Genomic DNA, 70,866 nt, shown 5'->3' on the forward strand with positions numbered 1-70,866 from the left:
CTAACAATTTGAAGATTACAGGAACCCCTGTTTACGACCGTTAGCAAGGCTTTTTTACTCTATAGTCGTACTAAAACATCATTGGTTGAATTCATTCTCATAGTTGTCTTTATTTATTCAGATGCTTTCTTTCTTAAGCCTCCTTTTCTGCCGCCGCCTATCATAACGTGGACGAGGCCTGCTCCGAGGTGGGTTGGGTGCCTCTCGTTGAAACGAAATTAAGGTCTATGAATGACTTTTCCATCAATGAAAAGATCACCTGGTCAAATTCACCAAAAGACAATCACAGATTCAGACAATGAGTAAATACTCTTTTCAAGAAACCCGCAAAAGGAAGCCTGCCCTATGATTACCAACCTCCGTAGTCTTTGTTGGGAACGTCAAGATAGGAATAAGGAAGCACCAAAAGGACCCCAGGTTGCTCTGTTCACCCAAGCAATACGTCATCAAGGTGTAAATATAGTCAGCTCACTTTCAAGCAAATCAACAAAATAACTTATAGTACAAGGAAACCAGATAAACATGACAATAGTCTTTCGACGCAAAATTCACATAGATAAGAGCAAGAGAACAAGATTCACAATATTTCAAGAGAACCCACACAAAAAAGGGAACGGGATACCGTTATATTGGGTCAAGGTTTGCACACTCCAACTCCCACTCTCAATGCCTTTATTTAGGTCAAGCTCCAACAGGTAGATTACACTAAAAGAAATCCACTCAGACTAACAACCTTTTTCACTTATTTCTTTTGAGAAAGACATTTTCATATACTGGTTCAATCAGACAATAATAATAATAAAAAGAATATTCATGAGGATGTTGAAGATTTATTCACATCTTTATTAGAGCAAGGGTTGATCGAGCTTCCCGAACCTAAGAGACCGGATGAGGTGGGACGAGTAGGAGATCCCAAATACTGTAATTCCATCGGGTTATTTGTCATCCGATAGATTATTGTTGAGTTCTTAAAGTTTAAAAAGTTTGAAAATGATGGTGTCATTGAAATAGACCCTCCTAAGCAACCTGTGGTCACTTCAAATGCTTGTAATAGTTGGAGATATTCTTTGCCCGATAGCTGAGATCTCGCCAAGCATAGCCTATATCTAGTTCTAGCACCGGAAGAGCAATTTCAGAGGATCTCAAAATATGATGAAAGATATATTCAAGGAGAATGGAGCACTCGTGTTAGCCGAAGGAGTAGGGAAGTCTGGTTTGGGCAACTCCTTATACTGAGACTTGCAAGAGCCGGTGGAAAAAAATCCTTATGATCCGGTAGAAGCTGGAGCTGTGGAAAATCAATCCTCCATTTTCCATTCCTGTAAAGATGTTAGGTTGCGCAGCCAAGCCATGGGCAAAGACGCGCTATTCTCAGAAAGAGACGGGAGTTCACCTGATTGTAGTTGAGGAGAGTAGTCAATATTTAGACGCAGCAGAGAAGTTGAGTGGCACAGCCCATGAGGAATGGACTTGAGCTCGGGGCAGCCCCTTATTGTGAGAGATTAAAGGGTGGCGGGCACTCCATCCACAAAAAGAGACTGACGTTTTTTACAATTGATAATGGAGAGGACTCTAAGGGTGGGAGGCGATGGCCCATCAACTGCCAATGACCTGAGTCGGTCACACTTCTCAATCCGCATTAAGCGGTTGTTTATCAAATTTCATACCAGAAAAAAAAGTACTCGCATTCTTAACTGCCTTTCTTGGTGCTTCATTCACTAGAAGTACTCCCTCGAATGAATGAGCTATAAGTGATAGCGTGCTTTCTTGTTAATTAACTATAAGGCCGTGGTTAGGTCTTTTTTTCTATACTGGATGACTATTTAAAAAAGCTCTTTCCACTATCAGGTACTAAAGGCTTTCTTCTTCCAGTGGTAGTAGCCCTCCGCCGTGATTCTCATCCTCTTCTTTCTTTTAGAAGCTTGCTTACAGTCATCCAGTGGTATCGCTTGCTTACTTGCTTACAGAATCACTCACTCCCTGTCTTTCAGTGCTTGAATCCCGGATCAGAGGAACTGCGTGCTGGTTTGTACACGAATGCGTGCATGAAAGAGCATACTAGTCTCCGAGCTCCCTTTCTTATGCTGCTAGGCTAGATCTGGTCTCCCTGGTTGCTTTGGTAAAGAGTTCGCTTGGGTTGGGTGGTGGCTGTGAAGTTATAGCTGGGTGCTTTCTTTATTCAAGAGCCAGAGCCCAACATTTGTCACACTCACGCTGGAGCAATTGAAATATTACGACTGGTCCTTGATTCACCGATTCCGCTAACGGGTACAGGCAGGCCCCATGGGGGAGATATGAGTGGGAGGGACAGGAGAGAACAACCAACAACGCCATCCAGTGCAGACATAGAAAGCCAAGCCGGGAAGAAGCTATCTGTGGTAGTATCGCAAGGCCGGTTCCTCCAAAGCCTGAAGAGTATCTCCATCCTCGTTCGGATTGGACTTACCGGGTGATTGTCAAGGGGAAGGACCTAATCGTCACTTTCTTGGCTATGGGCAAGATCGGCTTGGGGTGAAGACTGAGTCATCAAATCATATAAGACTCAAAGGAGTGCCCAAGAAAGATGAATGGGTAGAGGTCGGAAGGAAATGCGGAGGTCCATCAACCGAAATAAAATCCCCCAATAAGGCGGCTAGAATGAGCAGAAAAAGGAACTGAGGGAAAAGAGTAGCCACCGAAGAAAGGCGGCAAAAAGACCCTCTCCGATGAAAGTTATCTCCTTGATAGGGGTATGAATATCCCTACAACCAGAAGATATCTGAAAGAGCTAATGTCTTTGCAGAAGCCTAACATAGTGATTTTACAGGAACCAGAATGGAAGAGGACTCAGTTTGTCGGCTTGGAATCAAGGACAACTTTGATTACGTAGCTTCTTTCTAGAGGGCTCTAAGGAGGCATTTGGATGTACTGGAACCCCGTGAAAAAAGTAAAATTTAAAAGGACAAGCAATTCATGACTGCTATAGTTACTGAAATAGAAAGGGGGAAACTTGGAAAATCAATCCTGTCCCTTGGTGGCCGAAAGCACGGTTTCAGAATTTAGTTAATACCGCTCCGTGGGGTCGATCAACAGGGATTTCAACAGATACAGAAGATTTATTCTGTGACTGCCTGGGCTTACCCAGATATCGATGAATAACCTGACAAATCCAGAGGAGTAGATAGAACACATGTCCAGCCTTTGCCCTCCTCGGATTGAGAGATGAAGGATGAGCGACCCGCCTCGCCTGGAAGAGCAGAATAGACTTGTCTTCCACTCTTACTGCAATTGATGGGATGGATAGAAGGCGAAAGCCGCTTTTGCCAATCAAAGCCCCGAAACCGATGGAACCCAAAGGAGGGCATACCATATCTTGCTGCTTGGATCCCGCCGCTTTGTTTTGCCTTCCGCCATTCGTTAAGAAAGCCAGACCACTTTCCAAGAACAATCAAACTACACCTAACTAGGGGACACTGACTCGGAGGACTTGCTCATACAACTGAACTGCCCTTCCATAAACTAAAGTAGCAAAAAGAATAATAAAGAGAAGACATGTGAAGGAGTACGCCCGGTTCACCTGGATTCCCTACCAGGGAATCCAGGATATACCAGGTTCTACCACTGCACTGACTGACGGATCGACCAATACCTATCGAGGTTAGCTTTAGATAACTCTATGAGAATCTTGAACTCGAAGGAAGAGCTAGGCTTTGAGCCCTACCTTGATATTCCTCGCCCACCCGCTTGCTTACGGTGGTTGACTTTCACCGGGAGAATACCAATTTCATTTCTAGGAGAAGGCCACTCCTGGATTTCATTCTTAGTGATCCAGTTTTCGCTGATCCGAGACTGATGGGCATCATCCGCTACTTCTCATGATGGTGGGGAAAAATTCCACATGAACGAAAAAACCACCTATGAAACCGGCATGGCAGCACCCAATTCTCGATCATCTACTTTTATCCTTTAGTTTAGAAGCAAGTATCCATTTTCCAAGCTACAGGGGCAAGGCAATCCATCCAGCGAGAAAAGAAAGTCGTAGGTTTTCCAGAGGAGTGACGTAGACAATCTGCCGTAGTCATCGATGATAGGTTTCCCTATTAGAGGAAGACAAAGCTAGCCCTTTCTTAGGCGCATACGGTCTATTCCCGAGGGTTTTTCATCAATCGAATTGCCGGGACAAGCGCTTCTACTTATGTTATGACCTTGGCCCTATGCTTTCTAAAGGAAGTCTACCGAAAGCCTTTGGTACTTGTCTTACCTGATCAATCACTAGGCAGGGGGAAGCTTCTTTAGCTTACCTTTTCTTTTTATGCTGTTCTTGAAAGAGCTACTCTTACCTTGCAAACTGGCAAACCAGATCTCGTCCTGATCGAGGAAAAGGTATAGTGAGCCCTTTTTCGAAGCATTGGAGTATATAAGGCCAACCAACCTATTTCCGTTGGTCGATCAATCAAAGAAAGGGATCGATTCACTTAGGAAAATCATCAATAATCTCAGTAACCAGAGCCACAGAGAGGGAGTCACAGACTTCACTTCCTCAATAAGATATAGATTGACTTATCTCTACGACAAGCCTCCTAAAGAGTGGCAACTCTAACTGGTGGATTTCCACTACTACTATCAACAAATCTCAACAACCATAGCCTGCCCAGAATCTCAGCTAGATTCCACTACCAACTCCAACTAGCATTCAGGGATCCCCGCCACCAACAACCCTCAATGAGCAGCCTTCTTTTGGTTTGATTGACAGCTCGTTTGTTAGTCAATCCCAAGAGCGAGAGTAGGCAAGTAATAGCAAGGTCACTCTAAAGAGGTATTTGTTACCTTCGGGAATCTGCTCCGCCTCTCAGCTGCACCGCAAAGCACAGCTTTCTGGTCGGTCTGGAGATAGCACGCACCGCAGAGCTGTTTACCGCTCTGTGAAAGAAGATTCCTCTGTCGACTACAGAGATTTACGAAGTTACTCATTCCATGACCTGAGGCCAGGGATAGGCTCCTGGGCATTGCTCGACGCCTTTGCAATGGCGGACAGACATGGCAGGCTTCGGGAGCCCGGTCGACTTCATTCTATGTAACCGCGCTGTTAATTCGAGAGCCGTCAGGGCTCATAACTCGGCTCCAGCGGTGAGCTCGGGTCGCGATCTATCGATCCGCCAGGATCCAACCGCTATCCCAAAAAACTCCTTGGTGAGCCGGGTCTCGGGATCATAGGGGGTAAACCGGACATCTTACTCTACGAGATTATGGAGTGAAGATATGAAAGCTGCATGCGCCTCGGAGAAACCGATGTGTAGGCTTATTCCGTGTCCCGGCTCTGGACTGACGGGGCGAAGCGAAAGCTTTACAATAGACCTAGATCCGCCTCACTCGATTGAAAGTCTATGATTGTCTGCTATGAGTAGAGAGGAGAGGTGAGAGGTAAGGATTCACATAGGATTTTTCTTTCTCGATGGGGGAAAGCTTAAGAGAGTGGTCAAGCCAAGAAGAATCGAATCGGGTGGGAGCATTCGACTTCATCAGTCGGGTTCGCTTTCCCTTCTGTCTGTGCTAGCTAGGCTAAGCTAAGTCTGACGTCTTGCTGCTTTAGTGGAGCCGGTGGCTTGACAAAGAGAGTACGGGAAGAATTCATTCCTATGCTAATGAATCTGATGCCATTGATTCTGTTGTAATGCTAGCGAAAGGCTTTAAACGAATACCTGGCTCAAGGGAATAAACTGGCTTTCTTCTCGGCTATGGGTCATGGGAGAGAGAGTGATTTTAGAATGTCTTTCAGCTAGTGTTTAAATAAGCGCTGCACGAATGGCAAGCTCCGGTCTTCTCTTATCCACTGCAACTTTCATTATTGCAGTTAGCTTGACTCCTGGTATAGCTCGTAGTAAGCATAGAGGAGTAGCTGTCCTTCATTCCAGTGAATCTTTTTACTTTAGAAAGAGTTCCCCCCGAATCCATACATTTTGAGGTCCCAGTCAGCTAATGGGACTAGAGTTCCAGTTTAGGAATAAAACGGGTTGAGGAATTCTTTCTGGATCTAATTCCTATTATGTGGGATGAAATTACTCTACTAGGGGCTTTAGCTAATAGATATATATCTATTATGCCAGCGAGGAAGAGATCTAGTTTGAGTGGGAGTTTTATTGGGACTTCTATTACATCTCGCCCAGTGGCAGTTTTAACGGTAGAGGGCTTATATATAATTCTAATTTCTATTTTCTGGCTGGGGTATAGCTATAGATAAGATATCCTGGGGTGTCACCGAAAAAACCGGGTGAATTTCTTGTTGTCTCTGCCGGGTCCAGGAATTTCTCTCTCTATAGGACCAGTGCCAGTTGGCGTGATAAGATAAGCGCTTTATAAGACCTCTAAGCCTGAGAGTTCTGTTCCATTTCGTAAATAATGTTCAGTGTGAAGTACTTCCATTCGCCCCTCCTCCAATTGCGGACTCCTTGTCAGAAGAGTTATCAAGCGCAAGGGAAAAGACTAGCAAGCCAATTACAGTCTTAAGGGTTGGTGTTCGAATTCTCTTCTCATTGGATCCAGTTGGAATTGTAGTTCTCTTTGCTGTTGTGCCAAGCGAGGGAGTTCTTTGATAACTCTACCGGTGCAGGCAAGTTTACTCGCTTCTCCTCGAATTGCATAAGAAAGATGGTTCTGGAGAGAAATCCTACCCGCAAGCATTTGCTTATAGAATGGTGGAGGGAGGAAGAGGTAGCAATACATTCCGCCTGATGCTTGATCACTGCATTCGTGATATATCAAATGAGCTCTCCGATCTATGATGAATAGTTCCTTTTATAGGATCATATTTCTTTCTAGTCCTAAGCATTTTAATTGGACCTTTCTCCTTGACTTCAGTTTTGGAATATTTTCATACGGGATTGGAACGACCTATGTTGTAACGGAGGAGAGAAGGTGAACCAGCTTCCTTTGGTCGCCTCTCCCGTCTGGTCGAGTAGCTTTCGCTCCTTCCTACTTACTTAATTATAAGCGGTGGCCTATTGGGAGCTTTTTAGTCATAGTGGGAGCTTTCGGAAATCACTTTGCAGGTCAAGATCATAGGAAGAGGGAAGAACAAGGGAGAAGATCTTTTTTAAAAGAAGACGATTCCAAAACAAAAGAAACTCAAAACGGAGAATAGGATGCCTTAAAGGTAAGGTAAATAAGAAGAATCATAAATTAAAAAGAAAATAGCTGCCTAGCCCGCGGGAAACAGAAGGTTAGGAAGGGAGAAAGGAGATTTTCCAAGACTACTGAAAGAGCACAGATTCGGCTTGGGAGTTCTCACTCGGGCTACTAATCTCCTCTTCTCCTACTCATAAGAACCAGAACAGGCACTCGTAATCGTCCCTAACCTCTGTCTCTAACCTATTCCCTTTCCTCTGTCCTTTTACCCTTTGAACAGCAAGCCGGAACTGGATTACATTTCAATAGAGAAAGCTATCAATGGTCACATTGAGACGGGAACAGATGGGAAGTTCGCCCTCCAGTTCTATTCCTTTGGATGAGACGGCGGTGAGCAATCGATAGAGAGCAAGGGATGCTAGCGCTCTTCTACTCATATTCCTTGCTTCAGTTGGTTCAGGAAGCTTTGGCATCGAGACGCATTACGATAGCTATAGCTAGGCCGGGTGGGATTCTCTATCGGATGGTTATTCATCAAGTGGATCCTTTGCCCCTTACCTCAGTAGCTGGGAAGGCAGGCCCTTAGCTTCAACTAGTTCAGTTTGAGTTCAGGAGTAGTTGCATTGCTAGTAGGCAGAAAATCAGTAGTGCGTTAGCTTATCTGTTCATTTTCAAACAACCCTTGTTTGTGCTCCTTTATCTTTCTAAGCCGCTCTCGCTAGCAGGGAATCTAGTTCAGCAAGGTCCATACCTCCATACCATAGGGTAGGGTGAGCTCGCTTGAAGCTGGGGCGCGTCTGGTGGTATCGTATATAAGATCACACGGCTGCTTTTAGGAGCGATCTGTTCATCCAACTCGAAATCTCGTAAGAGAAGAATCTGACGCCCAAAATTCTAATTCTTATGTCTTTCTTGGCCGGCAATTTACGACAAGTCTTTCTGAATTTTCGCGAGCAAATTACAATAAAAAAAAGTTTAATTAAACATGGATATATTTCTTTCTGATCACATCACTACACTTGCAGTCGGACTTATTCTTTCGATAGCTATTTTTGGTGCTTTTAAAGCTGGCCAAGTTTTTGAACGAGCTACTATTTCGGAACGTATACATGAGGTGGATCTAGAAAAACTAAAACAAAAGACCGCTAGAGATGCTTTGGAAACATTATAATGATACGAATGTCAATTTACCAGAAGAACTCAGTTTCAAAGACATAGTGGAACATTCCTTTATTATAGACGAGAATATAAAAGAACAAATTCTCGGGCTAAACAAAATCTATTTGGATCTCATTAGTAATGGCACGGGCAGTAGCTACTTTGTTTACATTCTGGATACGTATGGCCATATTGTGGGTATGTAGTTAGGACTTGGTTTTTCTATTAACTTTTTTCTCGTACCTTAAACCACCTTCTAGACTTTCGGCGGAAAAAGAAGAAGAGTATGAAAGCAGGAGTTCGGGACTTTCCTTTCGCCTGCAACAAATCGTAAAGTCGTCGCGCCGGGCCCCGGTGTCGAGCAGAGCATTCAAAGAATGAAGTTTTTAAAATAACTGAATACTTATTCCTCACAATTACTCCTTGTGATGCAGCGGAACCATGGCAATTAGGATTTCAAGACGCAGCAAGCCCTATGATGCAAGGAATAATGGACTTACATCACGATATCTTTTTCTTCCTCATTCTTATTTTGGTTTTCGTATTATGGATCTTGGTTGGCGCTTTATGGCATTTCCACTATAAAAAGAATCCAATCCCGCAACGGATTGTTCATGGAACTACTATTGAGATTCTTTGGACCATTTTTCCTAGTCTCATCCTTATGTTCATTGCTATACCATCATTTGCTCTCTTATACGCAATGGACGAGGTAGTAGTAGATCCAGCCATTACTATGAAAGCTATTGGACATCAATGGTATTGGACTTATGAGTATTCAGACTATAATAGTTCCGATGAGGAGTCACTCACTTTTGACAGTTATATGATTCCAGAAGATGATTTAGAATTGGGTCAATTACGTTTATTAGAAGTTGACAATAGATTGGTTGTGCCAGCCAATAGTCATCTACGTCTTCTTGTAACATCTGCTGATGTACTTCATAGTTGGGCTGTCCCTTCCTTAGGTGTCAAATGCGATGCTGTACCTGGTCGTTTAAATCAGATCTCTATTTTGGTACAACGAGAAGGAGTTTACTATGGTCAGTGCAGTGAGATTTGTGGAACGAATCATGCTTTTATGCCGATCGTCGTAGAAGCTCTTTCTTTGAAAGATTATTGTGATTGGGTAGACATTCATCAATTTTAAGAGGGGATGGGACTATCCGCGGATTCAGTCGCATCAAGCTCATCAACCGACTCTACCGCGGATTCCGTAGCATCAAGCTCAGAAATCGACCATGTTGTCAGGGAGCTTGTAGCGTATTGTGCCACCTAAGGACCCGGCCCCGGATTCGTTACGCTCTGAAAAGAAGAAGTTAAAAACCTTTTTAATATGGGAAGGGAGGAAGCCCGGCCCCAAAAGCAGGTGAACGACTACATAGAATCCTTAGCCATAGAGAAATCCTCAGTAGGATTTTGTAACGCTCTCTTAGAGAGAGTACGGTCTTTTCAAAGTGAGCACTAACGGAAATCCTACACCGTTTCCCTTCGATTCGGAAGAGGATCAAGCTAAGCTGTTCTCCATTATGTGGGACGGCGACCAAGATAAAGAATCTTTCTTTTTTACTACATGTCGTACGGAACGAGCCTTGTCTACGAAGGAGAGCGACCTCATCTTGCTTGCTTCTGGCGAAGCTTCTAGAAGAGAAGGCCTACTACTACAATAAATAGGAGCGATAGGAAAGCCAAGCAAGCCGTATAAAGGCGAAGAGCTCGTATAGCAAGCAAGCCTACTTATAGCCCTCTTTTCTTTTTCCGCGGGATTCAACAACTCTATATACAGCACCCCGCTCTTCTTTTCTTTTTTTTTCAAGTTCTGTTTCAAAAGTCCACAAGGAGCGCAGACTAGCTGGAAACGGGTTCCCGATCGGAGTGAACGAGTGTAAAGGTGAGTTGTTCTCACCACGCTACTCTATCTACGCTATTATACCTGGTACGTTACTTCGAATGGCCCACCTCAAAAGCTTTCTTTACTGCAAAAGGGTATAAGCATAAGACCCTTCTTAGAAAGCACTCACTGAGTTAATTACGGAATAAAAAATCCACTTTATTCGACTTGCATGTGTTACGCAAATGACATTTCCGGGATAGATTGGCTATCCTGAGTGATAAAGAGGGATCTTAGGCTCTGGTGACCGGCTTGTCTACTTAGTAGAGTCGCACTTTGGCCTTTATTAATAACATATAAATAAAGGGGTTTTCTCGATCACAACTTCTATAATTATAATGTCTAAACCAGAGCCAGAGAGAGAATCAACTTCCTTATCTAAATCTAAGATGCCGATGTTGCAGTTAAGAGAGCAGTTTCTCTTTTCTGTATCAATCGAGGCAATAGCAAGCAGAGATAGAGCCGAGCATACCAGGTATCCAGAGAAAGCAGCCTAGCTAGCCCGGAATGCCAGTCTAACACCAGTATAAGCACTATTGGTAGAGCTTTCAATCCACAGCTTCGACTTGTCTAACTGGAAGATAGAACAACATTAGATAGGGATAGAGAAGAGATTGGTTACAGATAAGAAATAGCATAGCAATTGCCTTATCTTATTAAAGCAGACAGTTGCTAGTCTCTCTCTTACTTGTCTAGTCGGAGATAGCACTCTCTTCTAGGATGCCAATTGGATAGGTAGATTGCTAACTCTCAATCCTAGCAAGCAAGTGAACGGAGCCTATAAGCAAGCGAGGCATATTAGCAAGTTTATGTGCAGTGAGTCTTGGCAGATAGAAGCTTCTTGGTGCCAGGATTCCGGCATCCAGGACATACCAGGCCATAGAGGTTCTTGTCTAGCTTGTTTCCCAGACAGACCAAGCTCCCATAAAAGAAAGGAGTACAGGCTTGTCATCCCCCTTATGCTTTCTCTATTTTTTCTATTAAAGGAGGATAGCAAGCAGGATGGCTCCATGTCCAGTCTACTGATTGGGAGTGAGAGCTGTCTACCTATTCTATTGGATCAGCTAGCTTGTCCCATCTCTCTTACTGGATTGGTATGAGATCCCAGCTCTAACTCTCTTTCCTGGCATGCACTAAGCCTAGCTAGTGGCATGCTGACCTTGCCTGGCATCCACTCCCGGATCACTGTCAGAACACACAATTCAATTAGATTTCCGACTTGTTACCTGCTGCCTGTGGTTCATAAAAAAAAAGTAGCTAATGGAATGGGAACCGCTCCTTACGCGCATTCGGGCTTAAGTTCCGAAGGTATTTTTCACTAAGTTAAGTAAGGAAAGAATAAGGCCCGGAATGAATGAAGAAGGAAGTTGGTTACATCATTCTTTGTCAATGCTACCCCTTTGTGCGGGGTAGAAGGACTCATTTCATTCTATTAAGGAGATTGCTTTCGAAGCCTATACCTATAAGGAAGATGATAGAAGGCAGAATTCCGAAGATTACTGGGTTTCTAAGAAGGCAGTGGTGCATCATCCAAAAGAAAATGGTTCACTACGACAGCATGAAGTTCCAATGTTTTTATTCCGGGAAGGATGATTCGATCAATAGCATGGAGGAGGGAATGAATTATTCAGTTAAAGAGATGAGCGTTGATCTCTCTTATGATTTTTAGAGTTACCTTGCAAAGAAGCCCTTCTCCGACAACAACTTAAGACGGGGCATCAAGAACTCTCAAGGCGATAACAAGCCCAAAGGCGACATCTGAGAGGAGAAGTCGAAAGCGCTAACAAAGGACTTGCACAAACCTCCATCACATTAGGTGCCTAGCCTCTTTCTCGATGCAGCAAGCTGAGATAGTTGAATTAGATGTCAGTTCCTCTAGCAGACGCCTTCTTCCCAAACCCCTTCTCTTCCTCTTATTCTATTTCTATGTCATTTTCTTGCCTTAGATCAATCCCTTCCTCACTTTGTCATCCAATGCATATTCTCAAGCAGGAGATTCGTGAACAGTAAGAACGCATTCCTTGTCCCATTCGATGCTTTACTATACTCTTTTCTTCAAGGTTTCGCTTGTATTTTCATAGAGTAAGTGTAGTAATCACTCTCTAGTAAAGGAACTCGATTAGCCGGGAAAAGCGCTCCTCTTTCCATTTTCTGTGATTTGAAGCTAGATATAGATAGAACTCGATCGAACTAAATGCTATTCTTTTGTGGCAAACTCGTGGTATCGTATATAAGAGAAAGCTTGCTTTTAGGAGTGCTCTTTCCCTATAACTATTAATTGAATAATCGAAGACAGATGGTAGCCTAGTTCAGAAGAAAGATCGTAGCGAATGAAAGGTAGGGCACAAGGCTATCCGAGTTCACAGGTGTCGTTGCTTATCCCTTTCTTAAGATTGGCTTGGTGTTCAGTGTACCGGGTACAAGATCGAAAAGAATGCTTTGCATTCCAAGCCGAAGTGAGAAGACGTCTGTTCTTCAACCTCTATCCCTTGTTCTGCTCTGCTAACTGTAATTTAACCACCAACCCACTCGAAGTTCAAATCCCCTTTCGCCGAGGAGTGAACGAGTGACAACAGGAGAGGGACGGGAGATAGACTAAGAATCCAAGGGGTGACAGTAAGTCAATTGACAAGTGGAGATAGTGAATCACGAATAGACTCTCAACCTCTCCTTCCAAGTTCCGTGGGGAAGTGCCCAACTCCAGCTCGACTCTTAATCTTTGGGTGAGAAGGTAGCTCTATTGACTTACGGTAGGAAAGAACGACTGATAAGTTAAGGAGCTGAAGATAGTCAATCGACAGTTCTCCCCCACCAACGGAGTACAGGAATCTTCTTATCCTGGTTTCACTCCCCCAGGACGATGGCAAGAACTCTTAGCAACGAACCATCACAAATATGCCATCATCACATTACACCTGCCTGTTGATTTCCTCACTCCAGAGAACGTCGCGCCACCTCTGTCTCCAGATGACACTGGAACGTACTTGGTCGTTGGGAATGGGCTTCCACCAAACAGTTTGAGATGAGACGGGCAGGCACAGGAGTTTCGAGAGATGAGCTGTCATTATTGGGAAGTTTTGAGGTATATGCCCGTTAGTTCCAGGTAGTAAGTGGGTCGCACTGCTGGGATAAAATACACTTGTAGGTACACTATACGTAAAGGTGAGGACATATGCTACGGGTGCTACATTAAAAAAAAAGTCTTTTGATTTGGGCCCAGCAGTTTAACAGATGGAACTCGTTATGGATGCTTAGTTTGGAGTTGGCTTAGAAAAGGTACGGACTATACATGCCGGAACGGCCTTCTGGTATGGGTTATCCAAGCTGGTAAGCGAGTTCTGGAGTTCATGCATCAGCGACAGCTTAAGTTGGAAAGCATTGGTGCATCTGAGACGCGGAGCAGATTGCCACTTAGGACTGTGTGCTGTGGTCCCATTACAAAGGGAACCTCTTGAAACAAGGGTTTCGATTACTCTCCCTCTTCGTTGCCCTGTGGTTGATCCCAGCGGGGTCGTAAAATGGCGGTTAGCGGAGCGGGTACAGGTCAAGCGAGGAAAACAAGAGTTCCGGTACAACCAGACGAAGTAATCACTGAGCCGGATCAGCCAGACGAAGCAAGAAGAGTGCCGGATCATCCGGGCACAGAAAGTCAACCAACTGTAGATGAAATCTTATATCCATTCTGGTTTGATTCGGAAAAAACAAAGAAAGACTCTATAGCTAAATTAGAGTGGGGAGGCTGACCCAAAGCCCAGTTTCAGTATGGACGTCCCGTTGGAGAATGCGAGACCTCATCTTCATAGGTTTATCTGCGTGCCTGTTGATTTGACTTGGTATGGGACTGGATAACCCATGATCTCAGGTTATGCCTCATCATCATAGTATGGGCCTGCTCCCCTATGAGTCACTCTGATCGCTACTTGTTTGAAGAATCTCTTTCTTCAGACCGTGACTGATTGTTTGTCTGCTAAGCTCGGGAGCTAGGACCCTTCCTTCCCCCGCCAAGGTTAACAACGAGCCGCGTTGAATGAGTTAGGTGTACTCCTCGGCTGTGAAAGAGAGGGCGCTTCTGAGCTAAATCAATCCCGCACAGGCCCGGAACTTTACACTCAATGAAAAGGAAGAGAAATTCCGCTTTGAAAGCGATTCCAGAGATCATAAGAACAACCGGGTGGCGGGCGGGAGCAGCAGAAGCATTGAGATGTTCAGAGATGCGTCAAAGTATACCTATGAAAGTGGATTGCAAGGGTCAGGCGCCTTATTCCCTCAACCCTGAACTCTACACCGGCGCAAGAGGAACCGGAATAGGAGCTTTTCTATCTATAATAGGAATAGCAACGGACCAAGGAACACAAGCCAGAATAAGAAGCACTTTTTTCTCCGTATTAGGAGCTAAAACGGGTTAGGGATTCTTGTAGGGACGGTACGAGTAGAAGCCTATTCGAATTCGAGAGCAACTCCTTCTTTGGCCTGCAGCCTCTTGGTAGTTGGTAGATAGGCCCAAGCCAAAAGGTGGCTCAATTGCCTGGTTTTGAGGGTAGTAAGGAAGCGAGAAAAATCAGTGTCGAGCCTTAAAGATAAAGAGCCTGAAGGAAGTTTTGATGGTCTAAGTCCTTCTCTTACTGAAAAAGATTGGCAGAAGTCTAAAGTCATAGCTATAACTTTTTCCTCTAAGTAAATTTCTTTATTTTAGATTTTAGAGTAAGGGGAGAGATTGTCTGTCTGATATTATATCTTCGAAGCTTGATCATCCGACTCCTTTACTTTTTTAATGAGGCCAAACAAAGTATGAAATAAAATTACCGCTTTCTGCTTCTCGAAAAGCCGCCCTACCCGGATTATCGCCTTCCTATGTGGGAGGAGATGAGCAGTACTACTGCTGATGCTGAGACCCATGAGGAGACAGAAACAACCGATAGCGACCCGATAAAAGGCCTATGAGCCAGGAGTCGATTCGAGTCGTTAAGCTGTAAGTACCAAACCGTAGTCCCCCCTGTTGCGACTTCTTCCTGTTATTATTGGACTTGCGGCAGTCCTACTAAGAAGAAGGAGAAGTTCCAACACATTCTCTAAAGGCTGGAGTCTTAGAGCTGTGATACTATAGAATATCTATTTAGTCCGCCCCCCGGGTCAAAGTTTTACAGTTCAAGTAAGTAAGCAAGCCCCAACAATTAATTCCAAGGGTAAGCGCATTTAGTTCGCTTTCGAGTGTAAGAGAGTAAGTTTTTACAGCCAGAAACTGGGGCAGGCAATTAATATAGATCTAGCTCGGGATATGCCTTTAATAGTAATAGTTAAGGCTGGTAATATGGTACCAGGAAAGATTCAATATTTTTATCACTAGGCGGGGCAGGTTTCAAGTTTTCCCCAAGCTTTCACCAGGTACAGTAATCGGTATTAGCCGCCCTCTTTACGCTAGAGTCGGTCGCTTTCATTTAAATTGCTCATTCATCTTGAATTGAATCCGAGTTGTGACCAAGTTGACTGCTCCTAGAAAGGGACTATCGGGGTGTGAAAGGAAGCCGATTAAGAAAATGCTTTTCTTTTTGAATGCGGCGAAAAGGCTCTTAACAGGCCCTAAGTCATTTCTCTTTTATAAGTGACTGCACTGCTAAGTGCTTCGATTTCGGTACATAGAAGGTGTTGGATATTCTGGAATACGTTGTCATTTCGAGTGCTTTTCGCTCTCATTTATTCTCCAAGCCCCAGCGAGCGAGCCAGTGTCCGTGAACTTTTAGATATATTTTAACTTTTAATACTTGACTTAAACGATACAAGTATATTAGTATATTAAGATCCTATTAATAACTTATGATACTACCTCGTTTAATTAAAAAAAACTTTCCAAGAGTAAGTTTGTTTGAAAGTAATACATCTAGGTTCGCGAGCTAGCCATCGAGTAAGACAGTGACAGCAAGCTCTGGTTCAGCGCCATATATATAAAGGTGGTACCTTTTTTTTTATTCTCTGGGTTTATTTTTAAGTTGGAGCACCGTATAATGAAGAACCCCAAAGATATTTAAAGCCTATTTCAAAAATCCTATTGTAAGTGTGGAAGGAATTCCTAGTTGCTTTCTTGGCTTCAAAAGTGCAAAAGTATAAATAAGTAAAGCCAGTATAAAAAAGGAGAAGTCTTTAAAGCAGTAGTTTTAGTTTTTATACCTCCAGTTGCAGTGCTCTTTTCAAGAAGGTAATCAAATGCTTAGGCAATTAGGGAGATTTTAGGTAAAAAAAGAGCTTTCAATCAAACTGCCCTTATTCTTCTCAACATCTGCGGACCCCTGAAGTGACAGCATCCCTAGTACCCTTACTCCAACTGAGCTTAGTTCTTCAAACATCTGCGCATCAGATTGGTTCACTTCCTGCCCTACGGTCTAAACCTGGAATGAATAGTTTCTGGAGAAGTGTAAAGATCACTAGAAAGAGTTCACTATACTATATAGGCTTCTGCTGGGCTCTTATAGCTGTAATAAGGAAAGACTTCTTTTTTCAGATCAATTCTATGGAACCAGATAAATGAGAGGATAGTTTCTGCCCCGTGACCGGTTCTTAAGTCGCGATTTTGCACTTAAATGATAGCTTTCTCGAGGAAAGATTGAAGGCTGACCTGGCCCTCACTCTCAAGGCTTTCGCTCCGGATGTCCCGAGATAAGCATTCATTCATACAAGCACAAAGACTTTTCCGTGCCTAAGAAAAAGGACGAATCTCCTCTTTCTTTTCTTTCTAGGCTGATAGTAGCCCTTCCTCCCCGAAGAGAAAGTAGGGCATTCACCTCTATCAATGACTTAAGAAAAGCAGCCTTTCTTAATAAAGAACCCGAAGGCGAGCTACCCTGCTCGTGACACATAGATAGGGCTTGCTGCTCCTTCCCGTCCCTCCCTTTCTTGATAGCACAGGAAAGAGGCTAGCACTAGCAGTGCGTATTCCATCAAGAGCTGCTCAATCTATGCAACTTGGGATCTTATGGCTTCTTACTCTAGAAATTCCTTCATTTAATAAATAGAAATAGAATCTTATACTACTAGGACCAAAGTCAAGTGATTCAACTCCAGCACGAACGGCTACATCCTCTTCCACTGCTCCCACTTCTGCTACCGGGCATGAACTTCCCTGGACTTGCTATCGAGAAGGAAATCCGCCTTAAGCCTTCACTCGGAGTTCTTTCTTTTCTTGCTTGCTGGCTATCCCGTACTTTGACTATACTAGTGAAACTATCTGAAGCTTAAGCCTAAGCCCCCTTATGAAACCAACCGAAAAAAGCTTTTATTTGCGTGCTGGTACCCTTCCTTACTCTATCAAGTAAGTACTTTCATTCCTTATGGGAGGTTTTATTGGAGTGATAGTGCTTGGAGTGGTCCCTTATCCTTTCTTGCTGGCTTGCTTAATCTTATCTAACTTTCCGCGCTGCCTAAGGAGATAGATTCGACTGACTCTTCTCAATAGTAGGGGGAGATCTAGGAAGAAGTAGACGAATCCCCTTACTTATGCTTTGATTGGACTTTGGTGCTTGAGAGAGGAAAACAGAAAAAAAAGCAGTATCCCTCACAGCGGGGAAAAAGTGCTTTTAGTAGGGAAGACAACTCCCTAACTCGTTCGAGCTAGGCCGAAGCCCCGAATGGATTGGATCGTTGCAACCCTGTTTCCATATCTTTCGGCGTATCACCATTCTTCTGGTGCATTCTACGCGGTTAGTCTATCGGCCTATCGCCTCTCTTTTCTAATCAAGGTGATTCTCTGGACTATCTTACTCTATTGAGTTCGTAGTTCTTCCCGGACCCCAATCCCTCACTCATGGGAGCGAACCCCGAAGCCAAGGTTGCTAAGGATCTCTACCTCTCCTAAGCCCATGCAGCGAGTTCGCTGTCGCTGTTGCAGGCACCTACTTCTAGGTTTTAGTATGCAGAATTCCTAGTAACCTCCGCCCTAAGGGTTCCGGATCCCTAATAGTGGTTAGTCTTCCTAAGCCTGTTTGCATCTTTCTCGTGAATCGCCAGTTTAGCATGTATTTCCTTTTGTAAAGCTGCCCAAAGAGCAGGCTATTCGCTCCCTTTTCTTTGGTTTGAGAACTTACATCGACTAGGCCGTAAAGGAGTCAGTATTGACTTTCACGACTATCAAGCAAAGGAGCCATCTTTCATGGATGCATGGCTTCGAACTATAATAGCTCAAGGAATCAACCATTCGATTTTCAAATAGAGAACGTAAGCACTAATTCATCTCGTCTTGACTCTTTCCTTACTATACTTTAGAATTCCGGGTGAAGGAAGTATGCGTTATTGGTCGAAGGTAGGTAAAAAAAGGATACCTTCTTGCTTCCCGAAATAACAGGTGAAGAGCGAGGATGGTATTCCAGTTCAGTACTGATCTGTGTAAGCCAAATAGATACCTACTTCCCTTGCCAGGTGCAGCTGTTAAGTCCCGTCCCCTATGTATAGGCAACCCAAGCCAACTACCACACTCCTTCCGAGTGAATGGATTCCTTTCTATAAGGTTCCCAAGTATACATGTGATTCTGCAATGTAAAACTGGTTGTTCCCCGAGCTCCAACTGCTTTAAGAGTTCCGAGCTTCCTGACCGCTCCTACTCCTGGGTTTTGGTATCGAGACATAATCCATTTAGCCAAATCAGCTGATTTGCTTAATGCCTCCCGTCCTCATTGGAGGCCCAGGTTCCGGATTCTAGGAGGAGAACCGAGACACCTCACTCATGGCACCTAGGCGAACTTCCCCGTTGGAGAGGCAATGGAGACTAAACCCCCAATTTCCTCACTCTTTCCGAACCTAAGCCAACTATCCCGTCCTTCCTAGCTCTAGCTTGTGTCTTCTCGGCGAATGCCCAGTCTCTCGATGAATAGTCAGCTCTCCCTTCTATTTAGGTTATTCTAGAAACCCGGTAACAAAAGAAGCAGTTTTCCTTTGATTTGCTCTTAAGCGGTGTTAGTAGTGGTAGCTACTGAAGACCAAGGAATAGACCCCAAACTATCCCCTCTTAGGTCGGTTCTATGCTTCCCGAGTCCACATTCCCTTCTTTAGGATTGAATAGAGTAAGGGCTGGGCTGCCCTTTACTTGTTCTATTAGTTAGAGTAGTCTCCGTGGAGAGGTAAATCAAACTAATTTAGTTGCCGAAGCGCAGAGCTAAAGAGTCTCTCTGCTTGCTTGTTCTTTCTTAAGCTATTCCCGCTTGTAATTCCTTCTCTTAATGTGGTTGTATCATCGTCGAATCGTTTGCTCGCAGTTCTTGCAGTTGCAGACTGAGCTGGGTAATCTGTAGCGAACCCCTAAGCCAATCAATCTATCTTTTTTGGTCATTCTCCAAGGTTTTTGGGGTGATTCTTCGAGGTTCATGTTCGAAGGTAGGCAAACGAAGCCAACCCAAACACATCTTCCACCCAGACTTCTTCCACTACCTGTAAGAGAGTGGGGTGATCCGCCCATTTGTTCAATTGAAATCTTTCTCTACAAGTGTACGGCTTCCATAGTATAACTCATTCGAGAGAGCCTAAGAGAGAGCTTCGAACCAGGCTACCCAACCATCGCTGGCGCAGTTGCAGTGTTGTTGCTCTCTTCTTCTGAAGCTAGGATTCCCTTATTTGTTGTTAGTTGGTAAAGGAGCCATGCTTCTTGAGCCCGCATTCCGCTCAATCCTAAAGAAGGGAATGGTTTAAGGGATGCCACTAGCTTTCTGATTGATAAGACCGATCCCTCTTCTATTAGTCTAGTCCTTTTTGGTGAAAGGACGAATCGGTAGAAAAAGGCTTAGAATCGGTAGTTTCGATCGACGAATCACGTGTCTCTCTTTTCTAATTGGATTTGTTCTCTGCAGTTGATGATCAGCGAATCATCAATCAGTCTTTCAGTGTTTCCGCTCGATAAGGTGTCGAAATCTTCATGTGATTCTGCGGTCCTTGTTGCCGATGCTTTGATTAAGGGAAGGGGATTCCCAGGGCAAGGGGAAGAGCTAGGCTAAGAAGGAAGCTCTGAAAAGAGTTGATCACGTAGGTTGCTTAAGGAGCTCTGCTTTCTTTTCGTGGGTGAGTTGTAGTTCCTTCTCTTGATGCACTTGTTGGCTATGCCATTGAGTCCGACCATTTCCTTGCTTTAGGCAGGAATGTAGTAAGGTATGCCCTCTCCTGTAGCTATAAGCTCGAGGGCGTGTCTCTTGAATTCCACTCAATAGGTTGCCAGAATCCCCATGTGATTCTCGGTTGTTTGCATCTCATTCTTCGCTCTCTTTTGTTAGCAATGAGAGCAAGTTCCCACTTCTCTTAGCTATGAGCTAGCACTTGCTTCTGATCGAGGATGATAACGAGACTTGATCTGAGCGTAACCAACCAATGTTGGATCATAAGGATCTATGCTTTCCTCCTTGTTTGCAGTTGGTATCGTAGAATCGGTAATCTTCCTCATCGAATGCCCATCTTTCCCTTCTAATTGGTGTATTCTCTGATTCAAGATCCTCGTCGAATGTACTCATCAAACCCCGATTTTAACTGCAATAAAGCCTGAATTACTGAATAAAAAAGATGGAATTAAATACGATACTAATGTCAAAAATATAGTGAGTTGTTACTCTCAATATGTGAATACTGTGTGCGGTAAACATATTTTTTCCAATCCACAGGATGGGCGGAAACGTCATATTGAGAAGTGGAATTCATTTTCAGCACAGCTCCAGAGCTGGCTGGGAGAATAAGAAGTTTCAGTACTGTGTCCACTTCTAAAGGAGATAGTATGTTACCGGGCAAGAATGCTGAAATGCAAGTTTCTTATTCCAAAGATACCTTTGATGGTTATTGGTCCCGTTTAAAGCGGTTGATCGCTCATGAATCATGCAAGGATCCATATTCAGGATTAAGAATAGCTGCTGTTTTCTTCATTATTTGAAATGTGCAGAATATAAGCTTCTAGCATTGGTTGTAATGAAACTGTTATTGAAGTACGCTTACTATATTAAAATTTTTTATGGGAAATTGACTATAGGGTATGTGATGAAACAGTCAACTGGAGATATTTCCTTTACAATAGGTAAAGCTATTTCTTTAATGGATGCTATGGGGAATGCTGTGCCAAACATAGATTTATACAATACTATATTTAAATTGGTTAAGGCTAAAGCCGAGGATTACCTGGGTGAATTGGTATCAAGTGTATTCATTCGAATCTATCTATTGGGTAGGTATGAATCCTCCGATTGCTCTCTTAGCGAAGATGAAATCTATAACCGGATTTGGGAATTCATTTCAGCCGGTATAAGTGCTGGTGAACCAGTAGAAGTGAAATCTATGGTTAGGAAGCGTCCTTATCCCAATTATATAACTGCACTCAAACCGACGAGTAAGGAAAGGTCATTGTAGCCGATACGGAGACAGTTATAATAAATGATGTTCATGTGCCTTACGCTGCGGGTTTCTTGGTGGTTAAGCCGGGTGAAGATGTGGGTTCCAAGCCTGATAATTTAATTGAAACATATTTTAGTGAAGAGTATATAGTTAAGTCCGAATTCACAGATAGGAGCTATTCAATGCTGTTTTTTTCCATATGAGGAAAATTTGGGTGACTAAAAGAATGAGGGACTGATCCAGGTCCATAAGTATTAGGTCCACCAGCGCACACAATTATTCTGCCCGTTTAACTACCCCTAGAGAAATTTCTGCTGATGGCCCTTGAATTATAGCAACCTCAACTGCCGTACCCAGGCACCGGTCTCTAGAAGCTTCTGGAATCTTCAATTTATTTGTATGGCCTCAGTGATGAGAATATTTTGTGTGCCACTTCTGATGATGCATTGGGGACAAGTATATGTCAGTTCAGTAGATCAACGCTTTCAAGGACTCCTAAGTGATTTGTCACCAGGCAGCACATCCGCAGATGCCATAAATTCCTCCGAAAAATCAGAAACTGATACTGTGCGGCCATACAATAGAATTCCAATTCTCGTTGTCGGGGGAAGTGAATCAACTGTTTTCAGTTTGAACGTAATCAACCACAGGTGATGACAGTTCTGGCAAATTTCGAAGATCTTCCTTGCTTGGAGCTATGTATTCACCTCCGCTTCCATTCAGTTTCCGGCAAATTACACACTGCCATTGGCCTGAGCCAAGTAATATCTTGCAATAGAGATTTGCATAAGCCCCACAATTTTGAAAACGATGAGGATCACGCTATTTTAGGACCTGGTGAAATCTCCCTCCCAGGATAAAGCAATGCCCAAAAACCCAAACTGGGTACATTTTCTAGTTTCTTCTCTTTCAACATCTTATGAGCTGAGAATAAAACACATGGCCCCAGCAGGAGTCCTTTACAGCATCGTGAACCTGGTGCTCAACTGCCCCATTTCATAAATGGGGAGGAGGCGGGCAAGCATGAACCCGACGAGAAAGCAACTGTCTGAGGTGTTGCCGGAGAAGTCCGAAAAGGCACAGCAGCAGGCCGGGACATATTTTTTTTTTTTTTATTGCCATCTATTTTGAGGCCGTAGTTCAAGTCAGTGTTAGAGGAGAGGTCGGCCAACCTCCTAGCCAATCCGGACATCTGTTGCTCAATAAATTATCTAAAACTAAAAAAATGTGAACCTTGTTAGGCGGGAATCAAAGGATAGTCAACTAGACGCATCAGCTGCAGGAGGGGTATGAAGTGGCCACAACCCCCTGTCCTTTGTTTTATTGAATCGAGGCACTCATCTTCAGTCGACCAATAATGCATTTCTTGCTCGATGAAGCTCCGCCTATCGAAGAATCAAAATTCTTTCGCCAAAAAAAACTCGATCTGCCGGGGTGCGTGGGGGTGGTGCGTTGTGAAAGGACTAACCCGGGTCTTGCGTAAGGCTTACTTGTAGGAGGGCGCGCGGGTGCCGCACGGGCTAGCTGTCAAAACTCTTTGTTCGTGACAAATCAGAGCGAGTTATCGAACCGTGAGCAGGGAACAGATGACGAAGGGAACTAGTGCCTCTACAACAGGACAAGAGCGCAAGAAAACCAAAAGGAGCGGATAGAGGGCAAGGAGGAAATGAGTGCCCCTTTCACCAAGTGAAAGGAATAGGAAATTAGAGAGAAATTAGAACCATCCAATGAGAAGGGGAGGACATGCATTGGAATCGTTCTCGAAAGGGCCGCGTAGACAATTAGGAATCAAGTTTGCGATAATGGGCACGTTCCTTTTTTTGGTGAATACTTTGGCGTACTTCGAATCTAATTTACACTCTTGCCCATCTAAGATCCGAAGTAACGTGTTTGCATAAGTGGTTCCAGCCTCTATCGGCCCATGTTTTCGGACGTCGGCTCATGGAATTCGTCGAAAATCCACATATCGTAGTAGTCGTGTGCACCACTAAAATCATTTCGTCGCGAGCTTGCAAAGTCTATTTTGAGTACTTTACTTAAATAATGCATTATGAGTGTTTTTTGTGTGCTCGGCTCTCCATATAGAAAGAGCTGGGCGCTCTTAATAGGTCTGTGATAACAGAGCTGGCATGCTACCCTCAAAAGGTACTTCTCGCATAGTTCTTCAGGCTCCTCGGGGTCACCATGTTGAGTGAGCCACCACCCTTTGTCCGAATGAGGATCTTTTTTCCTTGACTATTTTAATATCGTCATATAGATTTCGTAGTTGATTATAGTTATACGCTTTGATCAAGGCATGCTTCCATTTTGGGTCCTCGTAGACTGAATACCAATCCTGAGCTTGTTCTAAGACGGCCCACATCTCTTGTGATGTTGCGCTTTCAGGAACTTTTCGCTTTTTTTTTTATGGCGCGGCCCTAGCTATATGGAGAATGTCTTCCCTTTGATATGTCCCCCAAACAACAGGGTTCTTATCCTCTTTTGAGATATACTGGCATATTGTTCCAAACCCATGGTGAAAACGGCAATGGAGCTGACTTTCCTCAAACTCGGGAAAGGTTCGCCGAAGCTGCTTTGTAGCTTTGTAGCGAGATGCGTTGTTGGTATATATTCCTACGTGTAAATGGATTCCTTTGCCGTCCGCATGGCTTTCCGTTGAAATAACTATTGCATTGAAAAAGACTTTGTATTCGACCATGGGGGTTGATTTCATCTTTCGGCATGTGACAATGTGAGAAGAATGTACTTTCGTATGGAGCGGGAGCACGGGGTGGTTTTCTTGTTGTAACTTGAGGTGAGACTTTTCACCTCGTTAGTGGTATTGGGAGAAGAGATACTAGAAGTAGATTTGTTCTGGGTCATGAGAAAAGTCGAATTGTTTTGCCCCAGGGGCAGCGCTCCGACGTAAGAGGAGCGATATACCGGAAAAGGGTTCTCGATACGATATTCTGAAACACTCAAATCTATGACTCTCGTTGGCCAGCCGAAAACATGTGTTTTGTTTAGTCATATGAATTGGGAAGGAGATTTTCTGGTCTGTGGTTGAAGCTCCCCATCTTTTGACATCGTCATTTCACGTGAGAAGTGGGCTCTCCTTCGGTATCTCGACAACGCTGCGATTTAGATTGGAGAACCGGATCCCAAATAGCAGCTGTGCAGCGCTTTCTTCTTTACTGGCTGTAACGTAACAAGCGAAGCACTTACATTCGCTCGATTCCTTCCTTTAGAACGCTCTAGAGGAGTAGGACTTGAACCTTCAATGGCTGGACCGACAGCAAAGGAACCTGGTCACTCGCTCTAACCCATATTCCATAGAGTACTTCACTTCCTCTCTCCCCCCGGGCTGTAACGTACTCATACCGGCGGAAAAGAAAGCATAAGGAATGGATAGGTATGTAAAAAACCTCCTATATCCATAGAACCTTTTACTCCCTAGGGATCACTCCATTCCCAACTCTGGAAAAGAAAGTCTTACCGACTAGGGCGTATAGACATTGTGTCTCGCAAGGAAATTGGCAGCTGGCCTAAAATAACTTGATTGAACTAGCTTGATCACATGAAAAGAAAAAAGCTTTCTCCTTGGCAGGGAAACAGGCACAGCAACATGAGGGGCTTTGACTCCCGTTAGCGGGACTGCTACGGACAAGGAAGGACTAGTCGAGATGAAGGGACACTTTCATTGTCTATAAAGGGAAAGGGCAAAGAAACTCCAACGACTGACTCTGGCTATAGGGATGTGACAGAATTCCCTGCGAGAAATCCTCCCACTGCTATTGTAGTGGCTTAACCTTTTTCGATGGCAGAAGCATTGGATGCCTTTTTTTTTTCTCCAACACGCTTGATCTAGCCCTCTCTTGGAACTAGATCCCTAGGTTGGAAAGAAAATCTTGTATAAGTGCTCCTTGGCTTACTTCAAGCCGGGGATTGCATACCTCTCACTCGCTTTCGAGAGTCTTTAAAAAAGCAGTACTGATCCCAGAAAGACAGAAAGCTCCTTCACCATTGGCATTCTGGGCATCTGAGATGAGAAGAGGATTCGCGGCATGTCAAGCCCTGGTTCTTCGCTTTGCATCGAATTAAACCACATGCTCCACCGCTTGTGCGACCCGAGGGGACAAGAGAAGAGCAATAAAAGGCCCAGCCTTGATTGTTGTAGCTTCAAGCCACTCAAGCAGAGAGAAAGCCCTTGTTCAAGCTTAGAGCAAAGACCAATGGAAAAGGTGACGGATCTCCGCAGCTAAACTAAACCATCGTCAGGTTCTCATAGAATGGGCTAGCGTCCGGTTTAATGAAAAAGGGGAAGAAGCGGATCGGGATTTGGAAGATCAACCACGAGCTCTATTGATTCTCCAATCCACTGGGCTTGGCACATACCCGGCATACTCAGACTAAGATGTTCAGCATATCCGAATTCTTATCTTAAGTGAATAATTTATCGATTCCTGAATCTGAAACTCTCGTCATCGAATCTGTCAGTTAAGGATCGAGTCATTCTTGATCACTAGTTCTCTCTGGATCTCTGATTCTGAGGTCATGTCAAGGTTGTTTTTTCTGAGAGTCTTCGGTTGGCTGTCCGGGCCCATAGAGCCTAGCCATGAGTAGACCGAAAGGGTCTCGCGAAGCCGGTAACCGCAGGGCATAAGTCCTCACCGATCTAAACGAGAAGACAACGGTTGACAGTGTACAGCCAGGTAAGAGAGAAAGAGAGAAACTTTAGTCAGGCAGGATTTCTAAGGAAACATTTCAAGTATGGGCCCTTATCATATGAATTAAAAACCACATCTCCTGCCGTGATGTGAAAACTCCATATCTTCCAATAGCCAATAGATAGAAGGAATCCATCTGACACTTCTCTCAACTGTTTGGGGTGTGAAGGCTTCTCCTCTCCTCTAGCTGCCCCCTTTCTTTTTCTTCGGCATTTACACCCCCTATTTGAGTAAGGCTGGAAAGTCTCCTTCAACATAAAAAAGATCTTTCGCCCTTTCTTTTTCTATCTCTCTGTCATGCTCTTCTTCTTCGCTTGAGGACTAGCAAGCTACGGCAGTAGTGGTTTTCCTTTTTTCTTTATCCACACTCTGTCCATTTGGTCTGAGTCCTGATCTTATTCCAGATTACCCTCTTATGGATTTTATCCAGGTTCAGGCAATCTTTCTGGTGCCGAAACTGCCTGACCACTTCTAGAAAAAAATGCACCAATACCTTTGGCCTTACCTTATGACCTTGGCCAACTTTCTTCATACCTCTTTTATCCCCTCACAAAAGCAACTCACACATCGTCATTCTGAGGAAGAGCCCCTCCGCTTTGAGTTCTATGGGGGTCTTCTTCCTTTTCTTATTGGAAATCCTCTGTAAGCCTTTTTTTTTCCTTAATTTTTTTTGTTCTCAGGCGCGAAGCCCTATCGCTGACGAATACTTCGTCATCTGAAAACAACCCCTCGTCTATCACTCAACCTTCTTTCTGTTGATTTTCTTCCAAGATCTGTTGCAAACGAACTGATCTGTCTTTCTGGCTTCTGGCCCACTCAAAGCAGGAAGTATAAAAGTCCTTCCAGGTCGGGATGGCCACGTTCTCTCTCGAAAGGATATCCGTTTCTTCCAAGCGTCAACTAGATCTCTAGACCGCATGGCCTGATCATAGCCCTACGGACGAGCTAGTCTATGGTGGCTATATCTCTCTAATAAGGCAAGCTAATAAGGCAAGGCCTTCCTTAAAACCGAAAAAATCAAGAGCTTTTTCAATAGTTAAGAAAAAATGCTCTGCCGTATTGGTATGAGCGTTAAACCAGTCAATACTTCCATGAGCATGACTATAAATCCTTTGATTTCTTCGTCCTGGCATGGGATCACAATACAGACGAAAGACGAATTGACTTCCGTATTTAGCCTAGCTCCTAGCCTTTCTCTTTCCTTCCAGCCTACCTCTAAAGTTCTCCGCTGTCACCTAGGCCTGAGACATGCCTCCTATCGTGCTTTCCTACCTACTTAATAATCCATAGGTGAATTCTCTCCTAACTAGCTTGCTACCCGGGAAGCTCCTCTGCTCTGACCTCCTTGCACTCAACTGCTTTGGCATAGGGGCCGTGGGGTGGGGGTCCTGGGGCCTTCCGGCCTTTTTTTTAGAGCGCTGAATTTTTGCGATATTTTGAAACAAGAAGCGGAGAAACCTCGAGATACTTTTCACTTGTCTTCTGCGAGTCTGAGACCGTCACTTCTGCGGCTACTCGACTTTTGCAAGTCCTGATCTCGAAAAAATCCCCTTTAAGTCTCCTCTATCTCAGAGTCTATTCTAAAAAAAGAATCCACCAATAGCCCTAAAATAGATTGAGTTACATAGTGCCGCCCGGGTTTGGAACCCACTTTTTATAAGTTCATATGCACGCATGCATGTGTCATCACCTCATTGGTCTGAGGTCTGACGGGAAAAGAAAAATCTTTTTCTTTTCTTATTTAGATTCTTAGTTTTTCTTAGAAGAGAGAAAGAGTAGAAACAAAGGGTACGCTCTCTAGAAGATCGGGGCTGTTCACTTTCTTTCACTTGGTCGCCTGGTATCTCACAACCTCTTTGCTTGCGGGGGCAGGAGTGGTGAAGTCTAAGAGAGCGCTTCGCGAAAGAATCGTGTGGCGCGTAGGGTTCCAGTTGGGGTTTCCGGCCCCCTTGGTCTTCACCTAATTGTGGAAGAGGGGAGGTGAGTATCAACTCTCTCTCTCTCTCGCGCCTTTCTTCAGCTTGTTCCTGTTCGTCTATTCGGGACGGGGCAGGCAGCCCACATACATGAAGAGAGGGGGGGGTTCTTTGATATTAAGGTCGTGAGGCGGTCGAAGAAGGCCACAAATGGAAGCAACCGATGCTTTGGTCATTCAGTCACCTCCGTCGCTGCCAGTCCGTGCTTGCTGTCATGCTGGCAAAAGCAGGGGTTTCGGCCGGTTTTACCTACTATTGGATTTGAACCAATGACTCTCGCCGTATGAAAGCGATACTCTAACCGCTGAGTCAAGTAGGTCAAGCTGAGTCAAGTCAGAAAAAAGAAAATAGACCCCTATAAGAGAAAGCCGCGCAACCCGAGTTCCCCAACCTATACGAGGGGGGGGCGGAGCGCTAAGAAAGAGAAAGCGTTATCACTATACGAAATGAAGCAGCGGCTAGTACGCTAAGATCAACCAATGTTCGAACGTGGAGCCTTTCTTTCTCGGTCGTCTAGCTTAATCTTAATCTAAGTGGATTCCGATTCACGCGGTCGTTCTCTACTCTACTGCATTGGTGTTTTCACTCCCCACTCTCCACCATAAAAAAATGTTTCCAGTCAAAGGTATGAAGTCACTCGACTGATAAGGAGAGGAAGGGAGGCGGGTCCGAGTAAGAAAAAATGAACTAAGAACTAGGGCATACAACAATGGATCAATTCATTCAACAAGATCCGTTCGGATCGGACCAGGATGAATGGGATGGGTCTGACCTCTCGCTCGGATGTGACGACTCCCGCCGTCGACAGATGTCCCATGCCACGTTTCGTGAACAGCTATGCCCGAGAATAAATTGTGATATAGCGCCGAATAAGCCACTGCTCTATTCCCGACTCGAAATCTATAAAGGACTTTAAGGGAGAGAAAATAGGGGGCCCTACACCATACATCCTGCTGCCTCGGGACGACTGCACGTTACATCATAGCAGAACGACCAAATGAAGGCGGAAACCCCAGGTTGGACGTTCCTGCGCACCCGGCATCCTGCAATAAAAAAAAAGGCCCCGTCACTATAAGATAAGGGCGTTAGTGCTTTAGTTTCGTTTTCAATAAGGACGTTTAGGCTTTTAACATAGAAAGGGCTTTTTCAGCTTACTCTGCTACAGCGGACCGTTAACAGGGTGGGTGCCGCGGTTTGTGGGCTTGAAGGACGTCAGCGCCGTGACAAGTGGTATCAGAGCCAAGGGTTAGGCCAAACCATGGCTAGTGGGAAGAACCCGTAGGCTAGTGCCGTCGAAGAGGCTCGACGGAGATGGTTCGAATCAAGCGAAAGCAAAGGCATTCGTTGGCACCCGAGATGCTAAGGATCGAAGACTTTTTGGATATGGAGCGGCTTGTCGGACTACGTCCGAGGAGGCGTCGGTGAATACGGTTGCCATTGACAGAATCTCGGTGAAAAATAGAATATAACGACTAAGTAAAGAGTTTCGTCCTGGTTCGGAATCACAAGGCTGGGGCGGTTGCTGGGAAATAGCATCAGTAGTTCCACCCGGTTCTGATCGAGTAGGAAGCTAACATACGGTAATGGAAGAGGGCGGGTTTGTAGCGGAGGTGGACTCTGGTAGTGGAGGAGATATAGTAGATGGGATGGGCGGTCCTCCCTCTGTCTTCTGTGTTTGCAAGGGTGAGTTGATTGATTTGCGATCGGGTCGGTCTTCCAATCGGGGGGAGGTGGGCGAAGAGGGATCTTTCTGAGTAGAAGGAGATTTTGAGGAAATGGGAGCTTGATTACACAATCCACCAACGTCTGATCAGGGGTTTTCTTAACCTATTTAGGGAAAACTTGCTTAGAAGAAGGGGGCTTGGATTTCATTTTTGCCGTGCAGATGTGAGAAATTGCTATCAGCCATGTTCAATTGTTTGTACTCCCGCTTCTTTCTCCTTTTTCAAACTGAGAGCCTTTTCATATAAACCCATCATTTGGACTGGCTAGGTATACTAATTCGATCACGGCGGTTTTGACGCCTATTAAAAAAAAAAGTAGGAATTTTCATTTTGGTATCTAAGACGGTTTAGAAAGTCTTATATGCTTTCTACTAAAAATAGGCGTCCTATGGAAGAGTTCTTCGGCCGGTGGTACCTATTGTTAGGCTATGCCCATGAGTAGAGAGTGCTTTAGAGTTTAGTCTTGTATTGAGAGAGGGTTGCTGGAGAGAGTTTTCTTACTTTTGGAAGGTTTGTTGTCTAATCCTTGTGATCTCCATAGTGGAGCTTTGCCGGCCTTCACCGGTGGACATAGGTCTACTGACTGAATCAGGCCAGTATGGTTGGTCTTCTTGTGTTTTCTTTGCCTCACTAAACTAGGAAATAAGCGCTCTAACAAAGCAAAAGAAGGATGCCCTAAGCGTCGAGGAACATGTACCTTGGTCTATGTAAAGGATGCACTCTTTCTCAGGGCATGTTTCCTGAAAAAGTAGCTGGACTTCGACGATTCTTTCTTTTTGGCTATGAAGGAAACCGTCACGACTTCGTTCCAGACTATAGGAAGTTCTACGGAGTTACATTCAGTTGCTAAAAAGCTAGTCGCCGTTTCCGAAGTAACGGGAGATGGAACAAACAAGGGCGCCAAGGATCGTTGAATTGGATTCCCAATCTGATCCGTCTGAGTCAGGTCAGAAGAGGTGTAGAGGGATAGGAAATATTAGCAAACGGTCTTATGCCTGCTCTTTGCTCCTAATTGGAGGGATCCCTTTCTCTATGCCTTTGTTCTATTCTATGATTGACTTCGGCTATGCAACCCTCATCCAAAAAAGGATGTGTGCAATCACTAATGATGAGTCCCTCCTATCGATTTGTAAAAGGTTTTGAGATTGTTTACCTTGACGCTCAACAACTTCTAAGATAGGGTGCCTTGGATCAAGATGTATGAATGAGTGGCTTTCTATATGCGGATGTGGTATTCCATGTCACCAAAGTAGGCAACTAAGCTTAAGCTTACTTCCATCTCCTATCAATGGCTTCCAGGATACCAATTAGCATCTTTATTAGCAAGCAGTTTCTTTAAGTAATTTCGATCGCCCATTGCATTTGAAAACATCCTCATGTGGGATTCCTTATCTGGTCTCCTTTTCGTTTGATCTAGAGCATTTCTCGGGGTAGTTTTGGATCTCAACAGAGAGAAATGGTCTCTGGAGACAGCCTTTGGGGTATCCCCTGATTGACCGACCATGCTAAATAAGCAGGCTCGTTAGGAAGAGTAGGCACCTTGGTTACCGTCAATTCTTGGAATCACATTATTTAAAGAGTCAGAAAATGCCCGTGGAAAGAGAGTCACATTCCCTTATGCTTTTGGTGAAAGGCAATCTTACCTATTAATATAGTCCTTGCGAAGCTCGATAGCCTAAGGATGCGAGGTTGAGCGTTAGCGAAGAAGCGAAGCTTAAGGAGGACGAAGCTAGACTATGGGTGACGCGTCAGCGAAGAAGGCGACCGGATCAGGATCTTGAGAATGTGGGAAATAGATTAGATAAATCTTGCAAACCAGGATCAGAAAAAGCTTGTTCAACAGATCCTTCCAATTCTGGTTTTCATGGATCCAAGTGTGCCTCTTGGGAAGAAATTGCTGCATTGATATGAAATGATCTTCTGCGCCTAAGCCAACGATTCAGATAAGGCTCGAGAGTTAAATAGAACCTTGACTTTCATTTGAAACCCATAATACTAACTCTGCGATCGCCTATGTCTTTCTATAGAACACGATCCCCTAGCCTAAATAGAAAGAGGTCTGGCTATGGTCGAGAATGAGGTCACACTAAGCAGGAATCTTGCCCTATGTTGACCTGCCCCTGAGATCTCTTGCTAGAGTCTAAGCTGATGATAGGGAGTTCTGGATTCCTTCTAAATCTGTGTAAAAGAATTCGATTCGATTTTAGATAGGCTAAAGAGGCTGCTCTAGATAGGAAGGATGGGAATAAGCATTTTCTTAAAGACCCTCAAAGAATACACAGCATCCATTGAGACCTTCCTAAAGCTTTCCAGCTATGTTAATAACTCCGACTCGAAAATGCAAATGAAAGAGTAGTTGGCTTATTTGACTCTAGAACGACTCAGTTGAATTCAATGGATTCGATAGGGATAGAAGAAGCTCTGAATAGTTCGATAGCAACTCCTTTGTTTTGAGAGGAAGGAAGAAGATAGGGTAGAACGAAGGAAGTTCTTTAGAAAGAGACTTTGATTCCCGACTAAGATGCCCGAAGAAGGCAGAGTCTGTTAGAGCAGATAGTGAAACCCCTAGGCTTCGAACCTCGACTTCTTTCTATTTCTTCAAAAAGACAAGAAGGAGCGACTGATAAGGAGCGGTTAGGAAGAACTCTTTGTTTTACTCTTTCTTCAATCCACTTCGATCGAATGTATGGCTCTATGGGGATGCCTTCTATATGAGCCTTCTGTACGGGATCTTTCTTTATTACGTCCCTGATAAACCGAAGTTCTTAGTCCGCTATGGCTTTGATCAGTCTGAGAAAGCTATTCGAAGCAAGAGAAGAAGAGCAAGAGGGTCATACAATCTTGGGGCTAAAGAGGAAGTCAGTCAGTACTTCGGGCGTTAGAGCTGAACAACGGGAAGGTTATGAAATAGGCAAGTATGTTCATACTTGGAAGGTTTCTTGCTTGTCTGATAAGAGAAGGAGACAGAAAGGAGACAAGTATGCTAATACTTGGAAGGTTATAAAATATCTAATGTATGGACGTTTGGGAAGGGCTTTCTAGGAAGACAGTAGAAGTCATAGGCCAGAAATAACTTAGGTATAAACCTTCACTAACATTCAGAATGAGAGGAACTTGAAATATCTCCCCTTGATCCGAGGCTGTTGAAGGTATCGCATAGAAAGGTGAGCTCCATCTATCAGTTTTCAGAGGCTTTGAGGTTTAACCATTCTATTTGGATATCTCGCCCACCCAGAATGAATCCGTGATAGCTACTAGATACTAGAGTCATACTGGTCTTGTTTGGCTTACAATAGGCATGGCATCTATGTTCTTGCTTCGGATAGACGGCTTTCCTTTCTTTACCAGGAGCAGTGAGCTTAGTACCGAAGCCTGTAATTGACGGCTGGAGGGTCATCAGTTTACGGCATCTCCGCTGAAGCCTCTGCCCAGCACTCGGATTAGGAATTACTAGACCAGGCCTGAACCACAGGAATGGACAGCCCTGAGTCAGGTGCACATCGTGACGTAAATGAGGATGGCGATGATAAGCAATCGAATAGTAAATAAAAGAACGAAACTCCCCTCTTTGCTGATGGTTGGATTTCTGTTCGATACGGACCTAGATGGAATGAAAAGCCTGGACCCCGTTGTTAGTTGAAAAGGCTTGGGTTATGGCTATCTCCCAAGAGTGGGGCATTTACCTGGCGTATGAGAACCAGAATAAAATAAGTCTTCTTTCTATACGAAAATACAGATTTCGTTCGCCTTCTTTCGTACTTATGGATACTTCTTCCGGTCAATCGAGGTCCTTCTCTGTTCCCATACGTGGATGTGGATTACTTGGACTTGTCTTGGATTTTATTTGTATTGTTAGCGGCATTCCCTTGCCGTTGGATTCCTGCCTCAAGACTCTGTCACTGGGCCGGGTTCGCCCACTGCTTTCATAGATGTCGTGCTTTGGCACAGAGCTAATGGTAATGGATGCCTATTACGTTCTCCTGCTCCAAAAGAAAGCATTCACCGACTTACTTACGTAATCGCGAATCAGGGAAGAGGTTTAAGCTGAGAAATTGAAATTGAGAAATCAAAATAAAATAATAGATTAGGCTATTATTAAGGAACTTTTCCTCTTCGAAAAGACTTTATCCCTGCTTCCAGCACAAGAAGGAGATTCAGCTTAAAAGCAGAACTCTATAGGATATGTATCGAATTGCATGAGATTAGACAGTTTTTTTGGAGCTTTTTAAAATTAGAATAGAAAGAGAGTCTTTTTGCTTGCCGCGAATGGCTCTCTTTGTTGGAGAGGAAAGAAACTACCTTGTTCTACCTTAGGAGCATAGAAGCCCGCCTAAACTCATCAAATCCAGAAAGGAAGCCAACTAACTCATAGCCGCCCACTCGCTCATATGACCGGCAGGTCGGAATTGGCCCTGATTCTTTCTGCTTCTTTTTTTTAGTACGGTATTACTTTCCTTCCTTATCCCAGTCTGAAACTAGAACAGCCTTCCGCTTTCTTCTTTGCTTTCGTTTTGTTCCTGCTCATCTCAACCTGACTGCTGACTGGCTGTCTTACCGACCGGAATGATTGAAGAATGGAATTGAACAAAGGGGTGCAAAGAACTCCCTTCTTTACGTGCCTTACATCCCTGACTGCGACACTGACTTACTTGATTGATTCATTCTTGTATTTCGCGAGGGCTGACTAAATGACTAATTGAACCGGTTGGTCAAAGGAGAAAACCCTTACTTCCGAGAAGAGACCGACCCGAAGAGGTGGGGAGGCTCCTGCCTGTTTGAATGCCTTCTTTTTGATCTCGCCAACAACAGATTTTTTTTCTTACGGCGAAGAAAGAAGACGTCCCTTACTGACACTTACTGGTTTGATTAATAGATCGCTTCGCTTGATTCGGAATCGAGCATCGTGGAAGGGAAGGAGAACTCAGTCCCGGGCCCCTTTTGCGCCATGTTTGAGAAAGAAAAGAGTGATTCTCTTTAGTTAGAAAGAAAGGACGCTTAACACTATACTTGTTTTCTTCAAGCGGTTCCAAAATACCTTGAAAGAAGAAATACTCCCTGAATTTCAAACTCCTATGGAAGCCTTATTCACTATTGATAGGCTGCTCCTCCTTCAGCTTGATCAAAGTCTCGGGGCTCGTGATTCCCACTTCAACCTTGGCTTGGTCCCGCTAGTAGTAGTCTCATTCCCTGCTATCGGTAGTAGCATTAGTTTCTTTTCCCTTTTTTTATTCTACTGTAATAGGGCTTGATGTAGATAGTCCAATAGTCCAGTAGAGGCGGCTACTTCTCTTCTCTTATTGTTTGTATTTCGATGATCTTTTCTTACCGGAAAGGTGAGAGGCAAGGAAGGAAGCATAGGCAATCAATCCAATCGGCTTGAAAGGGGATCTCCCACTCGGGTTAAAGACTCAGGATTCAACTTTCCGTATCCCTTGCAAGACGCTCAAGATCTATAGCTGCTTGGCTTGGTTGGAATGCTTGCCTTGGGGCAGAAAGGCCAGGCTTTGAAAGAAGTTACTCTAGCCTACGTCGAGAAAGAGTAGATAGGAAGACGGTCCACTATCTTGGGAGAAACCTTTCTAATCAAATCCCTTTTAGCTATTCTGTCAAATAGTTCAACTGATGCGCATCCCACGCTGCGCACTCCAGGAGTGTTCGCAATGTCGCTGCCGTGATTCACGCTTCAGGAGATCGATAGTGTAATTAAGCCTTACGAAATCCTTTCAATATCTTCGCCGGGAAGCGAAGCGGCGCTAACGTCGGTCTTCGCCATTCCCTCCTGCTTTTGCTTGTTCTGTGCAGGTACCACCTGAAGGTTCGAAAAAGCAGGGCCCGAGTGGAACTGAACGCGCTCTATCTTCGCTAGCCCAGGAGGACTTAGTCCTTCCACCATGTGATTAGGTTGTCCAAGCCCTTCCGTCTATCCCTTAATGCCTTAAACATGCCCTTCTCATCCAAATCTTCCATGCATGTCAGTCTAATCTAACCTTATAGGTTTCTCACAGTAAGCAACAGCAGTCTTAGGAAGCCCAAGTCCGAGTGCTTTGAGTCAATTCACGCCCTATAGGCAAGGGAATATGTTGAAATTTCTTCTTCCCAAACTGAACAGATAGCGAATTCTGTGACTCATTTCTCACCGCGTCTACATCTATCCCCATGGCTTCACGGCTTGACAGACCTTCCCCCATACTAAATAGATAGGAACATTTGTCTTCGCCTTAACTGCGTAAAAGCGAACCCTATCTTGTCGAGAAGCAATCCTATTGGTTTGGTTCGCCCGTAGGCAGCTGATTGCCTTTTTCGTTACGCCTGTAATTAGGCTACCACCCTACCCTCTCCACGGGCACAGTTCGCTTAATTCTACCTTGAGTTCTTTACTCCCACACGCCTTTGCCCTCTTTCACCGAAGAGGAAATAAGAATCTTCCAAAGAGACCTAAATTTCCATTAGATTCATTCCTAAGCTTGCTTTGTTCCAGAAAGATGATCAGTCCGAGAGGGTTGGAGAGAAGAGAAAGCGGTCAAAATCTCTCTGATTTGATCACCGAGCAGTCGGACGACTTTTCAGTAACCCAGGATTACCTTGTAGCTTTCTTCTCTTATGATATTAAGAGTTAGAACAGGATGGGATGGCTAGGCCTGATCTCTTCCCTTTCGTCCCTGACAACCAAGCAAGGTTGCTTTTTACATTCTGACTAGCCCAGCCCTCTCAAATTCAAAAAAGAACCGTTTCTCAACAAATCCTCCTTTCATGCCTCACCAAAAAAAAGACATCCACACCTCTTTTAGGGGAGGAGAAGAGGAAGATTGTCTAGGAGTCAAAACGATGTGGAACTTCTATATCTAAGATTTAAATAGAGAATAGACGCTCTTGCACGCTGAGCGGGCTTCCCTCCTCACTCACTAGTCAGCGCTTTCGAACTCTCCCTTGAATCCATTCACTGGTGTCCCTTAACAAATGGCCACTTCGTTCACTTAGACACTCAAAAGGTCTAAGATAGGAGGATCACCAATTTAACTTCCGGAGGCTTAGATAATGCGTTCTTTGGCACTTTAAGCCAATCAACGTAGGATTACTCGCTGTCTAAACTTTTTCCATTCCATAAGAAATAACTAGAACTACTAGCCAGCCTAATCTCTATTATTTGCTTATCATTCATTGCCGAAAGAAAGAAGAAAGATAAGAGCTTGAAAACTAGCCTTTTTTTTTAAATAAGATATGCTTGCCTACCTCATCTGTTAAGAGCTTTACCGAAGGAGCAAGAAAAGGGATGCGCTAACTCGCAACGGCTTTCGCTAACGGCGCTCCATCCTTCCTGATGAAGCTTTTGAGAAATCTATGGTCTTAGCCGGAAAAAGAAAAAGAGAGAGAACGAATGGTCTCGAAGACCGAGTACCCAACCGGGCAAGAAAGGAACTCGCCCTTCACCACCAAGAGATAAGAGCTGATTGCTGGAGGAAATGAAACTGCTGATAGACCTTCAATCCCTACTAGCCTCAGGACTTCAACCCTTATCACTCCAACTCGACTCGCTCCAAGAGAGAAGGAAAGAAAGTCCATTAAGAGAACAATCCATATTCTAGACTTTGACTAGAGTGCTTTCTGGCTTACTTGATACTGCATAAAAAATGTAACTAGATGGCTTACCCCCACCCCAATAGAAGAAATCTATGCCATAGAAAGAAAAGATATCTCTATAGCCCTAAAGGAAATCAAATTCTCTATTACTCCTATTGATATTGCTCGTCCAGAAGAGAAGGGAGAAGGCGTTTGGAGATGGCACCGGGCTCCTGCCTAGCTTCCTGAAAAGAACGTTGACCTATTAGCAATGCCGGTAATAGGGAAATAAGCATGGGCGGAGAGAAGTTCAATTGAAGAAAAAGAATACCTGGCAAAGAAAGGCCCAACCCCGGAAAAGTCAAGTAGAGTAGAGGCCAGTTCAAGCCCTAGCCCGGGGAAGAGAGCTGCTGAAAGTAATCCTCCTTCTGCGGGTTCATCTTCTGAGGCATTTATTTCACTAGCCTTTTTCTTGCCATCTGACTTGGGACTGGAGGAAGGAACGACTTTCTTCCCCTATTCTTATTCTTTTGCTGGAACATTCCGGGATAGCCAAATACCGACCGATAGGTGCCTCTATCAGCTATAAGAATTTAAAACTCGTCCCGAGGAATAGTAGATTTTTCTCCATTGGGTTTTGCTGCTCACTCCAAAAAAGAGATCAATTCCACGGATACGGGCTGCTAGCCAAACAGGGGGGGATGAAAGAAATCGACTTAATTCACCATCAAGGTTACTTCTGTTCCGATTCGTCTATCGGCTTACAACTTTGTCCCAATGCTTTCAACTCTGACTCGTAGATCAGAGAAGGAGTCCTCCTTGGAAATCAATCCCAAGAGCCGGTCTCTCTCTACTATGAGTATAGTAGAGAATCTTCCTAGCTCATCAGTTAGAGAGAGGGATATCAGTCTTATATCCAGGGTCAGGCAAAGGGAAGAGAGCGAATCAAGTACGAGCTTTCTACTTCGACTTTTCGGTTTCACCTATGTCTCGCTACTGGATTCCGAAGCCGCCGGTAAGGGATGAAGATTCAAAATAGGCGGTACAGCTTACAGTGTTTAGTATTCGTCTGCATCAATTCTTGGGCTTGCAAGAATGAAGTAGTAATAAGTCCTCGAATCGGGAAATGAGCTAAAGGAAAGATTTTTATAACCGGAAGTCTCTTTCATGAGCTCAGCTTTAGTGCCACGTTCAAGCTCAAAGCGGGTATGAACTCATACTAGTTAGCGTGGATTGGGTCCTCTTAGCTTCGGCCAGTAAATAAAAGAGCTGGGAGTTCGCAAACAGTCATACCAGAGTCAGCCGGAAAACAAACATAGAAGGATGTGCCCCGGCGGGACGAAGGCAAGGAGAGAGCCCGGTGCATCGAAAGCAGGAATACAGTCATCAGGTAGGTAGGTAAGCAAGCCGCTAACCAAAAGCTCGAAAAAATGAAGTTCTTTATCCTAAAAAAGGTAGGTCTATACTTACGACATTAGCCAAACTAATGCCCTAGAAAAGAAGGCAAGTAAATGTTCACAACGGATTTACCTAAAGCAGTAAGAGTAAGCCCAAGTCGGGGAAGAAAGAGATGGAAGAACTGATGCCGTAGCAGTATAAACCCCTTTCTCCCTTCTTTGCGGAACTACTTCACCGGCTACTTACTTGAGATGAGAGCCCAATTACCCCTTTCGCCGTCTCCCTAGCCTAGGCTTACCTTTCGCTTCCTTCCCTTGGGACTGCCTAATCAGATCCCTTGCCTTCCCTAAACAGATCTGAAGAGAGGCATTAAACAGAAGAGGTAGAAGGCCCAGCTTTGTCAGCATCTTCTTACCAAGCTTACCGATCGAGCCGCTAACCAAGACTTTGAACTATTTCGATCTCCGAATTTTGTCTGGTAATAGAATGGGGCGGCTTCCTGTTGAGAGTTTTTATCTTTCGATAGCTTAGATGGAAATTCCGAACTGCAGCTTACCTTTTTAAAGCATTTCTTTTCCTTCTTCCGGCTGGCACTCTGTTTCTACTTTTCCTTGGCGGCCGCCCTTCGAGGTTAACTCTTTACGGAAACTGTCTTCGCTTCTTGGCCCTCCGAGGCCTACTCTTTCTGTTCCCTTTCCCTCACAGTTTGCATTATATTCCACTTCAAAGGCTTTCAGTTCCAAGCCTGCCGGGTAATTAGGGTAAGAGGAGTGAAGTGAGAAGGATGGGCTAGCTCTGCAGTTGTTGTACCTTCCCCCTCTCCTTTAAAGGCCATCGGTACAGACCTGGCTCTGTGTCTCTTCTCTTCAAAGAGTTCTTTTTCGTGATCCTGCGGAAAGATGGGTCTAGAACCAGCACCAGTGATTAGATATTAGATAGCGCGCTTCCTTACAAGCCCTTACCGGCCTCAGGATATCGAGATTCTCTTAAGCTAAAAGGGCATCCCAATGGATCTTTAATCAAGAGGCCCTTCTGGATCTACTGGTTGGCAAGATGCATTGTTATTCATTCGATCTTAAGTTTAAGTCTGCGACCGCCAGTACTTACTCAATATCGTTTGATTCAGACCGGGTACGGTGCAGCCATATTTGGCTTGCTTGCCACAACCCTTTCCTTCCAACCGATAAATCAAGTCGGGATTTACACCAAAGTCTCAAATCGGGCGTATGAGCAGGAATCAGAATATTTTAAGAGTACTCCCTCAGGCCCAGAAATGGACACTGACCTTCTCTTAAATGAGGTCGTAGTTTCCGTTCATGGTTCCTTAAATGGTGATTGATTCACATTCCCGAAGCTACTTTCCCAATCATTGAGGAGATAAGAGAAAGGGAGATTGACCCAAAATCAAAATCTGGAATGAGTCGTAGGCTGTAGAAGCTTACCTGCTGTTTAGCGGTATGTCATAGACAGCGAGACGTCACGGCCCTTCATCAATTTGGGGTAAGAGACCCTTCGTTGAGCTCGAAAACATGATAGAATCCGATGTTTAAGCACGGAACGATTCCTCTTCTGGTGAGTCAGATTTAAGTCTTATTTGTCTAGCCTGTGGCCCAAGACCCCCTGGAACTCTGTCTCTGAGCATAGGTCGTATATCCCTCTCCTACGATGCCAAGTTTTGTCGCCTCATTGTACTATAGTATAGGCCCTTCTCACCGAAGTCTTTCCCACGATTTTCATTATCTTAGAGTCGCCTTGGAGGACTCCTTTTGCTTTCTCCTACCCGGAGTAAGGGCGCCATCAGTTAGCTTCGGATCGCACTTGACTTTGCTATCAGCCACGGTAGGCTTTTTAGAAACCACTGAGTCGTGTCGGGCTTTTAACCCAGTCGTTGTTCTGCTTTGGCGATCAGGTAACACCGAATGGGGACGGTAAACTGCGAACTTTGCCAGTATTCGTTGCTCGGTTGACTGGAACCCCGCACAACAACAAAACGGAACTATAGACCTCTCTTCTCTAGACCGGACTGCCTCAATCACGTCCGGATTCAGTCAATAGCAAGGGAGGCGGAGATAACTTCATCCTTGCACTAGGCGAGGATTTATTTATCACCAAAGCATTTCTCGCTTTCTAAAAGCCCATAGTCGAAAAGCGAGGAAGCGATCCGAAAAAGGCATTTTATTATAAGCTAAGCTGGAAACGGCTGACCCCTTGCTCTATTCCTTACCCAGGCAGGAATAACGAACTCTTGCCAAGACGAAAGCTTGGGCGGGAACAAGAACAACCATTTCCTTTCAAGAAGGATGAGCTCATCCGGAAAGTCATTCTTTGGCCAGTAGCTTCATCTAAGTTTAGCTTAGGTCCATCAATCAATACATGAAAAGAAAGAGAGGAAGCTAGATTCGATTCGTTAAGCTGGAAAGACGAACCACCAGCTATAGCAGGTCTTCTCCTTAGGCGGGAAAGAAAGGCCAATAGAAGCAGTTAGCCTTAATCCCATACTTCGTTATTCTCCTGATCTACTAAAAACAGATGTTTGACGGATTTCTTCTACGTCGTCTCCAGTGATGATGAGGTCATCCACAAACACTATCGCCAACTTACCATCTCGAGCTTTGACAAACAAGCTGGAATATGCTGGAGCCACTAAAGACTTTGTACTACAAACTCTGCTATCTTGCCATACCACTTGGTGCTTCTTGCGAAAAGGAAAATTCTTTTGAAAGAAAGGGAACGAGTGGAAGACTTGTAGCGAGAGGAACGTAGTCACTCTACTGATAAGGAGAGGATGGGAAGATGCTCGAGCGAAGCGAGAGGGCTGAAAGTGCTCTACCGACAGGTAGAGGGAGAGGGGCACTTATTCGACATTTTTAGGGGGTTTACTTTACAGGCTTATCTTGAAAGAGGTAAGGGGAGACTTTTGCCGATTGAGAGACAGAAGTTTTTTAGTAGAGATAGATAAGGCCGTCCGAGAATGCCATCTTAATACGAGTAGCAAATTGCCATCCTACACCGGTTAATGATCTTCAAAGATGCCTTAGAGTTCTTAATAGTGGAAGTTTATTGACTAATACTAGACTACGAAAGTGAGTGGATAAGGCAATAAGAAAAGAAAAGCACAAAAACTGCATAGAGCATACCATACAGAAAAGAGAATTGGTTGGATGAGATAGCTAACTAGGGCACTCATAAGTAATCAAGGTTCTGCCGCCTACGGGTGACGTGGTTCTTCGGCGACGCCAAAACAAAGACCAACGGTAGAGAGGAAGGAAAGGAACTTTACAGGCAGATAAGAGAGGCCCCTAAAGAAATAAAGATTCATAAGAAAGGAGAAAAGAAGGAGAAAGTAAGAAAGTGAAGCTTTTCAGCTTCCTCCATTCCCGATAACTGGTCCCTGCCTTCGAGATGAGACCGGGCAGGCACATTTGTCTCAAATAAAACTCCAAGATAGATGGACCAGCTTATATCTCCTCGCCGCAACAAGCACCGTTTAGACAGATCAGACTGATTTAGTGAAGTATGCCATCAGTAGCAAAAGCAAAGGAGGAAGCGTAGGAGAGCTTTTAAATCCTTAGTTTCAGAAAAGGTTACCCCTTTTCTTTTTGAGGAGCTCTTATTAAAGTAAAGCATTTCGTCGAGAGATGGGATTTATACCCAGTCCCAGGCAAGCAGTAGGAGTAGCAGGCACTGGTCTTGACGAATAAGAGGGTGGTTTAGCGTTGCCCAGTGAATCAATAGTCGTGATATCCAGGAATGGAATTGATGCTAGAGACTGTGAGGGAGCATAGTAGACCTTCGCGAAAGGAAGATTTGCATTTTAATGTCCCAAGAGGAGCCTTCGACGAGCGCTTTTGAGAGGGTACAGACAGATGCAAAATGTCTTAGAGAAGGAGCTGTTTTCGCCTTATCCGCATAGGTTGTTGCTAGGCTCTTTGATAGAATAATGGGGCCGGTCTTATTTCTGTTGATGCAAGGAAGTGACATAGGTCAATCAGTCCCGCCATTCCAGATTCAAGCAAAAAAACCTATCTAGTCTCCGATCTGGAGAAGGAATGCTAGTGCGCGAGCTCTTCTCTTCTTTTGAGAAGAGAGGTTTTTCCGCCAGCAAGCATTAGATTTTAAGCCGATTTTGTCCATTTTAGCAGATTAAGATAGCAGCAGAAGACATTTTGTTCAGTTTAGGCAGCTTTCAGTCCTGGGAAAGGAAGGTAAGGTGAAATACCGTGGCATGCCTTATATAAGACTGTAAGCGCACCTGTCATTAAGTATGTCAGTTCCTTCCCGGACTGCCAAATCTGATCCTACACAAGGACGGATGAGTCTTCTACCGGCTCTTACTCTATACTGGTATAGAGCAATAAGAATGTCAGCCAATTAGCAAAGATCAAGCGAACTCACTCAACCGTACTACACCAAAGACTTAACATACCCAAAAAAGACCAAGCAAGAAGAATTTCGCCTACCTGGCCTTGGCGTCATGTTCACTGCTACTGACATATGATACTAGCCATCCGTTTGTTTTCTCTTATTCAAGCCTAGCACTTTTTTTGTAAAATACGAAACTATATCTCCAGTAAGACACGAGCGGCGATCCCTATCCTCGGGCGCGTGAGAGAACGAACGAGAGCATTAAGCCAATATGAGCCGGTCCCATCCAGCAGTTTCCGTGACGGAAAAAGTGGCATCGTTGACTCCAGAGAAGTAAGCGAAGGACCATCGGTAAGCAGCTCCGGTATCCGCACGCGGTCTAGTTAGTATTAGCAGTCTCCGTCTCAGTAGCATTTCTTATGACAGCGGCAGAAGCCCCTACTCTCTAAAGCTCTATAAGTGAGCATTTCGGGTGTGAAGGAACGGCATCGCCTTATTTATTTAATAGGGGGGGGGACGATTCTATCCGTTCGAGTCTAGGTCTACCGGGTCCTCTGAATAACTCTAGCGAGAAGAAAAGAGATGGGCCAGCAAAGGACTGAGGTAGGAGACGGGAAGGGTAAAGAGAAGGGGCCGTCTTGGTGCGTAACAGAGCTTTCCTATCGACGATCTTTCTCGGTGCATAAGCGAGGCTTAGCGTTCGAAGTCTCGCATAAGCAAGAAAGCCAGTAGACCGTCGAATAGCCTGTACGAAAGGACTTTTGAAGAGGATTTGACTAGAGTATCCAATCCATATAAAATCTTGTACGCAAGTTGGTACAGCGCTTTCGCAAAAAAGAAATTTCGCTCATCTGGTCTGCCCGGTCACTCTCCTGCCTGTGTATCCCATGCCCGGTGCCGTTGATCTGTCTGATGGGAGAGATCAACCAATTCCTTTATTTCAATGTGTTGTATCCTCTCCAGAGGTGGAGTTCTCTCTATTCAATAGATCATTTCCTGCCCGGAGAGAGCTCTATTTATTTACGTTATTCCGATCTCCCAGTAGCGCAATCATCAAGCTCACCTCACCGCATTCATAGAGGTCCTTCGCTTTAGCTTACCACCTACGTGATCCAAATTCAAAGACTGTAGCTAACCTGTGATTAATGTAGAAAAGGTTTTTCACATTATAATAGCTAAAATAGCTATGCTCATCTACATCAGTAGTTGTGTTGCTTAAAGCTTTAGTTAGACAGTTAGCTCAGAAGCAAAGTAGCAAGGCATATCAATAAACTTTTCCAACTCAATCAGTAATTAGCATAGAGAAGAACCTAATTCAAAAGAAGCTGGGACATTAAACAAGCATTTTTAAGACCTTCTGTAAAGTGACGGTTTAGGCTTGAATAGAGCGACGGAATGGATTGCTGCTCCCGCGCTTACCCCAATGGACCACTTAGAAGAGACCGAATCGGATGACTTGAAAGCGGAAAAAGCAACTTTAGCCGACAGATGGAACACCTTCTAACCTAAAACACTAAGAGGGAATGGAAAGAAAGCTTGCACCGCTAAACTGGAAAGCGAATGGATAAGCATTCCATCCTACAACAATCAAGGCTAGGCAACTCACTAGGCAAAGAAGAAGCAGCTAGTTTACATAAGCCCTTCTCAGGGAAGAGAAAGAGATGAAGCTACAGACCTAAAGAGAAGAAAGATCTCCCTCTGATCTGACAAAGAAAAAAGGCTGTTGGGACTTCAATCGGTACGTCTTTCTCACCTCAATCAGTCTTTAAGTTAAGGAAGGGGAGTACTGAGCAGCTCACGACACGAAAAAGAAATAGCATAACGAAGATCCGAAATGGAAGCTGCAGCCTCTTTCGCAACTCGAGGAGATGCCACGCTTGTTAAAGAGTTTGAGTAGCCGACTGACTTTAGTCTGACTAAAAGGACTTCCTTTACTTTAGGAAAAGCAAGGGGAAGAGGGGCCTACCCCAAAGCAAGGACAAGGGCTCCAAAGAACCTTTCGTATTCAAAGTAAAAGAAGAAGGGAGGGGGTTTACATGGATAGGTCGCAGAGAATGAGAAGATACCTCCCCCTCTCTTATCTTAGAAATGGCGTTCTAGGGGGAATTAGACCAGAGCATACCAGATTGAATGTAACGAAGAAAGTGCAAAGTCACTAGTCCCGCTAATATTTTATATTAGAATCGGGTTATCATGGAAGGTATGAATTCTCTTTAGCCTTCGAGCCTGAAGCTAGACAAAAAAAGAAGAGAAGGGCAGGGGACTGTATTTAATGAAAGTGTAATGCTGTCCAAGGAAAATGACTCGTGTGGTACTTCACAATGGAGGTGTCCTAATCAAAAGATTACCTTCTCTATCCGCGAAAAAGAAATGAGATTCCCTTACCCAGTTGTGCGTTAAGCGATTGCCATTCCAGCAGGTACATTATAAAGAAAGAAGATAGATTCCCCTCCCGAAGATCAGTCGGCTATCCAATTCCGGGTTGGCTATCCAGTTTTCGTCCCTTACCCGGTATGTGTTGAAAAATGAAAATCCTTTGGTACACAGCTGTTAGAAAAAACCTCCCTTGGGACAGAAGAACGGGAAATTAGAATCCGGTTCTGTTCTATCGATAAAGGAATTGGATTCTACTACCTTTGATACGTGGGCGATCAAGTCAGATGCCTGCTTCTTTCTGTCGGCTCTGGGTCTTAGGGAATTCTCTTCCACTCCCGTAGGACAGTAGGCTATCTTCTTACCGAGCGGGAAAGGGTTTTAATAAATTAGATTCCTTGTACAGAGAAAAGAACTATATATGCTCTTGCGGTAGTCTTGATCAATCGACTCTCCTACCTAAATCATATCAATTATAGCGCTTATGCACTCGAAACGAAAGAGGTTATTACCGGGAGAGCCCGCGTACTGCACAGTACTTTAGTTGACAGTGACAGCTATCTGAGTCAGATTAGAAATGAGTATCCCCCGCGGTTCAGTTGTGGGTAGTGGGGAGGTCCCTTCAGTTTTGGGCAGGCTGGTGCCGGTCCCCTTATGGTCTAAGTCCTTTTCTTACTTTAAAAAGAAAAAAATGGGTTGGGGGAAGAGGGATTTTCCAAGTGATTCGATTGATAGGATTTGGTATGATACTTATGAGATCGATGAGATTGATATTCAAAAATTTCTTCTTAGAACGTATTGATTTGACCCCGTAAGCGGGACCACCACCCCATAGCATGTTGCCGCCAGAAGCAGAACCCCGTATTTCTTCTAGCAAATCTCCTAATTGTTCCAGAGCAACTAGAAATAGATTCTTTAACCAGAAAGAATTCAGTTCAGATGTAGGATACCTATCCAGAAGTTTTCGCAACTCAATCATGTATGATGGAATCATCAAAGATTTGACCTTTTCGAACTCTGTCTGTAACTCACTATAGGCTCGGGAAACAAAGAGAAGATGTGTACGAACGAGATATCCTGCAACAAGAAGAAGGAAAAGGATTGAATAAAGGAACTCCCGAACATTTGGCGATCTCAGACGTGTCGATATCAATGGTGGTTCATTATTTCGATGATCTTCGGACAGAAGAAGATTATGTAAACACTTACTCGAAATCTCACTTATCAGATTCCATTGTGTCTTTCTTTACTTCTGGGTAAACCCAACCCGAATGGGAAGAAGAGGGAGGGAAACTGTTCGCAGAAGATCAAGCTACTCAAATCAGAACTGAAATCCTAGACGATAAAGGTAAAAAAGATATATAGGGTTAGGGAAAACCTTAGATTCAATCCAACTTATAATCCAAGAACCAAAAGAATATTCGAGGAGAAGGGTCCGAAGGAGAAGATCGAAAGAAGGAGAGAAGAGTCTTCAAGTAAAGACTCGAATGCTTTAGCAGAGACAAAAACAAAAATATCTCCAGGTTTCAAAATATTTGGTTCAAAAGGACCAGGATAAAATCAAGTATCGGAGAATCACAAAATACTGGATTACCTTCTTACTGTCTTTCCTTGATGACTCGGATCAATGAGACAAGGAGTTACTCAGAGCTGTAGTTAGGGCCGGGACCCCTTCTAAACGACCCAGTAGAGAGAGGAAGATTAGGGAATTTCTTTCCTTAGTAGTTAGCACTTTGCCTCTTTTACTCTGAGCAGAGAAGGAGCTGTGAGGAAGAAAAGGCCATTGACTACCTCAGACCTTGCCCGCATATCCACCTTCAGCATTTGGTACTGAGGAGAGCCAGCCATTAAGTTAAGCACACACCCAAGCTAACATGCTTATCGTTTCACTTGGAATAATTGTTTATAGGTAAGGTAACTATCGAAGTAATGGGCCGGTGGGGAAGGGGCTTAGAACCAGCTCTAGCAAGAGAGCGAAGGGAGGAGGTGGGTCACACAGTATAGATAGCTAGAGAAGCTAGCTTTGAAACATAGGGAAGGAATCTCAACTTACAAATGCTCTATTTGAAGGGTTCTCTATCAGAGCTTTTAACGCGCGTTGAGAAAGCAGTTCAGGTGTAACTTGACGAGCGTGTATAAGCCCATTCAAAGACATGCGGTGATGACAACATCGAAGGTTAAGCGAAGGTGCATGCGGAGTCCTCAGGTAAGGATTGAACCGAGTGATTGGGAAGGTTGTCATACCGTTGAAACAGGGCTAAACTTCAAAGTAAAGTCATACTCATTTTGATACTACAATAGGAGATGGTCCAGACTCATTCGCAATATAGGATGACCATGGAAGTCAAAAATTTTCTATTTAATTATGCGTAGGGTCAAAGGGAGGAGTGTTAACCTGCCCTTCGCCGCCTACAAAGAAAGGCCCATTGGTCGATTGGTTAAGTCTTCGTTCTTCTTTTTTCTAAAGTTCTTAAGACGGTTAGATTTTTTAGGTAATAATAACAGGGTATTTTGAATTGGAAAGGGCAGGTACTGTAATCTATTTTAGAACCCCGTGGGAAACCGACACAAGTAAACCAGCGGGAAAGGAAAAGCTATCAATCGCAATAGGCGCAGGAGATCAAGTCTTAAGTCTAGCATTACTTTAGTTCAAGAGTGAATAAGGAAGTGCAAGGCTAGCTGGCAGCTGTCTGATGAGTTCATCGCTCTCTATGGCCATTTGTCTTTAAGCTTTAGGCCAGTTAGAAAGGTTATGACATGTGGATCCGGACTCACAGGATTATGCCGCCTGGCCCCTACAACACAACTAAGGACGATAGTGGGTGCCCAAGAGGAGGCGAAGTCCTTTGAAAGCGAAAAGTCTTGTGTCCAGAGGTACGGCGAGGAGCAATCAACATCTTAAAGCAAGCAAGCTCCGGGCGAGGCAAGCAATCAAGGTTCCAATTACCTTCCGCGTTCACTTCAGATATTAAGGAAAAAGATGTGGGCCACTCAATAGCGTGCTCAATAAGCGGACCATCCAAGAACCAATGATCCAGCCAGAACGACGTGTTATGCCCATCTCCTATGAGGTATTTGCAATTCAGCATCAAAGAATATTAGAGCCGTTAGTAGCTCCCGGCTTCGAAAGAGCAAGGATGGCCGGAGATACTTTTGTCTAAATCATTTTTGAGTTCATACGCAGTCGAAACATCATAGAATTAGCTAATCCCAAGACCACCTTCATCTATGGGAAGGGTTATGTGATGCCAGGCAACCCAATGATGTTTATGATCCTTATCATGCTAGAATTCTGTTGATATCCTGAAGCACCCCTTTAGGGATTGGAGAACCTGCCAGAACATGGATAGTAATCTAAGATAAAAGATGCTTCACTAGCATTAGCTGGCCACCAGCAGAGAGAGCTTGCCATTCTTACGAATCTTGTTAACAAAAATAAGATCTTCTTCTTCATGAGCCATTCTCATGTGGTGCCATAGAGACGCCAAAAGGCTCTGCTGGTGTGCCCGAATTCGCGGTCTCCTCCTCTAACCAGCGCAGTTCCTCCCTGGCGACCCGGAGCTCCTCCGCGTTCATTCGGAGTTCTCGTTGTAAGCGTCCCTCAGAGAAAGAGAAATCGTTAGGTCCCCGCTCCTACTCCTGAGCTGGAGGGAAGTTTAGATCTTGAAGCGGGAGGGTATATGTTAATAGAACTCGACTAAGAAGTAAGAAGGAAAGGCTTGAAGCCGGAAAGAAAGGGCTTTCAGAGAGGGCTTTCTCGATTTCATGCTGGAAGTTTCTTTCTTTCTCGTTCCGCTCGCTCCTCTACAGGTGTTCGAGCTGCTTGACGCCCTTCTTCTCTAAGTTCCGTTCTTTCAACTCCTTTTGCTTCTGCTTCATCAAATCAAAGAAAAGTGTTCGGGGAAGAAGGTGAGAAATCAGACATGAATGCTGCTTCCAACCAATCTGAGACTCTCTAAGTCTCCTCGATGCGGTTCTTTTCCGGCTTGCTAGATGTCATCTCGGTTTCAGGGGCAGACTCTGATTCCTCTGGCCTTCACGCCATTGAATTGAACCTATTGGGACAGCACAGCGGGTTCATGAAATCAGTTTCATAGACAATTGACCCTACCTCTTGTGAAAATTCACTCTTTTATTTTATTTAGTAGAGTAGACGTGCGCAGAAGCAGCTACTATGCTTCTTCAAAAGGAAGCAGGAATAGAAGACCGTGAAAGCATTTGCTCGGTTCGGGTAAGCTTCTTTCCCCGATCGCTTCGATACGACAGCAAGGTAGGGTTCTTCGCTCGATATGATTCACCCGGTACCTGATATTGGTAGTAGCATCAGAGATCTTCCCTTCAGCCTCTCAACTCAGACCAAGGCAGGCAGGCTATAGACTGTGAGGTGGAGAAGTAAAGAAGTAAGTAGGCAGCGACCTTTGAATCCGATCAAGATCCCATCGTTTGTCGACAATAACATCACTAAGAAGAAAGCGCATAAACTCATTTCTTCGCAAATGGCACCATAGCCAACGCAACGCTCTATACTATATAAAAGAATTCTTTCTTTCTGGCCGGTAGGGGGCCTTCCGCATGAAAGCGAAAGGAAGCGACCGACCAAGAAATAAGAAATGCAAAAAGAGAAAGGGAATGGTTAGTGAATCCGAACATGAGTGGGATCGAGGAGGCGTCTGGCTTCGAGGTTATGCAGCTAGAATTGGCGTTGCTACAAACTTGACTGCTGAACTCTGGGCTTGGGCTGTCCGTACTGGTCTCCGGATTGCCTTGGCTCGAGGCTTCAAAAGATTTGGATTGAATCAGACTCTCAAGTCTTGGTTCACACTTTGTTGAATCCTTACATTTATCATCCTCGGGGAGCCCTGATCAAAGGGGATGAGCTAAAGGGTCTTGAACTGACCTCTTTGGCTGGGGCGGACCTGGAAAGTATGAAGTAGGTCTGAAAGAGAGAGGTGAACCGGGATCAGCTTCCACGACACCGTCAGAGGGTTCACCCATCAATCTCACACAGTCTTCGAAAGGATAAGTCGACCACTGCTCGCTAGACACTTATGAAGCCCTTGCTGAATGCAATCAACGAATAAGGGTTGACGAAGTGGGAATTCAAGGGAGAAACGATTGAAGAGAGATTGGGTTTTTGTTCATGAAATATGGACTCCCGTAAATTTGATATAAAAAGGCAGAAAAAGTGCTTCAAATGATTGCTTGGGAATTCCCAAGCATGGGTCTTTGCTCGATCCTGCAGTTTCAGCTTCGACACCAGCGGCTACTTAATTAAGCCTTTGCTCCTCCCCCTTTGGCTTTCGCTCCTGTTCAAGGGAAGGCTTTGATTCGGGACTCTAATGGCATGGCAGTTAGGTTAGTGGCTTCTCTCGTTTCAGCTGCTAATGCCCTATCTTTCTTCCCCAACGACCCCGGTTCACGTCTTTCAATGCCTTAAGTTCTTACCCGAGTGACTGAATTCCATAGTTAATTCCTAAACCGGAAAGATCGTCCCAAACTAAAAGAGAGTCTACCATCCCAGCCTTCCACCAAAGCCACAACACTTCCTGTATCACCATCTCCGCTCACAGAGGGATAAGCGGACTAGCCGGCTGAAAGGCAAAGAGAAGAACTGCCTACTCAATTACAACTAACTAACCACCTGAGCGAATTGCCGATCTCTTTCCCAAGGGATGATCTTCCTTTCATTCAGAAAAGCCTCCATCTTGCATTTTCATGCGCTCAATAGGAAATGGAATTGGGAACATTCAAATTCAAGGAGGTTGATCCACTCGTTCGCTTGAGGGGTTCAGTTGTTAGTGGACTAGCGCTTCTCCTTGTCCCCTTTCTGCATTCGCGCATGACCTAAACTTCTGGTATGCCTATCGCCCTGAAGGATAAAAACCTTACCTCGTGACTTCAGGCACTTTGCGTCATTCATCCGGTGCTAACGGGTGCGTCAACAGCCCCCTCTCCATGCTTTCCGCTTTCCCAGTCTTACTGAAACGAAAAAAGGTAGCCTCTTTTCTTTACTAAGCCCCTACATTCAAAACCCTCTTCTTGCCCGAATGTTTACCTGCTTATCCGCTTCACCTGCCTATGAGTCGCCGGCTTTCCTGTTCCCCTAAGATTAGCAGTTAAAACTGAATGGAGTATACCAAGAAATGAAGTAGAAAGAGAGAAGACCGCCGCTTTCCTTCACTGCTATACTTACCTAGCTCAGTACAATAAAAAAGAAAGGATTTCTCTTGGAGGCCTTACGAAGGCTACGCCCCTGACGACTGCAGTTACCTTTCAAAGAGCGTCTTCTTTCAAACCTAGCTAGGGGATTGGATTCAGCTCTATCAATTCCGATTGAAAAAAGAGATACAATCTATTCATCTGATTCACTGTCACAACCCAATAGCAGATCTGTGGGCATTGGGACTGCTTTGCTCCTTCTCTGTGCACATTCGATACATCCACCGTCACTTCTTCTTAGACCGTTCGTGCCCCATAGCCAATGGCTCACTTCCTTTAAGATGCCGATGGGAACGAAAGAAAGAGGGGCTAGAATGTCGAGGTGAGCCGGCAAGACCGGGGAAAGAACCTAATGAGACCCTGTATGAAGCTCGGGTGCTTCATGTAGAGAGAGACCGAAGCCAGTCTAGTTCACTTCATGATGCCAGGCAATGAATCAGTCAAGTAGCGGCTCCTGGCCGGTCTTTGGTTTGCAGACGTTTGGGAATAGACCGTCTTCTTGCTCTTTTCTAATATTCCAATATTCATCTAGCTTTTTATGCCTTTATAGGATAATATAGGATAATTACGCTTTCACCTGGGTCAGGTGGTCAGTGAGTTGGTCTTCCCTATGAGTTAGGAGGAGCCGGGTTAGAAGAATTGTTAGGGAAGGTCCTTTTAGATGGTCAGAGTCTAGGGATAGACTCATTGACTAGTCAGACTGTCTGAGTACTCGTACCATTCATGGATTAGTTGACCAATCGAATCAATTGAAGGAATGCATCTGCACTCTCCTATAGCCTATAGGGAAGGGAGGGAGACTTCTTCCTTCCAGGTCAGAGAAAGAAGAGAGATTCTTGAAGACGTCGATTGGAAGAGTTTGAGTAGGATCGTCTTCCGGCGACTTGCAGGATCCATTTCCGCCTTCTTGTGCTCCTGTATTCTCATCCAATCGTTGAAGCCATTCTTATTTAGCCCGCAGCTGAAAGGAACGTCGATCAACCCGCCGAGAGAACCAATCTCTGGTAAGCAGTCACCAGCAAGGTCAGGCAACAGAGGTTCCCAAAGAGAGGCCGCCTGGGAGGTTTAGCTTAAAGAAGGAGAAAGATCTGAGTTAACCCAAAGGAGAGGGAGAGGTCAATTTAGTAGACCAACGGAAGAGGGGTCAGTCAAAGTGAAAGGTAAAGGTCAGGATCCGTTGTTCGACGATGCCTATATCCCCTATGATGATGGCTTGGCCAATTGACCCGTCGCCTTTGCTTGCCTTATTAAGGTGGAAGCAGCAGTGCGCGTAAGCGAATAAGTAAGAAAGTCACAAACAAAAGCAGGGATAGATCGCTCAAGGGACGAGATAGCCGACTCGCAAGCTCATACAGGAGCTTGCTCATAGTTAGATCGGCTAATAGCCCTTAGATCCTTTGGACAGCTCATAGACCATTGGGCACGCATTCTCCTAAGCTTCTGCTTAAGAGGCATCCGGGTGGAGAGGGATTCGGTGTTGCACAATCTCTGGATCAATTCCCGGCATGTCCTCATAAGACCAAGCAAAGGGATAATGAACCTGTCACGGAGTTCATTGCAAGGTGGCGAGCCCCTGTCCCCAGAAGTTTACTCAGCAAGAGCTCCTCAAGATGTGCATGAACAACTTCAGGCACGACTTGTCGTCGATACTCCTGCCCAAAACCTTTAAGGGATTCGACGACTTGTGCACTAAAGCTCACGATGTAGAAGCACATCTTAGCAAACGGCGGCGTCCTACGAAGTACTTGAAGTTCGTTCCGTTACCTTATTAAGATTAAGAAAGTAGACGAATCTCTCTCTTTCTCTATTAGAATCTAAAAGTAGACTTCTTTTTCACAGCCTATATGCGTATGCGGAAAACGAGAGTCCTTACTTTTCTTTCTCTTGCCGGGGCTATCGATTCCGTTCTCTTCTCTCTCTTTACCTCTTCTTTTTGACCTAACTTCCAAATCTTTTATGCTCGGCCATACCAACATGGGAAACCTAGCTTCCCTCCCTTTGAAGTGCATTTATCAGATCAGCTCCCCGAGTCAGACGAAAGAAAGAGGGTGAAAGGCCCACTACTTCTTCATTCATGGCCTATTTTTTTGATTGATCTCCTTCATTCGACCTGAGGCAAAAGAGAAGTCATACAAAGAAAGGTTCTTTCATGCAATGCATAACGGGCGGGCCTCCTATGGTATGGATTCCTCCAACTCAATGAATGAAGGGAGGAGTATGAGGAACGTAGTCTATATGAAGATTCAAACAAAAAGAAAAAGGGTCAAACCATATCTTACTGAAAAATCTGACTGAATGAGGAAAAGCTCTTTATGCGGTCTCACTTTACCACCATCTGAAATGCGCGAAACTTCGATTGGTGGAAGCCAGTCCATGAAGATTCTCCCTTTTCTTACGTGCAATTCCCCTCTTTCGGTAAGCATCTAGTATCTCAGCAAATGAACATTTCTCTAAGCTTATCCTGTAGCTTATACGTCGTTTGAAAGCTGCTTCAAGGATCCAACGAATAGCTAAGGTTTGTTGACGATCCCTGGCTACAATCCCAGGGACATCATAAATAGTACCTGCTACTCCTACTTTTTCTACTTCGCATATGGGCTTTATATTCTCTATAGCGTCAACCATAAGTTTTATTACATCGCGTTCAGTTCGAGCTGGGCGATGAAAAGTTTGATAAACAATAGCACGAACTCTCGTTCTTTTACCTTCTTTCATGCGAAAGTTGACCAACTTCTTGATCAATTGTTTTTGCTCACCATCCAAGCTCCCCATATAGCTGAGAATTTCCGAGCAATTGGAAGCCGCTTTCGATGACGAGGCCGAAAAATGGATATTACGCAATCGTTACTGCCCATCTTTATCAGCCAACTCCCCTGTTTCCATCTTTCCTTTCAGAGTTTACCACTCCTCATAGCTTCTTGAACTCAGGGGGAAGGGACCTTAACGACAACAAAAGAAGTGCGTGCATTTCCCGATCAAAGAAGCCCTTTTTCTCACCTTCATTCAACAAAGAAACTTCACGCATGAACTCTCCTCGGGATTGGACTCTTTCTGACAGCCCTTTTGCCAGCGTAGCGCATTGATTGGCACATTGAAGTGGGGAATGAAATAGGAAGTTTGAACAGCATCTTTGAAGCTACATCTCCTCATGTCTTCAACAGTCTCACGTTCGGGTTAATGGACGGGAAATGAAAGGAGTGTCCAGCCGCTCGACCATAGAGCACTATGAAAGCCTTGTTTCCAGCAAACCAAGAAGCAATCGACGATTCCACGCCAACATACAGGGCTCATAATGCCTATCCTTTGACGTCTGGTTTCAGGAAAAGCGCAAATGAGAGTGGAGTATACAGAACCTGGGAATCCATCTTCGTTGATGGCTCTACCAGAGCACGAAGAGGGACCATTCTTCATGGCCCGCGGTCTTAGCCTACGTGACTAAGGGGGATCGTGACCCTCGCGTTTCGGGAATCCAAAGATGAGATCCTCGAGTTGGCGGCTGCCTGCCGAAAGAAGAGGAGGTCGCCAGGGGAGGGTTTGAGGGTAGTCAGACTTCAAGAGCTGGGTCGTCACGGGCTTGGACTGATTTTGGGATACCATCATCTGAGTCCCTTCCACCCTGTGATTTGCCTTTACAGACTGAAGATTGCTTTGTCCATGATGGACTCACGCAGATGCTCCAGAAAGCCCCGCTTGTGCTGTCTCGTCAGTGGTTTAATCAGCAGGGCGTAGCGGTGGTGCAAACCGAGAGCCAGTCTTGACTGGTCTTGGGTCACTAGCAGTACCCTTTCCTTTGGCCTACTTGGGCTGTGGGGTTGGTTGGAGATTTATAAGCTGGCTGCTCATTTCTTCGGGTGTGCCTGTTAGGGTTGGGGACAAGGCAATGCCAATTGAACACGCCAGTTCAATAACAAGAGGAGCAGATCAATAGCCAAAGCGGACCAGAGATCATAGACCAGAGGAAAGAGGGTTTTCGGTAATCAGTGACGAATGCGGCGGTTCCTACTATATATTTTGGTTCCGGTTCAGGTTTCAGGTGCCCGTTGCTGGGCATCATACCTACTATACTAAGAAGCATAGACCAGTGACAAAAGACAACCATGAGAGGCCGGGACCAAAAAAGTGAGGTGACTAGGGAACATGTTTGGCTTTCATTTAAGAAGAAACCGATTACTCAACAGAGGAGTAGAAGAAGGTAGAGGTACAGCGGGCAGGCTTTCCGACTAATGATAAGAACGGATCAGAGACCAGTTTTAAGATACGAGGCTCTGGAAGAGGGAAGAGAACAACCAACCACCTTCCTCCGTAATTGTTGCAGGCACTGGGCTCCAATCCACGCCCTTTGGAAGATTGGATGTGTTTGGAGTGCCCTTCGCTTCTTTTCTTCTTTTGCCATGAGAAAAGCCGACCGGCTAGCCTATCGTTTATAAGGACCTTACGACGGACGAATCGTCGATTGGTTGTGGGGCGCTAATCCCACGCCACGGCGGCTAAGACCAAGTCCAAAATCGGGAGCGGGCAGAGATGCAAGGCCTTCGATGCAGAGATCGATCCCATACCTTTCTTTAAAGAACCCAGAGGCTGTGGTGTCTCCAACGGGGCAGGTCCCTTGCTTGGTGGCTCTGGATCAGGTAGGTGCGTGCTGGCGGCATGGTTGGGCAAAACAATGTGACGTTTTCCGTAGGACTCCCGCGAGAATGAAATGGAGTCCAAGGAATTCTTCGAAGTGCATGCAGTAGTGTCAAAACTAGCTAGTACTAGTAGTGCCGGCCGTTAAAAGAAAGAGAAAGAGGGTTCGCTCTTGGCCGTGAAGGAACTCTGATCCCGATGAGAGAATGTGAATCTATGCTGAGACAAATCCCTAATCCATTCAATTAGATGTCGGTGCTATCAGCGAAAGCCCAGTGCTTAATGAAGGGGGCTGTGATCCATCCCCATATCTGTCAATTTTGACCGTTCCCCCTTCTCTTTCCGCTTCTGAACCTCTTGGGAAAAGAAGCTTCACTCCGATCCTCTTTCTTTCACTGGGTTAAGCGGCCTCACTACTCAGCGAGGAGATTTAAGTTTCTGCTTCCTCTCCGCTTTGGGCTCAGTCACTAGCTTGCAGTAAAGGAAGAAGACCAGCATAGACCACTACACTCTAAATATCCTCTCTCGATACGCTCTTGCGCTTCGCAGCACTTTTCTCAGGCTACGAAACTACCGTCAGAGAGGTCTATTCCAGAACTTTCAAGAGTTCCACCCTCACGAAGTCAACCCTGGATGTCAGTAAAGGCCGTGATCGTGATCCTAGGTCGTTAAGCTTTTCGCATTGATAGGCTTACGAGATCGCGACGGTCAAGGAGTTTATGTTGGACGGTCTGATGGTGTACCCATCAAAGGGAATAAAACAAGGATTTAGGGGCCCGTTTTTGAACTAGAAAGCATACCCCATTTGCCCACCAGCAGGGGCTCTTTTATCGCAAACCTCTATCAATTACATACAGGGGAAAGCACGCCATGGAAGCAGCCGCTTGCAGGCAGCTAGAGCGAGCAGGGAGCGGGCTGAAACTTACGATTCGACGACCAAGTCAGAGACTACTGGACGTCTCGCAGAACGACTCTCAACGAGGACGTCACGACTTTTCGAAAAAAAAAACATTTTTTTTTTTGGCTTAATCCGCCTTTACTAAAGATCAAGGAGCTTATTAGCCTCCGGCTAATAAGGGAAAGGTTTTTTTTTTCAAATCCAAGTTTGACTCTGATTAGATCCTTAGCGCAAGCGCTAAGTAAGCTAGCACCTTATGTAATTTAATGTAAAATAAAAAAAAACCGAGGCGTCAAGTAGAAACGAACAAGGTCTTACGGCACGATCACTATTTCTTTTCTCTCTCCTCTATGGAAAGAGGGGACGATACGTGGTATACCTAATCGTTTGGTGTCAACTAGACGTACGTAAGTCGGCATAGCTCTATGTATATGTTCTTTGGAGCTAGAACCCATAAATAGAATGAAATGAAATAATGGTGAGCCAAGGGCGACGAACATAACATGGCTCAAGGGTGTCTATACAAAGCCCTTATCTTCTTAGGCAATGCACTCTTTGAATGGTACTTGATTCATAAAGAAAGAATCAATCTTTTGGTTAGATACGGACTTTATAAAAGGAAATGTCACGCTCGAGATATGGGGCGTTCTAATCGAAGTACCTCTCGGCCCTCTTACGGTAAAGCCAATGCACCAGCCAGCCAGTGTGGTGGCGAACACGCTGTGCTGTAAGCTAAGCTGTTCACCTTGTAGACAGAGGAGATATAGAAAGTGTGCCGCGCGCGATTCATAAGATTCTATAGTAGCACATTATTATATTTAACTTAGCCTGCTTCTCTCATCATTTGAACCAACCCGGATCTGCCCTCGCAAGTCTCTATGCATTTTGGGAGCAGAGCATGCAAAATCGAGCAATGGATCTTAGAAGAATTCAACTTTGAACACCTTCTATTTTTTCGCTGGCATTTGAGTTGTCTCCCCTCCTCTTTCAATCGACACACTCGACTAGATAGTTCCGGTGGCCCGGCTTCTGCCTCTATCAGGCTTCGCACCTCCCCTACCACGCTTTCCCAAGAACCCATTTTTCAGGATTCGGCAGGCCCGTCAAAAAATGGGGATACTTCCCCCAAAAACCAAGGGATTTTTTCCACCTCCACAGCCACAGCATGGAGGAACTGCTCTCACACTACAACCAATCCAAATTTTCTCCAGATCGATATATGATGATGCTAAACCGAGACCAAGATAGAGAGAGAGGGCTGCCCCTTTGTTGGCTCTTCGAGACAAAAGCACTTATAGGAATGATGCTAGTTCCCATGTTCCTTCTAGTCTCGTTTGGTTTCGAGAGCCTCCCCCTCCCCGTCCTTACTCGTCTTTTGAAAGCCGTCATCCTGGATTTTTTTCGTATGCCGCTTTCTACAAAAATTTATTTTTTCATTTCCCTCTCAGAATGAAAAGCCCGGGTGGAAGCACAAAGAGAGAGAGGAAAAGTAAAAAGGGGGGAATAAGTATAGTGCTAGTTCTTACTGAAACTTCTTTATCTAACTTTTCTTTTTGAGTGGTTTCTTTGTTCTCTTATTTGGATTGAAAGAAAGACAAAACTTCCTACCTTCGGTTCGGTCCCCTCTTCTTTCTTTTTTATTTCTTCGACGACGAATTTCGGTTATGACCAACGCCCCACTAGCTGAATAGGCGTAGCTACCTGAAAAAAGGCAAGGTCGACTAGTCGACGAATTGCCTTTTGCTAGAGAGATTTTTTATTAATAAAGAATTTAAAAATAGAAAGAATCTAAATAAAATAAAGGGCCGAAGGGAAGGGGGCCCACTACTTCTTCATTCAGGGGGGAGACTAGCCTCATTACTTCCCACTGGGCGAGAGGTGGACCTAAGCCACCTACCCACTCATCAATCACGGTCTTCAGCTGACTTGCACTGATAGACCCCTATTGTATTGGAATTAGGCGCCCATCTTTTTACTGTTGTCAACTAATCTCTTCAATCTTCGATTCTACTCTATGTTAGAACATTTCTGTGAATGCTATTCTGATCTAAGTGGTCCTATTCTTTGTCCCGTGCTAGGAAGCATTACTCCTCTTTTCATTCCAAATTCAAGAATACGACCGATACGATTGATTGGTCTGTGTGCCTCTCTTATTACTTTTTTGTATTCCCCTGCTCCTCGGATACAATTCGATCCTTCTACGGCCAAATCTCAATTTGTGGAAAGCCTTCGATGGCTTCCTTATGAGAACATCCATTTTGATTTGGGTATAGACGGTATCTCTTTATTCTTCGTGATATTGACCACATTTCTGATCCCTATTTGCATTTTAGTGGGTTGGTCTGGTATGAGAAGTTATGGGAAAGAGCATATTACAGCATCTCTAATTCGTGAATTTCTAATGATCGCCGTGTTCCGCATGCTGGATCTTCTACTATTCTATGTTCTTCCCGAAAGCGTACTAATCCCTATGTTGTGCGGAGCTGAGCATCTTCTATTCGCTGGGATAAAGCTTTTCCTCTGCAGGGGCCTTGTGCAGTAAACCCCCTACGGGCGGTCGTCCGTCGTCGTAAAGTAGTCGCCGCGAAGCTTTCGGTAAGAGGGGTAGTCTTGTGTGTAAGCATAGCATTTCTGGTCGAACTCGCCCAACCCAACAAAGAATAACCGAACCTGACAGACACATCTTTTTCCTTTTGGGAAGGTACTCCGAGTAGTGGGTACCTCGTAGGACCTCGACCTGCCTACTCGGGTCTTGTATGGATATGCAGGAAGGGGTGCTCCTAGGTGTGTGTAGGGGTTGTGTTTGTTCGCGAGAATGGATTCCTCGTCAAGTCAGTTTGGGGGGTGTGGACACACTTGCGCGAATTCGGGTAACGGCTACAAGGGAGAAATCGAAAGGAAACTGTACCCGACCAGGGATGGACGTAAACTCGTAAGCTACCGAGGGTAGGGATAATCGTCCAGGTCTTATTGTGAAACAAAAAAGCCGCCCCGCCACAGCAGGCGGGTTGGTTCCTCTGTCGTCGCCGGGGAGTTCTTGGCGAGGTCAGGATAAGTTGCTAAAACAAAGGAGAGGTGAGGATCGACCCGTTCAGTATAATTCCGAAGAAAGACTGTTGGCAACAGGTGGAGACCTTTCTTTGGCCCCCTTCAAAAGGGAATGCGGGGGCGGGGCTCGGCAGAGGGTTCGAGAATTAGGGTCCTGTCTTTAAGATTCAGATAAGAAAAGAGTTCCAAACCTTTATGCATGCACCTACGTATAAGTGCTGCGTACAAGTTCCGGCCAGGAAAATTGGGAAAGATCAAACTCATTTGACCCGCTCACAGTAGTAGTAGCGTAAAGGCCGTAAGTCGGGGGGCGACCAAAACAGAAGGCTATTACTTTCACATCTCCCTCTCTCTATCTATAGATAGAGAGAGATCCCCTGCGTGAACAACCCGACTGTGCGTTACATGTGCTCTACAGGCCGCACTCTATCTTTCTTCCCAACGAGCCCATTTCTCTTTTGATTTGGAAGACGGGCCTTGCGTTCGGTTCGAAAGGCATGGTTTTCAGTATGTCTCCAGATAGGGCCCCACTAGTTCGGCTAGCTAGTGAGCGGTTCTTTCGGGCGAGAAGCAGGCCGGGCCCTACGGGCAGGCATCTCCCGCAACGCAAGCTGCATTGTTCGCCACCACCCGAGAAGCAAAAGATTCGAGAGTTCCAGGCTGAAAATACATGCATAGATAGTGGTCTAATGACAAGGGCCGACGACGGAAGCTCGGGACAGAGCCGTATGATGCGGAAGTCTCACGTACGGTTCCCTGAGAAGGGAGTGGCTACCTACTGGAGCTTCGACCAACCACCACCGGTCAATTCCGCTTTGGGGCCACCCCTTACTCTACCATTATTATAGGGGTATGGGGTTCGAGACAAAGAAAGATCAAGGCAGCATATCAGTTTTTCCTTTATACTTTACTTGGATCTGTTTTTATGCTATTAGCTATTCTCTTGATTCTTCTCCAAACAGGAACCACCGATTTACAAATATCATTAACCACAGAATTTAGTGAGCGGCGCCAAATCTTTCTATGGATTGCTTCTTTCGCCTCTTTCGCCGTCAAAGTGCCTATGGTACCAGTTCATATTTGGTTACCCGAAGCTCATGTAGAGGCACCTACGGCAGGATCCGTCATCTTGGCAGGAATTCCTTTAAAATTGGGAACCTACGGCTTTTTAAGATTTTCAATACCCATGTTTCCCGAAGCGACACTTTTTTCCACTCCTTTCATTTATACTCCAAGCGCGATTGCTATAATATATACTTCCTTGACCACTTCAAGACAGATCGATCTTAAGAAGATCATTGCTTACTCCTCAGTAGCCCATATGAATCTGGTGACTATTGGTATGTTTAGTCGGGCGGCGGCCGTTAGGTCACCTATTTTGAGTTATGGACACACAAGGCCAAAACATGTGTGCCGGGCGTGCGACCCATCAACCTACTAGCAATAGGGGAGAAAACATAGCATGTCGCAATAAAAGCTTGATTCGAGGCGTCAGCAAAAGACTGCCGTCTGTTCCAAAAACAAAAGCCCCTCCGCGCCCCGGGACGGGAGTGGAAGACGGCCCTACGCGCAGGCAACAGCAGCACCGGCTCCACGAAGTCAGAATCGAATCTTTCTGTTGGCTTTCCCAATTCATTCGTGAATAAGAATAATGAAAGGGCTAGAAGCGTCAGCTTCTAGCTGCTTCGCCTGCTTCTTATTTGGATGGCTATGTTGGCGTGGCGAAAATGAACGAAAAGCGAGATGAACGTGCGATTTGAAAATCGATTGATAGAAGCCTGCTGATCTGATCAAAAGAGTAGGAATGGATAGAGAGGGAATCTATCAATAATAAGGGGAAATCTCCTATTTCTATCTAGACAACTATCTATTTATTTTTATCAGAAAGAAATCGATATGTATCTGATGGAGTCTACATCGTACGTAGAGCGCCTAAGCGCTTTTTGGGCCAGCTCAGTTCTCTTATCCATCGGTCCAATGCACTGGGCTCATCTCATGGAGCCAAAATTGGTTGTTGTTCGCCGCTTCGACGCATTCCCTTCTCTCCCCGGCATCGTCCCACACAGAAAGAAAGAGCGCAGAGCCCCGGCCCGACCTGTAGGTCCGCTAACGTAAAGCGAGGAGTTGAGCCTGAACTGGCGAACCGAAGGTGCTTTCGGAACCATACTTCCTACAGCTAACACGTGTCCAGTCCAGCGGGAACGCGCAGCGCAAACGAACGTGAGCTGCTATACCGAATCCCCCGCTGGCCATCGGGGACCGAGTGGTAAGGCCATGATCTGCAGGGGAACGGATCACTCATTCTTCCATTGGGGACAGGCGCACGAACGACAACTCCAAACGTCACACGTCCGCCGCCTGCCTACCGTTTAGGTGGCACCAGCGAGATCCCGCTAAGGTAAGGCGACACTTCGTGTCGCGGCTGCTCCACACCGCCGCGGTCTCATGAACCGCGCCGCACCGTCGCCTTCCCGCGCGCGAAGCGAATGGGCCCTGTGCGTCAGTTTCGGGGGGGGGGGGGGGCGAAGAGAGAGCAGAAGAATGATTCATTTGGATCGACGAGCCCCAAAACTCAGAATCAATGGAATGTCTATCTATCCATGAACATCTATTCTATCTCTCTATACATATACAAGTCTTTTATGGCATGATATGATCGCCTAGCCCTAGCCGCATATCAGCTGCGCCCAATATGCGGGATTTCTCTTGGATCAGATCTTTCCCTTTTTTCGGAAGCTTTTTTGGACCTAGCGAAAAGGACTCCAAGCCTTCTCGCAAGCAAGCGCGAGAGAAGTAAGCAAAGTCAAAGCTTTGCCAGAAGCAAGACGAGGAAGCGGAGCTCTCGTATAAGCGCTAGCTTCCCCCGACCGACTAAAAGAGTCGCGACCTATTTTGATTCAAAAGAAAAGCGAAGGCGCCCCGGGTGGCAAACGGCTTTCTATCATAGTTGCAAGGCTTCCAAACCGTCAACTACTTAAGTACCAAAGGCTGCTTTCGCTTGCTTTCATAAGTGGGCTGTTCACTACAAGCTATCAGCGCTGTTTTAGAGGTAATAAGATAAGTCGACGTTCAATCTCTAAGGCGGCTTTCCGCTGATAACGGAATAGTCTTCGTATCCAAGAACAAAGGCCCTAGCTTATAGAGTTCGCTGCTTTTCCCAGGCCGGAAAAGGGCTTATACTGCTCGCATATATTCATTCAGTACCAATACAAACTACAACTACACCAAAGTAGAAGGGCCACTATATAAGCTAAAAGTAGCCTCTAGTAGTCGGCCGCGTCACAACAAGAGATAATTAGCCTTATGAATGGAATCTCCAGTAGGGGGCTCCGCCCGCCCGCCTACCAATCAAAGAGGCTGAGAGTAAGCGTAAGCTCACCCGTAAGGTAAGCTCGAGGAGCTTCCCTTCATTCGCTTCGCGGGAGCCGCACAGCACATAGCTGGAAGTCAGAGGGCCCATACTACCTGCCTAACCCTTCGCTCCGAGGGACCGTAAATCGGAAAGCGCCTTCTAAACCACCCCATTCATCCAAAAGAGAAGGGAAGGGGCCTATGTATTTTCATAACCCCTGCAGATTTGACCCTATCTACACCCGGCGCCAATCTCCTATCGGTCCTGCCATCACGCCGCAGAACGAGAGCTCGTGTGGAACCTTTTCTTTCTGGCGTAACAGCGGTGGAACGTAACAAAATATTACGATCGCGTAACATAAGGGCCGGAAGTACGGTAAACTCGGCCAAAATATGACACTCGGAGGGCCCGCCCCTTCTTCTTCACTTCAGTAAAGCCAACCTCTTTGTCGCCAGTGCTGACGCAGTGCGCACGTAGATAAGGAAAGCTAAATCCCAGTGGTGGGGGGGCCGGTGTCTTTCTTTTACGGCCTAAACTCCTATTTGTCAGCCGTGGGGAACTACTGCTCGGTCGGGGGAAGGGAAAGGCGTCGGGCCTACCTATCCCGACCCGATAGGACCTCATAAAGGCAGTCACGAGAGGTTCCACCGAGCCGAAGGGCTTCTGTACGTGATCGTATTATATCACGTCGTCTCGTCCCCGCTGCATTGAAGAGTACCTATGCACTATGTTCCGGTTCACTGATAAGGAAGATAGAGTTGGGGTGGGGGTCTACGATGTGATACTTTAGTATGACGGGGGGGGGGATACATACTAACTATGGGTAGGAAGCAGGAACCATTATGTAAATAACTTTGGGGGGTTACAGATCTCTTATACTACCATCGATCGACAGAACGGAACGACCAGAAAAAGAAGTGAAGTTAGAAAGCCGTATGATAGATGGTAAATATCTTGTACGGTTCGGGGGGTAATCGGCGTACTCTGATCAGTGGGGGGGAATCTTTGGCTCTATCGAACATACAGGGAATTGGAGGTAGCATTCTACCGATGTTAAGTCATGGACTGGTTCCTTCAGCCCTTTTTCTATGTGTTGGTGTTCTATATGACCGACATAAGACTCGACTTGTTAGATATTACGGAGGTTTAGTGAGCACCATGCCGAATCTCTCTACCATTTTCTTCTCTTCTACTTTGGCCAATATGAGTTCACCTGGTACTAGCAGCTTTATCGGGGAATTTCTCATCTCAGTAGGAGCTTTCCAAAGAAATAGCTTAGTAGCCACATTAGCAGCGCTTGGGATGATTTTAGGCGCGGCCTATTCCCTTTGGCTATATAATCGTGTGGTTTCTGGAAATTTAAAACCCGATTTCCTCCATAAATTCTCCGATTCAAATGGCAGAGAAGTTTCCATATTTATACCTTTTCTTGTTGGAGGGGCGACCGTCCGTTGAACTACCAAAGAAAAAAGGGTAAACCAATGTGATCATGACATTGTAGGTGCTTGCGATGGGACGGATGCGACTTCCCTCAGTTGGTTTGGGTGGCATAGCCCGTTGCAGAAGTCTCCCCTTTTTTTGATCCATTTCTTTATTAGAGAGCCAAAGCTTGACTTTACTAAAAAAATAAGGCTCGCGGAGGGTCGTTCACGTTTTTTGGCTGAGCCCTATCTTGCTGGGTGGGACCGAGATAAATAAAGGACGGGGGGATGCATGGTACTTCTCGACCATGTCTCCGAGGGACAGTTGAACGAGCGACTCATGAATGCTGCCGGGTCGGACGAGCCAATAACTCGAACGCGTTCGGTCTGTTTTTTGAGCAAGAATCACAGCGTTACCTTACCTTCACTATGATACGGACTCCAAGTTCTTATGGCGGAGCACGAGGAGATTTACCATCAATATGATGATGGGAATGGAAACCAGAAGCACGACCGGGGTCTTCGTGGTCCAAGATAATTAAACCATCAATAACAGTAACGTAAGCATGAGACTTTTTGGTAGTACCGGTGAACCAGATGGCCGCGGCGATAGAATCTGGGACGGAGGACTCGTAGTATCTCTCTAGATCTGGCAAAAGCGAAAGACCCCCTAACGTAATTCGAATGGGGGCTGACCGCTGAGCCCACTCTGGCCTCGCATGGCGGGCCCCCGTCCCGTGGTTGCGAGCTGGAGCTGCCATAGCTTATGGCTCGAGCAATAGTGGGCCCCAGCAGAGAGAACAGTCAGGATAACGAGCGCTCCGCCCGTCAAGCGGGCGGCAAGAGCAGCGGGCAAGTGCTTGGTAGGCCAACAGCCCAGTGAACCGGGCGGGGCACTCGACGAAAGGGGGACACATCACGCAAGTACGAGAAATTGGCCCCGCGGAGCTTTATTAAAAGAAAAGCAAGGACCACTACGGGAGGTCAAACCAAGGACCTATGGAAGTCGGGGCTCGTCCCCGGTCAATATTGGATCAAACAATAGGGGGCCGTAGCACTGACCTCTTTTTTTATTTTATTGATTCAATACAATAGGGGAAAAGATCATACAGTTCCCTACCGAGACAACAGAAACTCTCATTGCAAGCAACCTACGCGGGCTGGGCATACCTCTTCCGTGCGTCTTTCTCGTGGCGGAAACAGAACAACAGGGAAAGACCCGGCCGACCTGCCCTTTATTTATATTAAAATTGAAGCTCGAGGGCGAGCTTTATTTAAGAGAGAATGGGGAATGAATAGAAAGGCTTCCGTTTCCGTTCTTGGTTGGGGGGCTTTCTTTCGGGCTCCTCTCGATCTTATTCGTAGTTGGGAAGGGGGAAGGAGTCTAAATCAATGGACATTAATGAACCATCATTGATGGACGTTGCACATGACACGATCGACTCGACGGTCCGGCGCGGAGAGAGGTTGCTTACTCTCCCTAGTAGCGAAGGAAAAGGGCAGGGCTTTTTTCGTAGTGGGCGGGTTTCATGAGATCTATGCCGGCCGTCGGAATCAAATGAAGGTCGAAGGACCATTCGATTCATTAAGGGGCATAGCGGCGCCCTCGCATGGCGCTATTCCCGAACCTAGCAGCAGACGGGCGGGCCGGGCCCGAATTCAGACCAGACTCTTCTTTGTTTGAGCTGCTCCCACGCACGCAGACCAGAAGATCTCAGTTGTCCTGGGCTGAACAGACAAGTATGTAGAGATCTTCGTGGGACCGGGGAGGGAGTCGTGATCGATCTTTTCTAGGATTCCTTATCACGCCACGCACGGAGATCCCTCCATTGATAGATAAGAGGGCTCCCCCCAGAGACTCTTAAAGGTTAGGTTACTACCTGCCTCTACGGAAGAGGTGTACTTTGTACCGCCCGGAGGTCATATAGATCGAAACCCGGATCGGATCGATAAGAACGAAAGCCTTTGGTACTTCGGTAGGGTGAGCAGCCCTTAAACCAAAAAAAAAGGCCGGAAGGCCTCCTTCCCCGATTTCTGCATTTCATTCTCTATTCGGCCCGCCTCAAACAAAATGAGAAAAAAGGAGAGGCCTTCGCATTCCTAATCCGGTAGGGCCGGCCGGCTTTGTTTGCCCCGGCTTGGCGAATCGCATCCCCGCGCAACGACATTCTTTGTGCGCCCCGTCACCGTTCTCGCTCAGTGTTTGCAACGGCTGGGGAGGCAGTCGTAGAAGCGAAGCCTATCGCCGAGCCGACCAAAAAATACGAAATTGGGCCCCTTCTATGAAATTGGATGGAATGGTCCAGCCCACCCAAGAACGCTTATGTCATATGGGAACTCAACTCATGGCTGGAAACAATCCTTATGGTTTTTTATATCCGGTAGGAATAATAAGAATCAAAGTCCAGGTTGGTTGGTGAGCCTAGTGATAGGAGACTATCTAGCTTGGTTCGGAGAGCACTTGTTGGGTTAAAGATTTTTTTGTTGCTAAATGTTACGGCCTAAATGCTGAACTATTGACCCTACTTGTTCGGATGGGTGTTCACCCCAAAGTGTTCCCGGACCGCATGCATACATCCGTAAGTAACTTAGTGCAACATGGCAAATTTCATTGAGAGGAATCAGAAAAGAAAAGAAAAACGGGTCAACATCTTAATGTTGAGAGATTGTCTCGGGGAAGAAAGGAACTGAGAGCATTGAAAGTGACGGAGAATTTGCCCCAAGAGGCGAAGACACTCTAAGCCAATCGAACAAAGTTTGAAGAGATCTCCGGGTAGGGTCAGCTAGGATCGGAATTCTACTTGACCTTACCGAGCCGATAGGTGAAAGAGCGCAGCCAAATCTGACTCGTAGTTAGAAAAGAGAAGTGTAGAGAAAACCTTATCTCAGGTCAAGTCCATTTATGTTCAATTCACTAGTGATACACTTTCATAAAATAAAGCAAGAGAAGAGAGATTTATTTTATTTTAACATAAGTCTTTCGAGATGCTGCGTAGTAAATATAGTATAGAAAGAGATTCGTCTTGTAAGAGCAGGTTGAAGCTATTTATTTTTATTCAATTTAGTAGCTAAGCGCTAAATCATTTGACAATGCCGATCTAATATGTCAATAGTTCCTAAATCAATAGGAAAGTAGCCCAAGGGTCGTAGAGTCGTTGTCGGGTTGGAGGGACCCACGGGGCGGTAACAAGACTAAACAAGTAAGGAAGGGGAAGTACTTTAAGAGAAGAGAAGAGTAAGGCCCATGCTTTTCGTCCCAAGTGGAATGCCAAAAGAAGCAAGCAAAGGGGCGTAGCCGTGACTCTCGAAAGTCGTCTTTTGTATCGCGTCAAGAGAAATGACATAGATAAGATCATTGCTTGAAGAGTTTCATTGTCGAATTGATCTCGGAATTGGATCCCATCCCAATAGTAGCAGCTGCCCAAAGGTGCTTTATGAAAGCCGGTCCACAGCAGTGAAAGTACGATTGATTTCGTCGATCGCCGCTTCTTGCTTTTTTTTGCCTCTCTGGCTTGACTACTCTGCTTGTTTAACACAAGTGTGATTTAACCTTCACGGACTACTTGACTACCCAGCAAGCTCCGGCTCGAAAGCAACAAGCAACTCCTTGAGCTGCGCGAATGTTAGCGCTCACGTTTGATTGTATTTAGGCTTTTAGAAAGCACCGGGCTTTTTCTCGTGAAACCATAAAATTCTTCAATCGGCAAAAAGGATCGGAAGTCTGATAAGGCTTTAATTTAAGAGATGGGCGGTAAGAAAGAGTCACTCAGTAAATCGGTGGATCACACACACTTGTTAGAGACAGAGACAGGGACACGCCTGACTATTAAGAAAGTATACAAGTGTTGAAAGAATGAAGTCTGGGGACAACGGGAAACGTGAGGAATGGGATCCCCAAACCCGCCCTATAAGTTCGCAAGCAAGGGACATGCCGAACACCTACCCTTCCAACTAAGTCCAACGCGAGGACTTTTAATTGACGATGCGTTCCGTCGTCAGCAAGCGGTGGCCGACGACGGCCCTTTTCCCTAAATATCTTGGGAAGCGAAGAGGACAGGGTCACAACTCGTTCGGTAAGATTCTCCCGAAGGTAGGCATTTACCCAATGAGATTATGAGTCTCTCAATTATACGTGTTTTAGGGAGTTGAACGTCTTATTCTTATGAGTGGCCTATGTGAATATAAGCCAGGAGCAAGGATTCCGGAAAGTGGAGCCGGCTCAGGATCCAAAGACGTTAAAATCCAGTTCCAATCTGGATATAAAAGTGAAAAAGTGATATCTCTTTTAGTCCGGTCTTCTTTTCTCTTTTGAGTCAGGTTCTTAAGACAGGACAGGAAATCGGGTTTTCTGAATAATCTCTCTTCCGGCCTATTAAGTAAAGTAAGTAAGTTCGAGATCGAAACTGGACCTGAGAGAGACTAGACTTCTAGTAACAGTAGGTGCGCCTTCAGTTGAGGAGAGCTGTTCACAAGCAGTGGTTATGAGTTCTTTCTTGTTTCGGTTCAGAAGAGGCTACGCACCTTCAGTTGCACTAGTGGATTGAATAACCTTTTTTTTGAGTGAGTGAGTGCCAACAAAGTGCATGTGTTGTTGGTGGAGAAAAACACGAATTTCGATAGGCTGGAAGACTGATTTATACATTTATACTATAATATAAGTAGGACAAACGCCTTAAATTCAAATTGAAATGAAATTTATCCACTTATCCAAGGAATCTCTTTCTTGGGATTTGTATTTGAGAGAGAGAGCTATCTTAGGTCAGTTTCTTTAGTCATGGTTGAACTTTTATAGGTAAGAAAGTAGTCCCGTATGAAATTCATAAACCATTCATATCTGGCACTCACGGAGGTCAATCTTAAGTGTTGGAAGCTACTGCTAAGGTACTCCCCCTCATCTAGAAAGGATAGGCAATTGAGAGAGAATAGGGCGAGGGACCGCTTGGAAGAAGCACCTTTCCTGTGCTTGTCTTGTATCACGGTATACCGAAGATATGAGTCAAAATAGGTAACAGAAGGGGAGGGATTGTTTTCTTAGTGAAGGCGAGCAGCTTTCATTTTTTTTTTAGAATGAATGGTAGGGCGAGTAGGCGGTTCGTATGATTCCTCATCCTCAGAATAAGAAGTAGGAGGATACGCAGAGCAAGAGCTCTTGAAGTCTACCCCCTGGGCGCGCCTCTTAATTCATCCATTTAGGCCCTCCCCGGAACACGTAGATCCAGGGAACCTGGCTCGGGAAGAGCTTCTTACTAGTAGGGGCGGAGCACAGTAAGAGAGCCCAATCTCTGAAATAGAGCTTAGTCTCTCCATAGTAGTATACTAGTAGAAGGCGTAGGTTATGACTTGATCCAATAGAGTCAGAACACCTTTCTATCTAAAAGAAATGTTGCTCGATGAAACGATCCAGATTCCACACTATGCTGTGGGCTGGGGAGAGAGCTGCTCCGCGAAGCTGGGCGTTCAGTCTTCTTATGGTACTATACTAGAAAGAAAATAGAAGAAAAGGCCTTCAAAAAAGAGCGAGAGAGTGATGGGCAACCTTACCTTAGTCTATGCTCGTGAGCCGTCAAGTACCAGTCTCGCAACTGGCGCAAAAGGATCGGTACTTCACTTGCTGATCGTTCGCGAGTTGAACTCGCTCTCTTGCCACGCCTTTCACTCACTCGCTCACGTCGGACGTGATCACTCTTTTTGTTTGGAGGATCATTCGTTCTTC

The 70,866-nt window shown here is 45.2% G+C and overlaps 2 protein-coding genes and 2 long non-coding RNA genes across 5 annotated transcripts in view; 2 read left to right on the forward strand and 2 right to left on the reverse strand.

Annotated features, from left to right (window-relative positions):
• Positions 1 to 6,156: 6,156 nt before the first annotated feature.
• On the forward strand, positions 6,157 to 11,260 carry LOC105138839 (Cytochrome C oxidase subunit II-like, transmembrane domain-containing protein). The gene has a single exon (XM_011045048.1). The coding sequence runs from the start codon at positions 8,735 to 8,737 to the stop codon at positions 9,407 to 9,409; it is 675 nt and encodes a 224-aa protein (XP_011043350.1). The 5' UTR covers positions 6,157 to 8,734; the 3' UTR covers positions 9,410 to 11,260.
• An 8,073-nt stretch (positions 11,261 to 19,333) lies between these two features.
• LOC105138840 (uncharacterized) lies at positions 19,334 to 41,800 on the forward strand. The gene is made up of 6 exons (XR_844872.1): positions 19,334 to 22,001; positions 24,526 to 24,531; positions 25,674 to 25,678; positions 29,389 to 29,392; positions 40,357 to 40,365; positions 41,790 to 41,800. It is a non-coding gene; the product is annotated as an uncharacterized LOC105138840 (long non-coding RNA).
• A 4,686-nt stretch (positions 41,801 to 46,486) lies between these two features.
• On the reverse strand, positions 46,487 to 57,483 carry LOC105138842 (Ribosomal protein S7p/S5e family protein). Its single transcript, XM_011045050.1, has 2 exons — positions 47,184 to 57,483; positions 46,487 to 47,079 (listed from the first exon to the last, which is right to left on the reverse strand). The coding sequence occupies exon 1, from the start codon at positions 54,578 to 54,580 to the stop codon at positions 54,134 to 54,136; it is 447 nt and encodes a 148-aa protein (XP_011043352.1). The 5' UTR covers positions 54,581 to 57,483; the 3' UTR covers positions 46,487 to 47,079; positions 47,184 to 54,133.
• Positions 57,484 to 68,561: 11,078 nt separating this feature from the next.
• LOC105138841 (uncharacterized) overlaps positions 68,562 to 70,866 on the reverse strand; it is a 12,336-nt gene continuing 10,031 nt past the window's right edge. The window contains exons 2-3 of one of the 2 annotated variants that reach the window (XR_844874.1): positions 70,517 to 70,866; positions 68,562 to 70,105 (exon numbers count right to left, since the gene is read on the reverse strand). The exon at positions 70,517 to 70,866 is cut by the window's right edge and continues 2,299 nt beyond it. This is a non-coding gene — a long non-coding RNA (uncharacterized LOC105138841). The other variant, XR_844873.1, reaches the window with a different exon arrangement.

This window comes from Populus euphratica, unplaced genomic scaffold (genome assembly GCF_000495115.2).
Source record: "Populus euphratica unplaced genomic scaffold, PopEup_1.0 scaffold83.1, whole genome shotgun sequence".
NCBI lineage: Eukaryota > Viridiplantae > Streptophyta > Magnoliopsida > Malpighiales > Salicaceae > Populus > Populus euphratica.

What these genes read in the sequence shown, in the direction of transcription:
- LOC105138842 (XM_011045050.1), bottom strand. Translation starts at nt 54,580, where the DNA reads ATGGGGAGCTTGGATGGTGAGCAAAAACAATTGATCAAGAAGTTGGTC.
- LOC105138839 (XM_011045048.1), top strand. Translation starts at nt 8,735, where the DNA reads ATGATGCAAGGAATAATGGACTTACATCACGATATCTTTTTCTTCCTC.